The sequence below is a fragment of the Ascaphus truei genome, chromosome 2, assembly GCF_040206685.1.
Source record: "Ascaphus truei isolate aAscTru1 chromosome 2, aAscTru1.hap1, whole genome shotgun sequence".
NCBI classification, from domain to species: domain Eukaryota; kingdom Metazoa; phylum Chordata; class Amphibia; order Anura; family Ascaphidae; genus Ascaphus; species Ascaphus truei.
Window position 1 is genome coordinate 5,846,039 of NC_134484.1, and position 64,392 is coordinate 5,910,430.

At 44.3% G+C, this 64,392-nt stretch overlaps 1 protein-coding gene across 1 annotated transcript; it reads right to left on the reverse strand.

Moving 5' to 3' along the window:
- Positions 1 to 18,502: 18,502 nt before the first annotated feature.
- On the reverse strand, positions 18,503 to 44,207 carry LOC142475111 (histone-lysine N-methyltransferase PRDM9-like). The gene is made up of 6 exons (XM_075581130.1): positions 44,047 to 44,207; positions 35,751 to 35,876; positions 33,239 to 33,510; positions 32,962 to 33,029; positions 23,680 to 23,870; positions 18,503 to 19,700 (listed from the first exon to the last, which is right to left on the reverse strand). The coding sequence occupies exons 2-6, from the start codon at positions 35,791 to 35,793 to the stop codon at positions 18,751 to 18,753; spliced, it is 1,524 nt and encodes a 507-aa protein (XP_075437245.1). The 5' UTR covers positions 35,794 to 35,876; positions 44,047 to 44,207; the 3' UTR covers positions 18,503 to 18,750.
- Positions 44,208 to 64,392: the final 20,185 nt, after the last annotated feature.

Genomic DNA, 64,392 nt, shown 5'->3' on the forward strand with positions numbered 1-64,392 from the left:
CAGGAGTTGACATGGGTTTTCCCCGCTTATGACACTGGGTTGTGTAAGTGAAGGTAGGTCACGTGACCGTGTCCAATCAAGAGAAGCAGGGGCGGCGTGTGTGTCACAAAGTAGAAGTGATAGAGTTAGTGAGTTAGGAGGAGAGGAGTGATCAGCTCATGAGTAGACCTGATCCAACTATAGTTTAGTGAGGTGGACCAAGTACCTCTCACTCTGCCTTGGGGGTGAGGGAAGAGTTAGCCCCACTCTGGATGCCTTTAGTCCAGAGTGATGGCAGGGAGGACCATCACAAGGGAGAACAGTGAGTGGACTGTGCATCACTGTACCTGTCGGCTGAGCTGCTGCTGCCCTGAAGAATAAAGACTGCTGCTTTTAAAAAGACAAACCTTGTGTGAGACTGGAATCTCTCCTCCCTGTGTGGGAAACTCTGTGGTAAGGATTCCACCCCGCATTTCTGGGGCTTACTATAGATGGAGGCGCTGCACCATTGAACCAGAACAAAGGCATTCACCCCAGTAACCTGTTCCTGTTATCCCCCATGTCATCGCGGGAGACTCTCCTGTTACCAGTAGGTATGCACCACATAGAGATACCTAGCCAGACCCCAGAACACCTTAGGGGGCCCGATCTGCGATTGGGAGGGGGAAAAGGGGCTATACTTATTATTCAATGCACACACTTCAATTCCCCCAAAAATAACCACTTCCACTTTTCCGCGTCACTCAAACACCTCTGGGAAGGGTGTGTCATTAAACCATTTATAGGAAGGATGTGGAAGTTAAGGGTTAACCGAAAGCAGTGATACTGAGTATGTGTGTGTACTGGCACAGGACGAGGCCAGTTCTGGGTTTTCTAACAAAGGCCTTTGCGTTTATTTTCATTAAAAAAAAAAAAAAAAACTTGTAACTCTGGAAAACCCGATAGAGCCACACAGGCAATACTGTATTTCAATATACACCCACCGGAGACATGACAATTTACCTTTCTGGTTATTAAACTATTACAGTAATACTATTATTACACCTCAAATGCTAAATTGAAAGAACAAAAAAACCTTCATGAACAGCCATCTTAAATGCAACCAAATTTTTTTTTACATCGGTTTTAGAGGCTGCTATTAATTATGATTTTTGAGGAATATACACAGTAACAGCCATTTAACCCATTAAGCAGGTTAAGAGTACAGTATATATATATATATATATATATATATATATATATATATATTTTTTTTTTAAAGATTTTTGTTTTGCACTTTTACTGGTTATGAACAGAACATCGCAAATAAAAACCCAGATATGTAATGTTAATGGTATCATTGAAGAATAAATCCACCTATAACATACACCTCGCACAAGGCTTCATCGTAGCAAAGCTCCCACACAGACCTGGCTGCTCAGTGTAATGTCCTCACTCACGTCAGCGACCTGCAGCTTATCACAAGCTCCTCTCAAATGGCCAAAGAAGTGTTTCATACCAGCAAACCCAGCCATTTATTCAATTTGCTGTGACTTCCCATAATGCAATGCGCACCCTTACACACCTGCTGTGTGGGTCACATCAGGGATCACAGTGCACAGGAACAGCTATAGCAGTCTTTGACTGAGCAACTGATTGAGCCACCTGTACTGAAGCAGGGGATAGCCATAAAAGCCGGCCTGTTAGTGGCCCTTGGGGACTGAGTTTGAGACCCCCTGATCAAAACCTTAGTACAAAGTTAGCAATGACCTGTAGGGTTAAAAGCAGCAGGGGGGGAAAGCATTGCATTCTGGGAAACCATCATAGCTGTATAAATGGTTGTTTGGAGGCACACTGGCTGCAGCGCATAGGAGGAGGAGGAGGAGGCGGCTGCTGTAGTATTGTGTGTTAGGCCCGGGCCATAGAGGGGGGAGCCGTGCTGAGGCGCGCGGACGCTGACGCTCGCCTGCAGAAGCTGGGCGATTTCATGCCCATACAGGCGAGCCAGCGTCCGCGATCGGAGGTGGGGGGAGACTGTAGGGAGGCGGGGCAGTGACGTCGCTGGGCCAATCGCCCGCGACGCACTGACGTCGATGTCACGGCGCCGACGTCACGGCGCCGTGACGTTGACGCAGCCCCACTCTCATTGGAGGGTTTCAGCCGACAGCGCACTGAAAAACAGCTTGGCGCTCGGCTGAAACCTCCAACTCATCCGCACGCCTGTGGACGCTCGCGTGAGCCCCCTCTCAAGGCATCCTCATTGAGGATGCAGGGGCTCAGCGCGGAGCGTCCGCACGGCTCAGCACGGCCTGTCCTTCTATGGACACGGCCTTAGAGAACAAGTCTGTGCTGAACGTACGTGTTGCTGGGTTTTGGAAAGGTGGGTACAGAGTTTGGGAAGCAGGAGCCTCTCATCTTATCCCTTCAAAAATGATTTTGAAATTTGGATTCTCTAAATTGCAGGTGCCTCTTATTCTGTAGAAATTACATTCTTGCTCCTCTTTCATCTGATCTACTTCATTGTGGCAACATCCATTAGATTTCTAACTTGCAGTAATATTGATACATTGTAATTTTTCATGGGGAGCCTTAATAATGGCTGCCGTTGAGACACTTTAAACAAAAATGTGTTCGTAGCCCAGGTCAGTGTGATCTGCGTTTGGCTGCTGCCTTTTAGACTAGTGATATTTGCTAATGGGATTATCTTTGGCTTCTGGGCTGGGGTATGTAAAACTGGTTCTGGTTGGGTATTCCCACCTCCCCAATGTGTTACTGACATAGTATCCAGCACTGAAGGAGTTAAGCAAATTGTTAACCATTATGCTCTCTTGGAGGTTGGCTTGCAATGCATTTGCCAATCTGGCAATGAATGGGTTACTTCTGCAACAACTGATTAGAAGGTAGAGATGGTGTTACATGGCTAAGTGACTTCACTGTAATTCCCCTCTGTTCCTACATTGCAGTGTGTTAGGGGGTGGGGAGGTAATTATAGTGACAGACCGTCCTAGTGAGGAAGTTTATTACAGAATATATATCCATGCCATAGTGGAAGGAACAGTCCTGATGCCAGACTTGCGTTTTGTTGTGAGATATGAAGGTATTGGGGTCACACTCGGCTCCAGATCCTGTGGAGATGCTGGAACAGATTTCTTTTTTTTGGGGGGCGGGGGGGATTTTGAGGTGAACAGAAGTCCTTCCTCCAAAGACTGAAATCCTGTGGCTGAACAATACTGTAGGTGGCATGCAATGTTTGGGGTCCCTGATACTAGCAGACTGTGAGGTTTACCTGGGAAGACTCTGTATGCTGTTTCTCACTAACAATCATCCCAAATTGAAACATGTTCCTGCATGGATCTCCTGGGACGGGCAGGGGATTGGTGCCATGTTGGTTCCTGTAGCAGTGTTTTCTTGTCCACCTTCTAAGTTTTATTTGTTGCATTGATTTTCAGGTAATAATCCCTAATTGGCTTTTGGTCAGTCCTTCAGTGCATTAATTGCCCTCTTAGCGTGGGGGTTAACTGCTCCTGCCTGTAGGTGTTAAACATTCCTTACAGAACCTCATACTAACCATGGTGAGACTGTGCTTAAGAATACATGTGAGCACAGCTGTTTGGGGGTCATTTAAAACGACGGAAATAACTTAAACTCCTATATGTTAAGGGGACTTATGTTCACTTTATTTTCTAAGCTCCATGTGACTCTAAAAGTAAGAGTAACTTTTCTTGTTCCCTCCCTGATTACAGCTTCCCTTTACCACAATTACCATGGCATTATTGTGGCTCCTGGCTGTAATTTGGGCCTCTGGAATTATTCTGGTTATTGCTACAGTACCTGCATTCCGCCACCAAATGGTAAGTATATTTAGTATCCATATCCAGTAGCCCTGTCACAGGAGACCAGGCAGTTTATTTTTTTTTTTTTTTTTTTTTTTAACCAGGATCATTCATTGAGCAAAACAAGGTAATGAAATAAATTGTAATTTATTCGCACAAATTTTCTTACACACAATGATACACAAAATACAGACGAATAACACACAGTCTGGGGATTGAAAACTAGACTTTCCTAGGTGCAGGGAGCTCAAAAGTGTTTTACCCTGACCGGGACTTAGCCCGGAATCTCCTGGTTCCCAAATCGGCGTGAAGTTCCACACGCCAGCGCTACCTTCTCTTCTGAGAACTTGGACTTTTCTTGACCGGGAGCTACCACCGATTTTGTGGAACCGAAATTGGCATCAAATCCCAGCTGCGACTGCTACGATCATTTTTGAGAACTTGGGCGCTAAAAACGGGATTTAGAATCTGGCCGGCTTTTCAGCTTGAAATCGAAGCCGGTTGCTCTGCTATTCGCACAAGAGCATCTTTGAAAAGCCCTTCCGTGCCTTTATTACTGGGAATCTCAAATCTCATTGGCTCAGACATTTCTTATAGTATTCTGAGTTTCATTCATGAAACTCAGCAACCAATCGTCACTTGGGAACTTTCTCAGTAGCCAAGCCGGTGGGAAAAGCCAGGTCAGTGGGAAATAGGAAATTGCCAAGGGACATGCACAATTTTGCCAACTCCGTCCCTGTCTATCTCAATGCCACCTGCTGTGTCAGGCTCCACTAAGTCTGGCAGAACAAATGTCAGCCCGGACGACTGCCATTGTGCCCTGGACTTGGGTACTTGAGCCCTTCCCTGCTACCCACATGGCTTTCACACCTCCTGCATCCTCTGACTACTTTGAACTCCGATGTCCAGGAGACTTACTGGCACCTACGGGTAGCCCTGACAGTCTGTGTGGGCATCGGTTCCAAAAGTCCAAGCACATTGCATACAGTACATTACAATGTATATATAAAATATACGTTAATACGTCCCTACGCCCTGGGTATGGGGAATAGAATAGAAAGGTGCACTTTTATTTCTATCAGCCTGTACTCCCCACACACTGTCTATTGGACTTAGACTGGACTTTGAGAGTCCCCTCACAACCTTATCTATGGTTGGAGCATCCACGAACCCAATGCAGGTTCTGGGCTACCTGGGCATTAACTGGGGTACCCCCCCCTTAACCTAGGAATCCCTTCATTACAGGGACACATTTCATCCCTGTGCCCCATTTACCTTTCTGGGCTATGCTGAAGCAGGGAATCCTAGCGGTGTCACGCAAGCGTTTTCAAGGGGCGATATTTCCGGGACAATGTGCCTACACGTATCAGAATCGGGCATGAGTCCCGGTTACATTTTTAGGGGAACAGACAACTTCAGACCCGACTACCTAGGCACATTCTGACAACAATTCCTCTGCAAACTCCCCTTCCCCCCCCCCCCCCCCCTTGAAACTCATCCCCTAGCAATCTCTGCTCACTGACGTGCCCGGAAAGGTAAAAACACACAAAATATTTTTATTACATCTTATGCATTTGAATCACACTGTTACTGGGCCCAAGAGCTAACTCTCTTGAGCCCTTATACATGGATCAGGGGTAACCAAAAATAGGCTTAACCTTTATTTGAGAGCCTGGTTACCCCCTACCGTTGTGTGTTCGTTCTGACAGGGGGAGGAATGGGCCTGGCTTACTGACGAATCGCCTCTCCTGCTATATTTTAATACAGAACAATATAATAGAAGGGCCAGTTTGAGATCCAAAAGCATGTTCGTTATAGAGAAATGGGTATAATTTCCACGGCCAAACTACTTTTAGATTCAGACTTTAAGATATTTTGCTGTTTCCCAGGGAAGCCAAATCTCGCTCCATTTACCCAAAGATCCATTCAGAAAATTTATTAGACGTTCAATGGGATTAACCTTTGTAATTTTTGTAAAATCTTAGTCCTAGGGGAGGTTCCTCCTGCCAGGGCCGGCTTGATGGCGGTTCCATTGGTGGTCGCACCGAGCCCCGCCAAGTTACAACCCGGCCCTGCCTCCTGCTGACACTAGTTTGTGATGGCTCATCTGGTAGCTGATAAATGCGTCTGTGGTCAATATTTGGGCCCATTTAGGCATGTCCTAGGGTCGTTTGTGAAATAATACCGGGAACGGATGTCTTGATGCTGCACAACTAGTTAGATCTTCAATTACATCAGAGACCAAGTTTGGGGAAATTGTTCATATTGAATGGGTTTGCAGGTATTGCGCATTAATAACTGCGCTCAGGAAAAGCTGTTCAAGCTTCAAGTTTGATATATGGATTTTACTGTGCAATTTTTTTTTAAATTTACAGTTCAGCAAAAATCAACCCAAACACATTATACTTCTGTAACACCTCTATCCCGCCGGGCAACCAGAGATGGGGTGTACAGTACATAAACTCTCACAGTCTCTGACCTTTCCTGACAGGGTTTAGACCTGCTCTACTATAGTGTTGGCTGTAGTGGAGTCGAGTTGCAATAATAAAGAAGGGCACCAGGAATTTTTAAACTGGAGTCTTTATTCATCTGTGCAGAAGATTAGCATCAGCCATAGAACAGGTTTTTCAGCATGCATACCAGCAACAGGACAGGTTCAGTGAATCATCACATCTTGCATTCCCCTCTTCCTCCAGACAGGAGTTCCATGTAGGCAATATAGAACTAGAACCTCACACCTTTCATTGCGTGTGGGGTCTGGATTCATCCCCTCCCACACAAGTCTCTTGGTAACCTAGTTCAAAGACCCTACACTAATGATACTCGTCCCGGCCTGGGAACACCAGAAGAGGCAAGCTGTCCTTTTGGGCCACAGTCTGCTTTGGGTGCATTCCCTGGTTTCCCTCTGGATGGATGGGATCTTCTGATACAGGGAACTCCTTAGGGGTCCCTCTCCCCCTGGAAGTATAGCTTAGATCCTGGACAGAACATAATTCAACTATAAAAGGGCGGATCCCCACCCCCCAAAATGTTTCCCCCCTTTTTCCACCACATCTCCCTATTTTGCCCTGTTTTGGCTATTGCGTTCCCTTTTTTATTTCCGCCCGTGTTTTTGTTTCCCCTTTGTCCCATTCACCTTCCTCCCCATGTGCCAGTTAGGCTTACATTTATTTATATAATATTTTTCCTCACGGCCCCTCCCTTTGTTCCCCTGCACCTTACATACTTTATTTTCCATTTTCTCTTTACATCTGAAGAGCTGTCTATAACGCCATACTTTTTACATGTATAGCCTGGTGCAAGCTATCATGAGGGACAGTGGTATAATTTAGCAAGGGTGCTACACTTAATTAAGGGCAGTTTTCATTAAATTATAAAGAAAAGTGTGGTGTGTGTTTTTTTTTTTTTTGTCTTAAAATAAGTCTATAATAAAATCCGGCCATACTGATAGAGGAGCCAGGATACATCAGATCTACAATGAGACGTTCTGCAGAATGGGAGAATTATTCTTTAGTGTATTGAAAACGGCCCATAATGCTGTGTGCGCGGCTGATTTTTGCCTTGCTGTAAATGGGAATTTGTGCAGTAAGATCCCACCCTCCTGATCTGATCTAACCATGGGCCTCTAACTTACATCTAATCTGCAGTGAGAAACGCTCAGGGGAATTTGTTTCTTAATGCAATCTGATGGCTTGACAGCTTCTCGCGACAGCCTAGTGGCTCGACTGCAGTAATAAATGAGGGAAGACCTGGTATTCTTCCATTTGAATATAACTTTTCTCCTTTGTGTGTTTTTCAGGGGAGAACGTAGCCCGGGACGCTCACGTCTGTCAGAGCTCGGTGTACGCAGGCGGGAATCCCAAACGTGCCGTGGATGGTAACAGAGCTGCCGCTTACGGGGATGGCTCCTGCACTCACACCGGGTATGACAGTCCTGCCTGGTGGATGGTGGACCTGAAGGAAAGCTACAAAATAAGCACAGTGAACGTGGTGAACAGACAGGACTGCTGCAACGAGCGTCTGGAAGGAGCGCTGATCCGCATCGGGAACTCTAAAAACTATAAGAAGAACTCTGTGTGAGTATAGTGATGTTTGACTATGTGTACATTTTCTTATTGGAGGGCAGAATTCTGGAGACGTGTAGTTTTGTGTGCATCGAAGACCTCCCAAATCCTCACATCTACTTCTAACATCCGTAGATTAAAAGGAAAATATATATTTTGGTTCCCTTATACCAGGGGTGCTCTTCCTCTCCCCCTTGGTGTGAAATGACGCAGCAATGTCACGTGACCCCGCAGCATCATGTTACATCTATTGCACTCCAACATATACGGTTTAGTAACTAGCTTACAACTACCACATCTACTGTTATTTTTTTAGAAGTCAACTCTTCCAGTACTGTAACTGGAGAGGGTCTCCCTAGCTGAACAGTGTTATATTCCACTCTGGTTATTATCCAGGGAGTTTGGAATTTCCCAGTGTTGGCTCCTGGTTTCTCCACAGGATTTAAATGTCCCTCTGTTAGAAACCTGCACTGGGAGGTTAAAATGTCCACTGCCGTTCACACATTGGCCATGGTAACAGCTGGTGCCAGGGAAATAATAAACAGGTAAACTCTGCAAAAGGAAAGTAGACCAGCTCAAAATGAACCATGAGGTTATGACTCTGTTTTTGTTAGCTTGGATCTGGATAATTGTGCACAACGGCCTCTCAATCTCCCCAGTCCAGTTTGGAATTGCAGTGGGGGAGTGGAATCTTTATTTGGAGTCCAGGAAAATAGACTTGATCAGTATGTAGAGCAGAGTCTAATTGAGTAGCCCTGGGCTGCATCAAATAAGGAGTTTATTCATGAAACTGCAGTATTGCCCCGGCCGGCGCTATCACCGTTTAATGATTTAAACCTCCCCCCCCCCCCCACTAGTGTGTGTGTGTGTGTGTGTGTGGTGTGCAGCTGCTTCACAAGACCTTGCTTCTCAGATCTGCTCTCCTGTCTCTGTAATCCACAGATGTGACGCGATCCACGACGTCTCCTCTCCCTCCGTAACCGTCGGCTGCAACCGGATGGAGGGACGTTATGTCAGCATTGACATCCCAGGGCGCAGCGAGCACCTGACGCTGTGTGAGGTGGAGGTGTACGGAATTCCCGTCCAGGACAAATCTGACTGCAAGTAGCGCCTCCCCGAGACCTTGTGTGTAAAGTGATGTCTGGTCTGACATTGGCCTGGAATATTCCAGAACTGCCGTGCTCCGGATGTTAGCATGGATGCCAGGAATTCCTTTTTTTTTGTTCCTGATGCAAACTATTTCTCGAGACGCTCCCATGACTGCATCCTCTGTATTCATTATCTTTCCGCTTTCACCTGAGAATCGCCACAAAATTTCCTCCTGACCTATCCATATGTGGTTGCATGACCATATTGATATCTCCCGCGAGATGCTCCCCTTAGCTGTGTAATTTAGGATCTTAAAGAAATGATCGAAGAAGGAAGCATCCTGCTCGCAAGGGGCATAGACCGAGGCCAAGGTGATATATTTGCCTCGAATTGTGCCAGTAATAATTATGTATCTGCCATCTGTGTCACGTTTGGTGGAGTGCAATACGAACGGGGTCTTATTTCTAACCAATATGGCCACCCCCGCTTTTTTACGGAGGCCGAGGATAGATAAACCTGGGAGAACTCTTTATCTACGAATTTGGGGGTCTTTTGTCTGCTATAATGCGTCTCCTGTAGTAGTAAGATATCTACATGCCTTAGTTTATAATCTGAGAATGCTATCTTCCTTTTTGGTGGGATTGTTGAAGCCCTTAACATTATGGGATATCAATGTTAAAGCCATAATTTAGTGTTTGTGTGTAGCAGCAGCTTAACATTTGACCACTCACCCGAGAGGTCTGCGTTAAGACCGATACTGACCGTGCCTGGGCTGTGCACTTGAGCGATAACCTCACTTTTGCATTCAGATGGGTACCTCCAGCTGTGTGGGGAGGGAGGGGGGATGGTGGTGGAGGCGGTGGGGGTAGGGGTAGGGAGGTAAGACAGAACATAGGGAAGTACAAGAGGGAGAAAACTTACATTACACCAAAGAAACAAATCAAACATAAAAACACAAAAAATGAAATGAAATAAGATCCCGACTCGGGGGCCCCCCGAGTGCGGCTTTTCTGCCCGAGGGAATATGCCGCTGACCCAGCAATCTTTTTCCGCTGGAATCTGCCCTCCCTGGGACTTGTATGCGATCCCCTGTTTTCGGGGACCGATATGAGAAACACATGCTCGCCGACATGGGTAAACCCACCGGCGCCTGTTTGTATGTATCCGCAACAGCAAACCTTCTGCACGCTGAACGTTTGTAACGATAACGAGGACCAACACAAAATCAACGTTAGAGAACTTTCCTCCGTTGCTTGAGCGCAACTCCTGGAGGTAACACGATAAAAATTATAACCCGTTTAAACTAGCTAATCTATGTGAACAATTAACACAAGTAATATGAACTAACTTTGACCTGGCTAAGAATCTAAGGATACCCGACTCTATGCTTAACGCTATTTTCCCTCGCATCTATTGCTCTGAGTGCAATGATGGTGAAGATCTATACGAGGTTATTCAATCCCAGTGCCTAGTAAGTAATTCACGAGAGGGAAGGCGTGCTTAGCTTTCCTTATCACTAAACTGTCTATCTATGTTGTGTCCGAAGCTGCTGTTGGGGTAGTGAGGTGAGTGTGTAATATTGGAGAAGTGTTTTTATTACTACCTCGCATACCTTGGAGATATCAGGGCTAATTTAATATTTCTACCCTTATCTTACCCCCCTCGCTCCTAAATCCCCCCCCTCCCCGTCTGAATTTCCCTTCCATTCCATTCCTGTTCCCTCATCCTCTTTTCTTAATTTTGACCCCCTATCTTTCTCCCCCCCCTCTCCAAAGCCCTCTCCTCCTCCCCTCTCATATGCCCTCTCCCACTCCCGTCTCTTATGCCCTCTCCCCCTCCCCTCTCTTATGCCCTCTCCCCCTCCCCTCTCTTATGCCCTCTCCCCCTCCCCTCTCTTATGCCCTCTCCACATCCGCTCTCTTATGCCCTCTCCCCCTCCCCTCTCTTATGCTCTCTCCCCCTCCCCTCTCTTATGCCCTCTCTCCCTCCCCTCTCTTATGCTTTCTCCCCCTGCCCTGTCTTCTATATCAAGGTGCTCTCTTTACACGGCCCTCCTCATGGTCCAGGGGTTATCAGGGGGCTCTCAGGGGGCGGCCGGGGCCCCCATTGGGCCGCGACGACCCTCCCATGATACATGAGGGGTGTCACAGCCAGTGATGGGTCCCCCTTCGCCCGCTGCCGCGTCTGCTCTGGGGCTGCGCACTGCGTTGTGCTTCTCCCCTCGCGCTCCCGGCGATACTTCCGGCGCCGTGACATCATCGGCAGGCGCCGCCGCCTCCCCCAGAGCCCGAGTCCAGGTCTCGCGAGACGACAGAGCACCTCGCCGACGTCATCAGGATAGCCCGCGAAGGGCAGAGGGACTCCCGCACTCCGCAAGGAGGGAGCAAGGCAAGATGGCCACCACTCTGAATTTGCATGCGGCTCGTGGGAGAAGGCATTGAGGTATATATCGTCCACCAGGGCACAGCTGGGGAGGTTTATATCGGTCAGGTAGTTCTCATCTTCTCATATTAGAAATCATAGTCCAGGTCGTTGGGGTATTGGTGAATGTCAGAATCCTCTCAGGGGGAGCTGGCAGCTGATTCTGCAGCCTGAACCTCCATACGAGTGGTACCAGCTCTCTTCCACGTGGGGGCTGGGGCGCCATCTTTAGCTGCTGTTAGCCTAGGGGGGTTTAGGGAGGGCTCCGAAGCCCCTACCCGTTGGAGGAAATCATCTCCGCCGTCTGCATTTTTGAGGATGCGAGCTACACCATTTTTTAGTACAAGCAGTGCACAGGGGAACAACCACCGGCAACGGATATTCTGGTCTCTCAGGGACTTAGTTACATGGGCTAGGGTGCGTTTTTTAGCCAGGATAGCTGGGGACAGGTTCTGGAAAACTTGAAATTTGATCCGCTGGGACTCCATGACTTTGTTTTCCCTGGAGATTCTGCAGGTCTCCTCCTTGACCCTGTAATGATGGAAGCGCATCACTATGTCCCTGGGGGGGTCTCCTTTTTGGGGTCTCCCTCGAAGCGCTCAGTGACATCTGTCTAAAATAAGCTCCCCTGCAGACTTATCTGGAAAGAGATGTTCCAGCCAGCCTTCTGAGAAAGCTTCCGGGTCAGTGACAGATTCAGGTACTCCCCGTAGTCTGATATTACACCTCCGATCTCTGTTCTCCCCATCCTCTATTTTGTCTTCTAGGGTTCTGACTTGATCCATTAGTGTGTTCACTTGTTTTTGGGTGTTTGTCAGAGCCCCTGCAGTCTCGCCTGACCTGGATTCCAGGGCTGGAGTCCTCTCACCCAGCTCATCCGCGTCCTTTCTCAAAGCCCACAGCTCAGATTTAAAGAGTTTTTTCATAATGGAACAAAATTCCTTCATGTCTTTGCGCCGCATGATGTCGTGATCCTCTGGTTCAGGCTCCTCGTCCGCTGTCTCCATCTCTGGGTCTGAGCAAGGTGGCGGGGCCTGGATCCCTGCTTTGCCTGACTTTGCTGGTTCTTTAGTTTTAAAGTAAGTGGTGACAGGCTGGGTGTTTTTCCGGAGAGCTTTGCTCGTTGCCGCCTCTGTATATTCAGGAACACACTCGTGGGGAAATAATCAGTGATCGTCCGCTGTTGCTGCTTTATTTTGAACTAAAGGCGCCGGTGGGAAGGGAGCTCTGCCACCAAGCTTCCATTCACCCTCCCGTCACCATGTGATCTCCTTGCATCAGAGACTGTGCATGTTAAATATAATACCTATTTTGGGGTGGGAACCAGCTTAACTGGCCAGGGCCGCCAACAGGGGGGTGTCTGCTGGTGTCCCGGGCCCGGTGAGTGAGGGGGCCCAGTCGCCACTGGGGCCCGTTAAAAAATAATTCTGAAAATAAAAAAAATGGCCGCCAGCCAAGCATTCCTCGCACACGACAACCTGTACAATATACAAAAATGACATACAGTATCCAAAAAAAGAAGTGGATTGGTAGAAAACAGGCACATTCACCGACGTTTCGGTCCTAGAAACAGGACCTTTCTCAAGGGAGTGCTCTAAACATAGTGAAGACAAACATACATATATACATTTGTCTTCACTATGTTTAGAGCACTCCCTTGAGAAAGGTCCTGTTTCTAGGACCGAAAAGTCGGTGAATGTGCCTGTTTTCTACCAATACACTTCTTTTTTTGGATACTACTGAGTGTGCTGTCTCTTCCTTGCTTTGTGGGCCTGGAACCCTGGATCTGCCTGGTAAGGAGCTTATTTATACCTACTGTCTATATGGGATAAGCACCTACTTTACTGCAATATGTGTGTGCCATCTGTTTTTTCTTTTGATATCATATGAGATGTGCACCCAATCTTTTACTACTGGTGGTATTTTTTACTGTTTAAAATACCCCTCTATTTTTGGATACCGTTTGGAATTATATTCTTCTGTTTTTGCAACATAGTGATTTTTATTAGGATGGAAAACTTTACAGACATTCCTGGGATTTTTTCTTCTATCTCAGACAGTGTGAGCTATAGTGAAGCTGATATTGCTAAAATCAGATTCACGGAAACCTTTGAGGCTGCACTGGGATCTGACAAAGCATCAGATGTTTATAATGAACTCATTAAATTGAAAAAAAGAGATGTTGATTACTACATGCATGGGGTGACTCTGTCGTACTATCACAGAGAAAAACTTATCCCTAGGGGCTTTCGCATTAAGAACCAACCTACCATTGGTCGCACTGACACCGAATTTTAAAAAAAATGGGTGGCAATTCTTAACAAGTGCTCCTTTGACCTCATGATTTTAGTGATCGAACAATCCAGTAAAGAAATACTACGTTTAAAGAATGAAATAGCAATCATTACAGACAAGCATGGAGACACACTAGCTTCAGATACGTCCACAAATTGGACGGATAAGATACAGACAACACTTGACTCCTATCGTGACACTCTCACTACATACAAGCGGGAGAAATTAAAGCAGGTGAAAAATGACTACCAGGATAAACGTGTCTATAGATGGCTTCTTGGGCTTAGTGAATCTGGTACTGGGCGTGGTGGCTATAGGAGAACTTACTCACGCTCAAACAAATCTCAAAAGACACCTACAGGTTATATTACCAGTGACACAGACGCATATGACGCCCCTGAAAATACATCAAGGGAGCCTTTTTTAGGAGCCAGCACTGGAATGGCACACAAACCACCGATACCAGACTCAGGCGTGGGAGAACGATCAGGCGATGTGGCAGGAAGCTCAAGGTTCCTGGATCGGGAGTCAGAGGGGGAGAGGACGCCCAAGGAGGTAATTTTTAATCTTTCTTCCTATCGACTCACTACTGCTGAGATAAGTGTCCTTCATAAAGGCCTCTTATATGTCCCAACCAACTGCCAAAACCCCATTCAATTGGGAAATTGACTTGTTTATACTTGATAGGCAATTACGCTTGAAAGACTTTTTTTCTAGGACTGAGACAGCACATTACAACATCCTTCCATCCAACAAGGTTGACTATAAATTTAAGAGCAAAAGTACATTTGACCCAGTGGTTTCTAATCACAGCATTACGACCTTCTTGGGTCTACTTGGCAGTGACACTAGACAACATATCAAGAATCACAAAAGGAGTTTTTTCAATCTCTCAACTGATGAAAGACAAGCCATCAAAACATTACAAGCTAATAATGATATAATAATTAAACCGGCCGATAAAGGCGGGGGTATTGTCATTTTGAATTATGTCGACTATAGGTCTGAGGTCATGAGACAACTTGGGGACCCTCATTATTACAAGAAACTTAAGGGCGATCCCACGATGATCTACAAACGTGAGATTGACTCCATTATCCAATTGGGAGTCAATAATTCCTGGATTTCTAAAGAAATTGGATCATTTTTGGTACAGTCATCCAGTAGTACCTGTTATTTATGTGCTCCCAAAAGTACATAAATCCATTCAAAAACCACCAGGTAGACCTATTATTGCGCCGATGGGATCCTTATGTCACCCTATGTCAGTATGTGGACTTCCTGTTACACCCTATGGTGGCCAAAATGAGATCGTATGTTAAGGATACCACTGACTTCATCAATCAACTGTGTAATATTACATTTGATACCACTCAAATGCTGCTTGTAACAACGGATGTTACCAGCCTCTACACAAATATTCCACACGCTGAAGGGTTGGATGCCATCCGGGATCACTATACTCTACTCGCTGGACATGACGGTCCCCCAACGGAATACTTATTACAATTAGTTGAGGTCATTCTACACAAACTTTTTTCGATTTGAACGTGACTTTTACTTGCAACTAACTGGTACGGCGATGGGATCAAACATGGCACCTTCATATGCTAACTTGTTCATGTACAGCTATGAATTATATATTAGGTGATGCTCCCCTTGCCACTAACATCAACCATTATGTACGCTACATCGATGACATATTCCTCATTTGGGGAGGTTCAGAGGAGGAACTTTCTCTATTTGTTGTATATTTGAACTCGATTCCATCTACCATAAGTTTCACTGTCACTCAGAGTATGGATAGTGTTGCTTTCCTTGACACTGTGGTCTATAAAAAGGATGGTAAACTTGAGACGTCAATCTTTCAGAAACCGACAGATAAATACTTGCTGCTATACGCCACCCGTCACCACAATGAGTCACTTAAGCGTGGTCTTCCCTACTCCCAAATGTTGAGGGTTAAACGAATCACCAGTGATCCCTCACTAGTAGAGGTCTCACTCTTAAAAATGGCCCAAAGATTCATTGATCGGGGATATCCGAGGACTGAAATTCATGCGGCTTTGAAGAGTACAAGCATTGGAGAGGGAATCTCTCCTTATACCGCAAATAACCAAGAAGGATGACCAATGTATTAATATCAGCAGCACTTACAAAGTATCCGTCCGTTCCTCCTTCTCTTACCGTGCACCCCAAAACTGGAACAACCTACCAGAGACTCTCACATCCACCACCAGTTTAAGTTCTTTCAAATCTAAGGCTGTCTCACATTTTAATATGGTCTGTAACTGTTTCATTCGCCCATAATATATATTTTCTTTAACTGTGCATGCAATGTCTTGTATATAATGTATACCCTGTTCATTTATGTAACTGTATTTGTAACCATGTATTATTTGTCCTAACTCTGTGCCCAGGACATACTTGAAAACGAGAGGTAACTCTCAATGTATTACTTCCTGGTAAAATATTTTATAAATAAATAAATAAATAATAAATTATTCTACTGCCTCAAACCATATTCGGTGTAGTATACGCAAAAATTGGCACATTCTAGCTAATGATGCCCAGATTGGCCAATTGTGTAAAATGCCGCCACGTATGTGTTATCGTCGCGGTAGAAATCTCCGGGATGCACTGGTGCAGGCTGATCCATCGAGTAAATACACACTTACCTTGTCTTGGCTCCGTAGGAAACCTGGCACTTATAAATGCCATGGTTGCATCAATTGCGATTTCATGCAGAGTGGCCAATCCTTTTCCCATCCACATAATGGGCAACCCATCCCTATCAGATCTTATATTAATTGCGAGACACGGTTTGTAGTCTACTTTATTAAATGCCCTTGTGGGCTTTACTATATAGGAAAAACAAGCCGGATGTTTAAGGAAAGGATGGCGATTCACAGGTCAACCATTCGAAAAGTTTTATTGGACATTGATACTGGTGAGGATCTAAAACATCTTCCAGTAGCCAGACACTTCAGGCAACACAAGCATAGCTTATCCACACTTAAATGTATGCCTATCCTGCAAGCCAATACGTCTTCTCGTGGTGGGGACAGAAACAAGTTGCTACTTCAGCTGGAGGCCAAAATGATATACGAACTAAGAACAATGTCACCACATGGTCTCAACGAAGATTTTCGCCTTGGATGCTTCATCTAATGTTTCAATGGACTTGGTCATTTTTGGTCACCTTTTTTTGCTATATCTTTTTGATCTCTTTTGGTCTCATTTGTTGTTTTTATGGCATTTTGTCATTTTTGTGGTTCTTCCACATTATCTCTTTGCTTGTTGCTAATGTTGTTTTCGCTCTAGTTCTCTGGTGTCTAAGTATTTGTCTGGTCCTATGTGCTCATCTATGTGTTATCACACTTTTTATCATCATTTTTTTGTCGTGTCTTCCCTCTTCCCCTTGTCTTATTTGTTCCTTCTGTGTCCTGTGTTTCACTTGGTCCCTTATTCCTTTCCCTTGTCTCACATCCACATTGGTGTTTCAAGTAGTTTGTCCCTTTCCTCCAGGCGCTGTGGTTGTTAGGTGTCTTTGGTGCGTTTATATTTTTTGTTTATATATATATATTTTTGTTTATTTTCTTGCTCACTGGTTGTGCTATTCGCGTTGCGCACGCGCGACATCGTTGCCTTCTGCTCCATTGTGCTCGGAACTACTGCGCATGACGCTGTAGCAGTCTCTGCATATATTTATTTATTTTCAGTCCCTTCCTATGCTATTCGCGCCGCACATGTGCGACCACGCTCCCCTTTTTTACTTATTACGAGCCGCACTGACTACACGGCTCCATAGCGACTCCTGGATATATTTATTTATTTTCAGTTTCTCACTGAGGCACTCGCGCTGCGCATGTGCGATGCTGTTACATTTAGCCTCATTGACTCCATGGTTACCTATGACGCTTTTTCCCTCCAGCAGTGGTCGCATATATGACATCATTCTCAGATCTGACTAGTGTGTGTCTGCAGCTGTTTAGTGTTGTGACTTGACCTATCAGGACTCTTGCTTGTTACTTGGTGGTGGGTATATATGTATGTTTGTCTTCACTATGTTTAGAGCACTCCCTTGAGAAAGGTCGTTTCTAGGACCAAAACGTCAGTGAATGTGCCTGTTTTTTTTTTACCAATACACTTCTTTTTTTGGATACTACCGAGTGTGCTGTCTCTTCCTTGCTTTGTGGGCCTGGAACTCTGGATCAGCCTGGTAAGGAACTTATTTATACCTACTGTCTATATGGGATAAGCACCTACTTTACTGCAATATGTGTGTGCCATCTGAAAAATATAAATATATATATATAATGTTAAACTATACAAGGTGTTATAATTATAACACATAAGGAGGGGAGAGGGGCAGCCAATGTCCCGTTTCCCTCTCTGCTTCTGCTTAGTCTATATATACACTACCTTTCATTTTCCCACCCAAACTCCCTAGCCACGCCCTCCCTCTGGTCTGTCCAATCACAGCACTCTGCCCACCTCCCCAGCAGCTGCTCCTCAGCCAATCGCCTGAAACCTGTCTCACATCTGCCTGGTATCACAAAGATCACTTTCCCGCCAAAACGGAAACCAAATCAAAACCCTGAGGTGAACGAGGGGCCCCCAGAGTTCCGTGCGTCCCTAGAGTCCCATGTCCCTCCCCAGTCCCGTGTTTCCCCAAAGTCCTGTGCCAGCACCAGTCAAGTGCCCCGCCACAGTCCCGTGCCCCCCACAGGGTCCGATCTGAACGCCGATGGCTATTTGATCGTGGTGAAAAGGCCATGACAAAATGTCCCATTCCGCAGCTACAGTAAGTGAGACCAGACAGCTCTAGAATAATGGGGAACACACATTTTATTAGAACATACAACAGGGACATATACAACATTTAACTTTAAATAATACTACAAAGGGGATTATATAAATAATATGCTTTTAAAAAGTTATAACTTATCCTTTAACAATGCTTATTTTATACATAATAAAGTAAAGTCACTTTTCAATATAATTTCGCGTAACACATATTCTAAGCCCTCGCTCAGGCAAACCCCAGATATTAAGCACATGTTTGCACTTATATGTGAGCGTTATCCCTAAACAAGAGAGAGAGAGGTCTCTCCCCCGTGTGTCCTCTTGTGTCTGATCAGGTTGGATAACTGACTAAATCCCTTCCCACATTCCCCACATACATGCGGTCTCTCCCCTGTGTGTGTCCTCTTGTGTAGGTTCAGGCTGGATAACACACTAAATCCCTTCCCACATTCCCCACATACATGCGGTCTCTCCCCTGTGTGTGTCCTCGTGTGTGTCCTCAGGCTGGATAATTCACTAAATCCCTTCCCACATTCCCTACATACATACGGTCTCTCCCCTGTGTGTGTCCTCTTGTGTCTGATCAGGTGGGATAAGTCACTAAATCCCTTCCCACATTCCCCACATACATGCGGTCTCTCCCCTGTGTGTGTCCTCTTGTGTAGGTTCAGGCTGGATAACACACTAAATCCCTTCCCACATTCCCCACATACATACGGTCTCTCCCCTGTGTGTGTCCTCTTGTGTAGGTTCAGGCTGGATAACACACTAAATCCCTTCCCACATTCCCCACATACATACGGTCTCTCCCCTGTGTGTGTCCTCTTGTGTGTGATCAGGTGGGATAACCGACTAAATCCCTTCCCACATTCCCCACATACGTGCGGTCTCTCCCCTGTGTGTGACCTCTTGTGGTCTAATAACAAAGTTTGACTCTTCCCATTGTCTCCAAGCTCTTTTCCTTTGGCACCTTCTAATATATTTCCTTTTGAATGAGAAGCAGTTACATTGTTTATAAATGGCGTTGACTGGCTGAAAGTTGCATTTTCTGACACAGTTATTGGAATGCTGCTTTCTAATCGATTCTCTAATCTGCAAGATTCTTCTGTCCTCATCTTTTCCATATACACATTTGGGTGTTTGAACTTCAGATGTCTGAGGAGGTAATCCTGACTGCTAAAAGCAACCTTGCAGTGTTGGCATGGGTGGGGTATTTGTGCTGGTCTTTGTACTAGACGAGAGACAAAAAAAATCCCTGTTACACAAACTCTCTTACAAAAGGTCATGAAGGAGACGTAAAGTGGTATATCACAAACAGTTTAGGATGAAAGTAAACTGTAAAAGTACATTGCAAAGCCCAACATGTGCAGCATTAGGGCCGGGAGAGTAGATGTACATTGCAAAGCACATGTGCAGCATTAGGGCCGGGAGAGTAGATGTACATTGCAAAGCACATGTGTAGCATTAGGGCCGGGAGAGTAGATGTACATTGCAAAGCCCAACATGTGCAGCATTAGGGCCGGGAGAGTAGATGTACATTGCAAAGCACATGTGCAGCATTAGGGCCGGGAGAGAATATGTAGTGGATCATACATTTAAAGTGGATCATAATATTAAGAGATTTAAAAGGAAGTGTCACCAGATGCAAAACACCATTTAAAGTGACACAAATCCTTAGACAGATAGTAAGTCGATAGTTTCAGATGTGAAGGCATCATTAAAAATTCCTTGTACAATGAATAGAATACGTGTCTCAGTAGGTGCTCAGATATCAGTCACCGGGTGTTCCCGTTACCGTTCCATGTACCCGGTCTCTAATAGTTATAGGATGACCCAACTTTCTGCTAAATCTCCATTGTTAAAGCAGAAAACAAATACAGTAAATAATTATTGTATTTGATATCACAGATGTTAGTCAGACTTAATTAAGCTATACTAATATCATCCAGTGAGTTCCAGAACTGTGTTAGTTATTTAATACAATTGTTGATGTGTTTTGTTTAAGGAAACAGGGAGTCTGTACTTCTGCTACTGTTTGCTCATTTGCATATTATTTCACAGAATCCCTTGCTGCAGTGGAAGTGCTGTGTGCTGGGTGCTAATGGTGAAAGACGGGATTGCAGACCTGTCAAAGACATGTGAATGAGCATACAGTAATATTTCCATTTGTTATATGCTTTACTGTGGAGGGTTTTTGTCACTTTTTTACCCACCATAACTTTACTAAGTGTGGTGAAACATACGTATGTAAAGTTATGGTGGGTACGTGTTTATTATAATGCAATGTTTTTATGGAGGAGAATCAGTAGTGTGTGTGTGTGTGTGTGTGTGTGTGTAAATATACACACATGTATACGATGGTGGTGGGGGCAACGCAAAATTGTGGAATGTGATTTGCTCCCTTTATGGTGACGTCCCAGCACCCAGAAAAAGGTCTTCATCACATGGTACATCCACCAACTCCCTTCATGTCCTTAGCGGTTAGCCACTGGGATAATGAAGGGCGGTTATAAATGTATTTTAATATTGTTGATGTATTTTTGTGTTACTAGGTTACCATTTATTGTACACAGGAGAAAAAGAAACCTAATATACCAGCACTCTATCAAACTGAATGTATAGTGACATAATTAAAATACATTTTATTAATAAACAATGAATAAAAAAATGGGCTTTCAAATCTGAGAATGTGTTAAACAGCACGTGACTGTAATCATTGGTAACTTAACCAAAGGTAGTTAAGTGATGTATACATATGGAGATCCTTTATGGATATTCAGGATCTGTGGCTATATATATAGCCTCCTTGATTTTGGAAATAGGTCCGTAGAGTAACCACCATAAACTAAATGTCCATCCACATATAAAAGTATATCTCAGAGCTGGTATGTGCTCTGAATCTGTGGTGACATATAAGTAGTGAGAGGTAATAACTATGCCAGACACAGCAATTGCTGTGTGTATCCACCTATAACTGCTGTATGCTTACATACCCACATTCAGAGCTGCATGTCCTAGAACTGGAGAAGGCACTTAGTGATTGCACTCCCTAGAGCCCTCAATGTTAGTATATAAGCATATAAGTAGTGAGAGGTAATGCGCCAGCAGTATCGCAGCTAGGAACATATCAGTCAATGCTGCATTCAAATGAAAGGGCTTCCCGCGTGTCAGGAGTAGGTAAGTGGCCGACGTGCGCGTTTCACGAATGAACGCTTCTTCAGGGCAGTGCAGCATTGACTGATATGTTCCTAGCTGCGATACTGCTGGCGCCCCGTGTGCTGTCTATATACTCTGTTCCTCTGTGTTATTAGCACACAGTAGGATCTTGTTTAATATAGGTCCGTTCTGAATCCACCTTACAAGTTAGGCTTGCCCTCGAGCACATCAGCGCTGATATATTCATGATCAGCGCTGATGTAGGGGGCAAAGCATGGCCAGATATCACTGTGCTACCTGCCCGTATGTGTAAATTTTACCTACTTGCTCGTGTGGGCTCTGAGTAAACCCGACCACCTGACATCTGCCTCCTTCGGGGCTCTGCTTCAAACAGCTGTTACATCCCGGCTGGGTAAGGAGCATGAACAGAGCTTTCGACAGGTTTATTGATCCTGCCGTGATACTTCACGGATGAGCCAATCAGCAGTGCTTCATATAGTACACTGCCTGCCTAAACCAACTGACTAGGTGGATATTTGGGTTATTTTGCACCTATGTTATATACCCACCGAGTGTCAATATATACTGCAGCTTGTATCCTGCGCAGAGGCTATACACTATCATATGCCTAGGACTCTATGGAGACTCTCTCTCATTATTAACACAGCTCCTAGTACCCTCTATGGGTGTGTGCATTAACCCCTTCAGACACCCTAGACTTTGAACATTGAGGGCTCTAGGGAGTGCAATCACTAAGTGCCTTCTCCAGTTCTAGGACATGCAGCTCTGAATGTGGGTATGTAAGCATACAGCAGTTATAGGTGGATACACACAGCAATTGCTGTGTCTGGCATAGTTATTACCTCTCACTACTTATATGTCACCACAGATTCAGAGCACATACCAGCTCTGAGATATACTTTTATATGTGGATGGACATTTAGTTTATGGTGGTTACTCTACGGACCTATTTCCAAAATCAAGGAGGCTATATATATATATATAGCCACAGATCCTGAATATCCATAAAGGATCTCCATATGTATACATCACTTAACTACCTTTGGTTAAGTTACCAATGATTAGTCACGTGCTGTTTAACACATTCTCAGATTTTAAAGCCCATTTTTTTATTCATTGTTTATTAATAAAATGTATTTTAATTATGTCACTATACATTCAGTTTGATAGAGTGCTGGTATATTAGGTTTCTTTTTCTCCTGTGTACCTTATCCCTTACCTAGTAAGCACCTCAAACACGGTTCACATTGTAGCAGTGCGGGAGTTCTCTCTGTGTGTAGTTACCATTTATTGCCAATGTGGATATCTGGGGCCCCCCATTGAGAGGGCCTAGTTATCCACAGTGATAATCAATGGTTTCATGTGTAAAATGTATTTTGAATGTTCTTTTTTGTTTTGTTTTAAATGTGTAATTTTTTTATGTTAATGTCTAAAACCACATGTGTGGTCAGCTAGTCATGGAAACCAATAACTAGTTAAACAGTGGACTACTAAGGGGTTAATATTTTATGTAATGTATTATAATATAATAACTATGTTATCATCTCTTTCAGGTTGGTTTAGCTTATCTGGCCTATGTATACAGTAAAAAGACCAGTATATTTATAGGAAAGACAGGACTAACATCAGCCTGGAGCAGGCGATAAAATATTTGCGTTATTTCTGCCATTCTTCCCATTCTGATAAATATCGAAACTTGATGTATGGCAGTGTGTTCCTAAACATGAGGTATAATTTCTGGCTTTTATTGGATCCGATGCTTTTAACGGGTCAGATAAAAGGTGCTTTAGTTTTGGCGGTGCAACACACTGATGTATTGCACAATTAAAAGAAGGCACTTTTTGGGGGGGCGTTAATACAGCATTTTTGGTTACCGCAGCTTGATGTATCCGGCCCTTTGACTCAAGTCAGGTTTAGTGATTTTAAGTTCTAGTTGACCCATAATGTTAAATGCAGATCTGTCAATATTTGCAATTTAATATCAGTAATGTAAGAGATGTAAAAAAACACATAACACACATATTCCTGATTACCTTGTGCTGGCGCGTTACTTTTCCACAGCGTACCCCACTTGATACCAAGCTCTTTCCCATATTCATCTCCATACCAGACAAGGAGCTCTGTGTGTGGGGGGAGGTCTGTGCAGGTTCTGTAATAGATTTTCCTGTGGTACTGGAACGCCACAAGGTTCTGTTCTTCCTCGTTTCTCGCACAATTTACAAACCTAAAATTGGGACAGTTAGTGAGGTCTGAAAGTAATGTCGATTTTATAAAGGAAGAGCAGAAAAAAGTTACAAGTTGTTAATAATGTGACGACATTTCTTTCTTCTCTAGTTTTTGAAACAGAAGTTAATGGAGACCAATGTATATACGACGGCTCACTTGTATGTACCCACACGGGAATCACAGGCCACTGACTACTTTCTCATTCCTTAAAAAAAGCAAAAAAACACTGCTGTAATAAAAAGTCCCAGACAAGATGACACGAGGGCCACAAAGGTGAGTTCTCTTCCAGTGGAACTAAATAGAAAGTGGGGTTGATGTAACAAGGTGTTGTACAGTCGCAGGAAAGCCGGGAGCGGGGGGGGGCGCAGCCTTCTCCCCCCTGGCCCGCCCCCCCCTGGCCGGGGGAGGAGCCAACCGGGGTTTTTTAAGGCCAAGCTGGCGGGGGCAAGTCCTCTTCTTTGCCTCCCGCCAGCGAATTCCCACCCACCCATCCCCTTAATTAGGTTGGGGCAATCTAGTGGTAACCGTTAACGAAGCGTGGGCGGGGGATTTGTAACATGGGACATGTACTGTATGTGATGGTAATGCTTCTGTTCTGTTGCAGTACGGAAGTCTGTTACTCTGCTGATCTTGAAAGGAACAAGGTTCCAAGCAGGAGGGGTCGTTGTTCAGCTTTGCCTTTGTCGCGGCGGCTCGTGGGGGGGTAGGTGCTTGTTCTTGCCAGACTGGAGCTGGGCCGTTTGAGCCCGGGGGGAGCACGAGTGGGCGAGGTCAGATATTCATGACGTCGATAACCGGCTGACCCTCGCCCTCCTGGGGAAAGTACACTCTGGCGAGGAGTGGCATTTACCCCTCGTAGTTTATGTATTAATAAAATAGCCGCGGCCAATCTTTACCTCCAGTTTACCGTCTCCTGTCGTTATTGGGTTATGTAAGGGGACAAAGCGGGCGGGGGGGAGGGAGAAACCGCCTGACCGCCTCCCTGGTCATGTGTTCCATTAGCAACCTGAGCTTATAACATGCCCTGGACTGATATGGAAACTGGACTATAGAAAAAACCTTGAGCCAAAGTCTAATGAGGTAACAGTGTTGGTTTGGGCTTGAATAAGAAAAAATAAAACTAAAGAAGTTTAACCAGTTCCTGTAAGAGAAGTCTAACATTATGCTCAAATGCAGGGTCATGAACATATATGATCAAATACAAATTCAGAAATGCAGCTTAAAGCTTAAAAGGAATAAGTATGAAAAGGTCTCATGCAAGTGTACCCCTGAGGAAGGCAGGCATGACCTTGATATCTCTGATTAAGGGAAGGAGGGCATCATAGTATTAAAGCAGGAGAATAAAACGGTAAGAGCGCACATTAAGTCTTACTTCCATCCTTTTTCATAGTGTCTCCTCACCTCTGTCTGAACATTGTTTGAACAAGCCGTGTAAGGCTACATACAGGTAGCAATGGTGCTGAACAAGGCAGGGAGGAGAAGACAGGAGTGAGGGCAGAGGTGTAAAGAACAGCTGTGATCACATGCTCATTGCCATTTACTTTGGTGGCTGTTAAAGTGCAATTGGGGCTATTGCACTCTAGTGAATCTAGTGTTTGGTATGTAGCCATGTTTTAAAATGGCACAGTTCTTTCCCATGCTGGCAGTCTGCCTGGTAAATATACAGGATTGCCAGCATCAATTATGGAGGTTTGCCCTCACACCCTGGTGAGGTGTCATATGTACACCAGGGGAGTGGTAACATACTCTATGTCCACTGTTAGTGACACAGGGGGTGTGGCTATTCCCTAAGATATAAGACACAGCACTGCCCAAAGTTAGTGGTTCTTAGGATTTCTACAAGTTGTTCCAGAGATCATAGTTGCAGTAAAAGGTTGATCAAGGTCTGCAGCAGTAAGGCTGGCAAACACACAGCAAGTGTCTATCCTGTGTCCAGGGACCTGGCACAGGGGGTGATCTCCCTGATGGGAGAGGTGATCCAACTCCATTGGGAGGGCAGATCTTCTGAAAGAGTGTGCTGTGAGAAGATGAGCGGCTGAGCTGACCGCTGCGAGGGGCAGTCTGCTGAACCATCAATAAAGATGCCCTGTTTCAAAAGAACCCTCATGTGTGTGTGAAGTTACTCCGCAGAGGAAGGCACCACAGAGGAGGTCCTCATCAGAACCATCTCTATGCGGACGCAGGGATCCTGATGAGGTGGAGGCGCTGCACTGTATGTAGGTAGGACTCACGCACACTACCTCAGCTGCCTGTCTGGGCTGACATTCCCCAACACCATCATGCGGGAGACTCAGGAGTCCTGTAGCCAACAGGTGCACCACCAGACACTACCATGTAATGGGGACCGGTTAGACCACAGGGGCCAATGTGAGATTGGGTGGGTCAGGAGGGCCAGAAATACCGTTACAGGTAAATAGAAGAAGCAAAGTGGATATGGAAAAATAATCACCTGCAAATCAGTACCTGGGAGGCAAATAAAGTGTGCGGGAGGAAGGTGGATACAGAACACAAACAGCAATGTGAACACAGTAAGACAAACAATGTGAGACAGGTAACTCTTCCCTTTTTGGGGTATTGGGGAAATAAGTTGACAAGCTGTTTAATTAATAAATGAAATGAATATTTCTGTTCTTCAGTAGGTTCGGGACGTTTGGCTAGGATTTAGTAGGACAATAAGTGATGATAATGGGCACTTAGCATAATAGTCTGGGGAATATAGATTTGGCATTAGCTGCCCAGTAAAGTAGTGTACTGTAGGTGACAGCAACTAAAGTTATCCATAATGTCAAACAGCTGCCTCTGGTTAAATAGAACTTAGAAATATGTGGCCCTGCTTTCCAAAGACGGGGAAAGACGTGTGTGGGGTGAGAGGAAAAGGATTGCTTAGGATAGCTAGCAAGGAGAAAACCCCGTTTAGCAAACATAAAAACGTAACATTTCAATAAAAAACAAAAATGATTATAATACCCTCATTAGTCAAAGCAACTAATGCGTGTATCCGATGTTCCTGGAGAAATACAGAACATGATTTTTTTCACAAGACACAAATAAGTAAAGCAGTTATTTTAACCCTTTGAGTGATGGCGGGGTCACGTGACCACTCCCTCACTGATGACAGAACGGACAGCGAGACACGCTCCCTACTATCCCACGTAGCGATAGATCCCCGTCCTGCTCTGCACAGGAGCACAGAATGACATCTCCCCTGGGAAAACCAGCAGGATTATTAGGACGTAGCTATTACATCATGTGAAACAAAAAATGATCGAGTGGACTACCGCTTGCTATGAAAAGAAGTGGGGAACTCACCAGATATGAGGTTAAAAAAACTTTTTCATGAAAACTACATACAATTACAAAACTCCTCCTCCTGTCTATGATAACAGCCCTTAAACACGACTACCCAACGTACGTTTCCCGTGAACTTCGGGAACACTTTAGCAATTACAGTAGATACACACCCTGTTACAATTACCATACTCCCTAGAGCAGGCCTGTACAACTCGTAAAGTGAGAAGGGCCGAACTGCTCCAAGGAAAAAAAAAATTGGGCCGCACGGGTAAAATCATCATCACCATCATCTCTCATCCAGCACCTCAGCATCATCCTCATATCTCCCCCAGCACACCTCATCATCATCCTCATATCTCTCCCAGAACCCCTCATTATCAACCTTTGCGATACTCCCCATCTATCTCCCATACCCCCATCTCTCCCCCTCACCCACACACATAATACTCCCCCTCCACATCAAACACACAATACCCCCCTGCACAGCACACACATCCCAGCCCCCTGCACCTCACATCACTCTCCCCCCTGCACCTCACATCACTCTCCCCCCTGCATCTCACATCGCTCTCCCCCTTGCACCTCACATCGCTCTCCCCCCTTGCACCTCACATCGCTCTCCCCCATGCACCTCAAATAACCCCCCATGCACCTCAAATCACCCCCCATGCACCTCAAATCACCCCCATGCACCTCAAATCACCCCCATGCACCTCAAATCACCCCCATGCACCTCAAATCACCCCCATGAACCTCAAATCACCCCCCATGAACCTCAAATCACCCCCCATGCACCTCAAATCACCCCCATACACCTCAAACCACCCCCATACACCTCCAATGACCCCCCCTTGCACCTCCAATGACCCCCCCTGCACCTCCAATGACCCCTCCATGCACCTCCAATGACCCCCCCTGCACCTCCAATGACCCCCCTGCACCTCACATATCACCCACAGGGCCGCCAACAGAAATGATGGGGCCTGGGACAAATGAAAGGAGCTGGTTTCCCCCCCAAACCCATAGCGCACCTACCACAAAAAAATATCTTTTAGCGCGCAACTTTTACTTAACTATTTTCTTATTGTGATACAGAAAATAACATTACACGACGGTGACTGTGTGACAGTGACAGTGACTGGGTGCTTGACAGTGACTGGGTGCTTGACAGTGACTTACCTTGACCGGGTGGGTGCAGCTTGCCGTCGGACGATTTCCCCTCCTGCCCCCGATATACCTGCGGCAGCTGCCCGGGACAGGCGGTGGGCTTGGGGGCGCGGGCGGTGAGCTCGTGGGGGGAGGGCCACGGGAGGTGAGTTCGGGGGGAAACGGGAAGCTGGCCACGGAGGGAAGCAGGCCGTAGGAGGAGCTGGCTGGTACTTCCCCCTCCGTCCAACGTTGGGAGCACGGGGGGAAGCGGCCGCAGAGGAGCTGGTAATTAATTAACTAACTGGCGCCCGGCCGGAGTCATCGCGGGCCGCACAGAGAGCCCTGGCGGGCCGTATGTCGTGCAGGCCTGCCCTAGAGCTTAAATAGGCTCACAGTGACAGCAGTATTTACTAATACCAAATTACATCCACTACATTATGGTCACAGATCGTCACATTTTTGTGGGTTGATGGTATATAGAGTATACTAAGCTACACGCCCCACTTAACAATACCTTAGGTTGGCTAAAATAATGGTAGCAATTTTTGAGGTTGCTATCTGTACTGTTTAAACCTCTTAATAGTGCACCTACAGTGCTTAAAAGGTAATACTGCTGTATTAACCTTCAGCTAGCCAATTTATGGTATTATCGCTGTTGAGGTCAATTACACTTGTGACGTTGCAGAGAAAGGTACAGTATGCCACAACCTTATTGTACTTACATCAGAATCTGGCAATTAGGTTCTCCACGGGGGATTTTTAAGCACATTGTAAATAATTATACAGTTACGACGAATTTTTGTAATAAAATTTTTTGTTTTTGTATTTTCAGTGGTACATAAGAGAACCAATATATACAATAGTGTTCTCTATGTGAGAATAATATTCTCGGAGATCATTTATATCTCTTAAATAACAAATGTACTTAGAGTGCAACTATAGGGATTCTTTAGTGAGAACTCTTTTCTTACTATTTGTGTACAAATGTCTATAGGTTTGTCCCTTTGCACCAGAGTTTAAACTTATATTTATCAGTTTTGGCACGTGGGATAGAGAAGTCAATCTACATGTTTAGTTGAGTTCTCTCCGGGACTAGGCCAGAGCTTTTCCCCCTTGGGCCCCGACTCACTGTAGCTTGTGGCTGCAATAGAGAGAGCCCATAGTCAGGGACCTTTCCCCTGTAGCTACCTATAGTAAGGTACAGAACCGGTGAGACGCCACGCGGTGACTGCGGCCGGAGGTCTGGGACCAGACCAGCTACATGGTAAAGACGAAGCACAGCAAGAGGAAATCCTTCTTCTGGTATCCAGAAAGGAAAAAAGGCCAGGCCACTCCAAAATTGACAAAAAGGGGGATAATTTATTGCAAGTTTACATACAGAGGATAAAGTGGGACTAGATGAACGCACCTACACGTTTTGATAAAGTATTCGGTACGAAACGCATAGGTGCGTTCATCTAGTCCCACTTTATCCTCTGTATGTAAACTTGCAATAAATTATCCCCCTTTTTGTCAATTTTGGAGTGGCCTGGCCTTTTTTCCTTTCTGGATACCGGAAGAAGGATTTCCTCTTGTTGTGCTTCATCTTCATCTCTACCCTGCTGTATTTACCCTGGATGGATTGCACGTCCTTGATGTTCAGAGTGCCCTGGGGTTACACAGGTAAATAGCCGCAGTGCTTCATCATTTACTGTATGCCACAGACATTGTGCTTTATATTTAGTATAGCTGGTTGGGTATTCATTATAGTGTTCATTTTTGTGGATGTCAAGCAGACTCCACTAGTCACTATTCCCTTCCAGCTTTATTTATAATCATTGGGGGCACTCCATCATCTATTGGACTATTATTATGGAACTATAATGTTCTCATTCTTTTTATATGGAACTGGTTACAATTATTGAGCACCACAGTTACACTGTTTTCTCCACATGGTAAAGACGGTAAGGTTATATTATCCGCGCCATAATTCACCCAATGCGAAGGTGGACGCCATAGCGGTCGACAATGTTTGATCAGACGGATCCTCTTTGTTATTCTGCAATACCCGGGTGCTGGAGCCCCGTGCAGGTACCTAACCACGTGCACTTACACTCCATGGGATAGCACCATCTCCAACACTTTGGGTGGGCCTTGACATTGGGAAAGGGACATCAAGGGATTGGTGCCTGGCACCCAATGTACTCTGGGGACTCTCACTATTGTTATCAGGTTGGGTTCTATTTTACTGTGTGGGACAGGGTACCAATATTATTTGTGTTCAGTAAAAGGTTGTTAGCATATATATTTGTGTGCGTGTCTCATTATAATTGTTCCTGTAAGGGTACATCCCTCCAAGTCAGGATCCGTTGCAGGTGGAGACGCTGTCATTGTAAGAATCAGGTACTCCCAGTGGCGGAGGTTCAGGCCCTATGAGCCACAGGTAACGCACCACGCACACCGTATTCGCCATATCTTCCATAGGGTGGGGGAAAGTGCGCTACACGTGTAAGGATTCCCCAGAGATATGAGTTTATTAAAACAGTAAAAGACAGGGGTGCCCAATGCTACATCAAATTGACAAAACATATATGTATGGTAATAAGTATAAAGTTCAAATACTTCAATAAAAATAGTAATTACTTGGTTATTTAGTTAAACCCTGGTTTAGTTAAAAGGGTTTAACTAAATAACCAAGTAATTACTATTTTTATTGAAGTATTTAAACTTTATACTTATTACCATATGTTTTGTCAATTTGATGTAGCATTGGGCACCCCTGTCTTTTGTTGTATACATTTGCCACGCTCAGTAGCACTCATTTTGGCATAAATATATATTCATGATGGGATGGGTGTAGGAGTTTGAGCTAGCTGGGAATGTGTGTGTGTTTATTAAAACAATGTTTTAATGTTGTATACTGTATGTATTAATGTCTATACAGTCAGTCCGGGCATCTATATAGGCGCCGGGATGTCTGCATAGACATCTGACTTCAAAGAAGAGAAAGGATGTCCAGCGGTGAGAAAACCGTTTGGTGAGCGGGGGAGGGCGAAGTACCAAGTCCGGAGAATAAAGAGCACCCCGCTGGGGCACCTTTTGGTCTGGCAGACATGGTTGAGCCTGCCCAGCGGGTGGCAATGGGCTGTCTGGGGGAAGATGCTGCTGGTAAGCGTGTTTCTCATTGGCCGATTCATATTTCCCGCTCGCCGGGCATTTCGAGCTGGCTTGGCACGCCCCCTCCTTTGACGTCAGCAGCCAGACGAGCCCCCATTCTAATTAGCTGGTGGGAGGAATCCCTACGCTCTGATTGGTCGCCACTCCGTCTTCCATGCTAGAGATAGCTCAGCGGAGTGTATGTAAGGAGTCGGCCCGATCAGAGAACCAGACCATCTAGCGGCTTGAATCGGTGATGCAAAGGCGGCTTTTCAAAGATGCTCTGTTGCGAATAGCAGAGCAACCGGCTTCATTTTTGGAGTTAGGAAAGTCTGCCTATTCCATATTTTGGCGCCTTGACGGGAAATGTCTGAATTTAAAATAACTGTGATGAAATCAGTTATAAAAACATAATAGATTGCTATGTGAGTGTAATAGTTCCCTTTTCAGATACTGTAGATGTCGCCTTAGTAAATTATTAAAATAAAAGTTTTGGCACTGCCTTGTCATCTCATAATACCCTGTCCCCCACCCCTATAGGCGTTATTTTTTCTCCCACCGCTACATGTTAGGTCAGCGTACGTTTTTCCCTATCACGCCAAGCACAGAGAGGATAAAACAGAAAAAATATAGCGGCCACACGGGAGATACCGTTCAGCTCAAAGGGTTTACAAATCGTTCGTCCCTCATTATTACGTCACACTTTCATACTGGATATCGCCGTCCCGTATTATAAAAACTGAAATATGGCAACCCTAAGTACAGAGTAAAAGTAGAGTATCAGGTCAGATGCAGGGACAGTACTGAAATGTGAAGTACAAACAGGGGCAAGTGCCAATGTGAGTAACACAAAGATGCTGAATAAACAGGAGAGGGATCGGGTGCAGGAAAAGTACTTAAGCTCACATTGCAATCACAAAGACAGCTGACAGGGAAGGCAGCTTTCACATGGAGCTGGGCAGCATCCTTACACAGATATAATGCTTCTGACCTGCAGCTACTTTAAAGAGTCATTGAAGCAGCAGTAATAATTACTAGTTAAAATATAGTGATAACAGCTTCATTCCCAAGTAAAGCCCCCCAAGCACTGAGGAAAGCGTGTGGAGTATTAAACAATAGCAAAGATGCAGTGCAGCTGTTTTCAATGTAAGCAAGTGGATAATTAGAGGTGCCCTGGATTAAAATGAAAGGAGAGTTACTGTACCACACACAACAAAGACAGGCGTCATTCAGCATTTCAAATATGTACATATGGACACGTTAACTCCCTTTCAAGTCAAAGGGAGTTAACAGCAGACCAGGTGTGATAACCCATGGCAGCACTTGATGAATGTGCCCTATATATTCTGTAAGGTAGGCAGCAAGTAATAATCCCATGTCATTCTTTTCTCATGCATTGTTTAGTAACGTGCCGTGCTTGATAGCGCTGCTTTATAAGAAAAAGTGACCACATTAAAAAATATCTGCAAAGGGTGTCAGGGATGATTTAAATAATATATATAAAAAGACTTTACCTCATCCAGTTAGAACTCTTTTCTTCCCTTGCATCAATATACTCATAATCATTTTTACCTTTAGTGATCTGTTTTCGTTAAAAAAAAAAGTTATTAGTACATTCACAAGTGAATAATTTTTGATGGAAAGGCTTGATGACACTTTAGTAACTGTTACCCGACACTAAATACTGTGTGAGGTCAGAAACTGAATGATTTATGATGAACATGGCAGAAACTAGTATGTAGATTAATTCCATATTTCAAATATTACACGATATAAGATTGAACTACCAACCAGCCAAGAGTAGCCACTATTAGCTCCTTCCTCCTCATCCGTTAAGATCCCCTCATAAGGTCCAAAATGTACACCCTTCTGAAGGATTGCAGCCTCATTCCACACACCAAGCCCAGCACGAGGAATGCTAGAAGGCCTGATGCTCATCCCAGGAGGCAGAGTAAGGTACGATCTCTTCACATTTCCCATTTCAACGGCAGAGTCCTGGATGAAGATTGGAGATCCATGCACTGCACATTCATCGATGAAAAACGCCTGACATTCCTCACAAACTAGACGGAGTATGAGAAGCAGATGGAAAGATAAGACTCATGCAGCAACATCAATACTTAAAAGTTCTTCCAATGTTACGTAGCCATGCAGTTCTGTTCGTCACTTTAAAGCAGCAATCCCACCCAAATGGTGAATTGTTTTTATCACATAATTGGAACGTGTTATTTTCAGCTCCGGGGACCCCCTGATTACCAGGATACATGCAGTGTTCAGTGCTGGTGCTCCCTCATGTAAAAACCAACATGGCTGCCGGTGTCCACCAATAGGAAGCTGCAACCAATGATATTGCACATTCCTACTGGTCATATTAAATTCCCAGTGGGAGCTTTAACCACCAGCACAGAAAACTGTACATATGTTTTCCAGGCAAAATAGTATTCTGTACACATAAAATAATACAACATTTTGTTATAAAATAGGACTTACTCTGCACAATTGTTCTTGAATTCCCTTGTCCACCCATTGCACCTGTTCAAAAACGCACATTAAGAAACAGATGCCCTCCTTGCCTCTCACTGCCCCACCTTCCCTGTCCCTCACACCACCAATGTCCTCGCCTATCCCCTTAACACACCACTCCCCACATCACTGCACATTGGCCCTTAGAGCACCAGAGAGGTTAGCAAAGCAATTTTACAATGTTACTGACCCCTCTGGCACTCAAGGGGTAAAGTCCCCTGCACATTATTCTCCTCCCAAATACATGTTACATTCCTTCTCTCTAGACCCCCCACATTATACCCCTTACACGCGATGGGTTTCACCACCACTTTGGAATTGCTGTTCTGCATCTAAAGTCCCACAAAACTGATACACAGCACACACTGCTGCTGCAGCTCCTGCTTCTCACCTGGCCACTCTGCTGTCTTCAGTGTCACTGGGGGTAGAGCTGCAGGAGCAGCACGTCCTGTGTATAAACTGAAATGCAACGCCAAACACGGCACAAGGAAGTAGCAATTTCATAGTGATTGTGAGTCCTGTCTCCAGCAAGATGGCTGACAGTGAGCCGCCACCAGCAGGCGGGAAATTGCACTTGCCAGTGGGACGTATATGTATGTGTGTGTGGGTGTATATATATTTAAAACCAGAGACAGAACATAAAACACAGACAAAGCTCAGTTGCCATGCTCAGTAGCACTCCTCTGTGACACTCATATGCTTATATATATGTTGTGGTTATATAGGAGCTTGTTAGGTGTCCAGTATATTTCACAATTGTGTTTCAGCTAGTCTTGGCTGATTTGGAGGTTGGCAACCTCCTACTTAATTTAAGCTCACCCCCTCCCACATTTAAATGGTTAAGGGCTCACTACATAGCATCTTCCACACAGGGGAACTTGTTTGCTTGCAGGATTGTTGTGACAACTCTAATACAGAGTGCTTTTCCTGGTAATGTACAGGTTAATAAAGGCTTCAATCAGACTTAGAACTTTGCAACTAATATTGACAGATTTACTATAAATCATTCTTCCTGTTATTACACAGGTTATTAAGAATTTATATTAGCGTTAGGGACCCTTGAATTGTGGTCTGCCGTGAAGTTGGCTCAGGGGCTTACAACAATTTTGGCCAAAAATGTCAAACTAAAAGACCATTTTACTTAATAGATATTTATACATATATATTTATTTAGGCACTGTACCGTGTATGAGTTTCACGGGATGTGCTAAAACTGAGCTTTGTCTGTGTTTTATGTTCTGTCTCTGGTTTTAAATATATATTGCCATGCTCAGTAGCACTCCTCTGTGACACTCATATGCTTATATATATGTTGTGGTTATTTTGGGGGTTCAATAGGAGCTTGTTAGGTGTCCAGTATATTTCACAAATGGGTGTATATATACACACACAGTATATATTTCCATAGTTTCCCCTGGTCCCTTGCCAAGCCACCCCTCTTTTGGGCTCATCTCATGACAGGGATAACCTACTGTATCCGTATTCAGTGCACTCCCATGTGTACAGTTTGAAATAATAACCAATGACTGGCACAAAGTGTTATCTAATGACAAATGTCTTATTTGCAAAGCCTTTATATGTTACATTTAGACACAGGTACACAGAGTGCATTTAAAATATGATATAATGTATTAGTGATTGAAAATCTCTACATGCTCAAAACACTACAACATACATGCATTTTGATATAACATTTCAGCATTAGCCCAGTTTGAATGTGATGAGCTCTGAATGTTGGTAACATTTGAAACAGATTGACACAATAAGGAGTGAAACATACATAAATAGTCATCGTCTTCTAGTTCGTTCATTTCTGTATACATTTTTCTCTCTTTTTTTCGCAAACCGTATGTCCTGTTACATTGTGTGTCCGTGTCCTCATTCCCGGAACCTTCTTGCTGAGAAACTAGAAAGAATAAAGGAGTCAGTAATTATTTATGTTTCCCTGTGGTATTGTTAGTAGAGATGTGCCAAATTTTCCTCCAAATTCAAATCCGCCTCAAATTTACAAATTCATTTTAGCGGGAAAAATCCATAATCAGTCTCAAAAGTACAAATTCAACTCAAAATCTGCATCATAGAAGAAATCTATATGCTGATTCGGATATCTGCACATCCAAATTCTCAGGTACCATGCTGTATATCAACGGAAACTACCCTCCAAACATGTGGGGAGACACCTATGTTCAAAAAGGAGCACACCTGGGAGATATGCAAAGTATATTTAAAGGACTCACACTCCACACCCATAGAAGATTGCTACAAGGCCTATACTGACAAGCCAGGTCCTAAGGGAATCTGTGAGGAGGAATACTGTCAGGCCCAACAGGATCAGAACCCACAACCTCTGTTATTACAGGGTGGCATCTTCTAGCAGTGAGCTAAACCAGCAGCTGAGAAACTATACGGTCGCAGTGTACTTTTGAGCTCGACTGCCACTTAGTATGTCATCACCAGTAGCGACTTCAGTGATACTAAGTGGCAGTAGAGCACAAAAGTATAAAAATGATGCTGCGACAGTGGCGCTTCTCAACTGCTGCGTTAGATCACTAATACAACTGTGAAACAAAATTAAAACAACAAAAAAAAAGATGCGCTTAGTGTAGTTAACTCTAGACAAAAAACCATTAACCAGAGACAGAAACTGTCTACCGGAGTGCCTTTGCAATAATGATAGGGTCAATCAGACAAGGTGAAGAGAACCAAACAATGAACTAAAAAATAAATAAAAACTAATGAAACATATACAGAGAACCACTGATAGAAATAGGAACAAATAAATGGTATTTAAAGGCACAGCACAGTGTCTAGTCACTGACAATGCTGAATTGCAGAGAAAGTCAATAACCATATGGTATCTGCTGCCGGTTACACCGATTGAGCTCCTGCTTGACCTCCCCCACTTCCACCCCCCCCGGTACACAGTGACGCACTTCCAGACATGTCACTTCCTGGATACACGATAGAAGCGAGGCCAGCCCACATGAGCACACGGTGTGAGGGACGCCTGCTGACGGAATCCCCAGAGGTTGCTTTCACCACCAGACATGCTAACATGGGCTCCATCTGACTTCCAGTGATTGGGTTGGACAGAGAGGAACAATTCCAGGAGTTATTACAAGTGGGAGTGATATCTCCTCCCTTACCAGGCGAAACTCTTTTCTTTTAAATTGTGAGTGTTTTTTGTGAACTCACTGTGTCATGATTTATTTAACAAAAATAAAGCCAAAATGGAGAAGCCATGTGTGGAAAACTAAATACACCCTTACTGCTTCCATAGGAATTAAGATGCTAAGTAGCAGACAGGTGCTGCTAATCAAATGCCTTGATTAATTGATCAGCAAGTGTGACCACCTCTATAAAAGCCAAAGTTTTTGCAGTTTGCTGGTCTAGAGGTGTGTGTTAACACAATGCCAAGGAGGAAAGACATCAGCAATAATCTTAGAGAAGCAATTGTTGCTGCTCATCAATCTGGGAAGGGTTATTAGGCCATTTCCAAACAATTTAAAGTCCATCATTCTACAGTGAGAAAGATTATTCAAAAGTGGAAAACATTCAAGACAATTGCCAATTTCCCAGGAGTGGACATCCCAGCAAATTCATCCCAAGGTCAGACCGTGCAATGCTCAGAGAAATTGCAAAAACCCCAAGAGTTACATCTCAGACTCTACAGGCCTCAGTTAGCATGTTAAATGTTAAAGTTCATGACAGTACATGAGACGGAACCTCTCTGTGAAGGAAGGAATTAAGCAGGAATCGCTGGACAAAAATAGAAGGCTGGACTGTGGACTGGACAAAGCCCCACAGGGGTGGAACGCGTTAGTGTAGCAGGGGGTTCATCCCGTTTTTTGTTATGACTTAATAAATACATTTTTTGTACCAGCACAGTTCAGCCTTCTATTTTTGTCCAGCGCTGCCTGCTTAATTCCTCCCTTCACAGAGAGGTTCCGTCTCAGATCATATGTATAGCAGAGCACGCCTACCCGGACGGAGCCACGAGACAACAAACAGTGAGTTATCTACACATTCTTCTATGGAGCTGAACCAGGTGAACTGACCATATATGCAGGTCATTTAAGGGGTCCAGTGTCGGTTGAGAGACCCCCACTGGTCATCCCTGTTTTGATTTATAATACTCATTGCTCGGTCAATTCCCACAATAGGGGCATACAGTGCAGTATCAAAGGCTACATAGAACTACGTTAAATTCTCACTCCATATGTGTCCGGATGTCGTGGCAAAAGTGATTTACTATTTATAACATGAGACTGTTTACTCTGTAGCACTTGTCTACTTTGGGGGGGACCTTTACCCCTATCTAATCTTTCATGACAGTACAATTAGAAAAAGACTGAACAAGTATGGTTTGTTTGGAAGGGTTGCCAGGAGAAAGCCTCTTCTCTCTAAAAAGAACATGACAGCACAGCATAGGTTTGCAAAGTAACATCTGAACAAACCACAAGACTTCTGGAACAATGTCCTTTGGACAGACGAGACCAAAGTGGAGATATTTGCCATAATGCACAGCGCCACGTTTGGCGAAAACCAAACACAGCATATCAGCACAAACACCTCATACAGTACCAACTGTCAAGCATGGTGGTGGAGGGGTGATGATTTGGGCTTGTTTTGCAGCCACAGGACCTGGGAACCTTGCAGTCATTGAGTCGACCATGAACTCCTCTGTATACCAAAGTATTCTAGAGTCAAATGTGAGGCCATCTGTCCGAGAGCTAAAGCTTGGCCGAAATTGGGTCATGCAACAGGACAATGATCCCAAGCACACCAGCAAATCTACAACAGAATGGCTGAAAAAGAAAAGAATCAAGGTGTTGCAATGGCCCAGTCAAAATCCAGACCTCAACCCGATTGAAATGCTGTGGCTGGACCTTAAGAGAGCTGTGCATAAACAAATGCCCACAAACCTCAATGACCTGAAGCAGCGTTGTAAAGAAGAGTGGGCCAAAATTCCTACACAACGATGTGAGAGACTGATAAAGTCATACAGAAAAGCAATGGAATCATAAGGTATACTTAGTTTTTCACACATGGCTTCTCCATTTTGGCTTTATTTTTGTTAAATAAATCATGACACGGTGTAATATGCTATACACAAAGAAAAACCCGCACAGCTGATGCTAACCACAGTGAGGTGCTGACTGGATGGAGACTGATTGTATCATATGGGAGAAAAAAGAACCCAGTCTTCCAGCACTCAATCACAAACAAATGTAGAATTGTAAATTTAAAATACTTTATTAATAACCAAGAATAAAAAAAAATAAAAAAATAAAAATAAAAAAAAGGGGTGTTAAAACGTAATTAAACGGTGTATTACAACAGCACGTGACTGTGTCCAATTATAACCCACCTAGAGCTGGGTGGGTGGATGTAGTAGTAAAATCCCTTATAGATATTCGGGATTTAGACTGCTATATGTTATAGCTTCCTAAAAAGTATAGGAGAGGAGCCTATAAAAATTCACCCAGAAGATATTGTCAATGTTAGTGTATCCGGGCATGTGGTGCACACTCAGATGATACACTAATGGTGCAATTGTTCTATAGTATACTATGCAAGGTCAGACCGTATCCACCCCTATTGTGGGAATAAACTGCTTCCTGCGTGGTATCTACAGTGTAATCGGCGCTAGGTCTATTGCGGATTCATATTACGCCCACATAGTAAAGTAAAACACAGGCTTAAAGGCAAATATTAGGTGAGGTATATATTAGCATTCATCAGGTATATAGTTTATTTTCTTACTGCAGAGTGTTGATAGCCCTAAACAAATTTGCTTCCTTGATCTACTAATCACGAAGGATGACAATGGCAATCTTGAAACGACTATATATCGTAAAAAGACAGCCACAAACAGCATACTTCTAGCCAGCAGTCATCACCCCAAATCCCTCATCAGGGGGATACCAGTGGGGCAGTTTCTTCGCTTAAGAAGAAACTGCAGTAAGGATGAAGATTTCGAGGAAAAGGCGAGGGACATGAAGGAAAGGTTCACTGAAAGGGGATACAGTCAAACAACAATTAAAAGAGCATATAAATGGGCAAAGCATAAAGCCAGATCGGAACTGGTTATGGATAAAACAACACAGCCAGAACAAAGAACAGTAAGATTCATAGGCACCTTCAACAAACAATGGAAGGTGGCTAGGGAAGTCCTACAGAAATACTGGCACATACTAAGGGCGGATGAAGACTTATGCGATTCCATACCAACTTTTCCAGCAATGGTCAGCAGACGTGCCAAAAACCTGAGAGACCATCTGGTCCATAGCCACTATAATGTGGCAACACCAAGGGCCACCTGGCTACCACCCCGTATAAACGGCAACTACCATTGCCAAAGATGCAAGGCCTGTCAGTATATGACAGTTTCTAAAACCTTCAGTAATCACAATAACAGAAAGCATTTCGATATACGCAAATTTATCAACTGCAATACAGTGGGAGTAATTTACATGGGAACATGCAAATGTGGGAAAAAGTACGTGGGCAAAACCCGCCGCCCACTAAAAATACGGATACTCGAACATGTGGGCTCTATCCGGAATAAGTTAGATACTCCAGTGGCCAATCATGCCAACAGGTGCCAACCTGGAGACCTCAAAGCCATGACCTTCATGGGGATAGATCAATTCTCTCCAGGAATAAGACGTGGGGATTGGGACAATGAGCTATTAAAGATCGAAGCCAGGTGGATTTATACCTTGGGAACACTAAATCCACTTGGACTCAATGAGGGCTTCGTGTTTAGCCCCTTCATATAAATCCCTTATCCCCTGTTACCAACCCCATTTTCAGAAACGAATCCCGAACATTCCTGTATCCAAACCCAGGAATTATACTTATAACACCGTACCCACTAATTTGAACGGAAAGCATAAAACAACCCCCATGTTCCTTTTCCCCTGCACTATTTGCAGTATATTGACAGCCACTCGGAAGCCATCATACACCTACATTCTGACAATGAATTGAGTACAAACAAAACAATGACATAGTGTGCTTTTAGTTTATTTCATTTTATTTCAATCAATGGAATACAGTGTATTTGCATTTGGTATGATCTAGAATCATAGACTTACCTTCATTATTAGTGACCAACCATCACTCTTCACCATGAATATAAAAATTTACAACACGAACACCCCAGCCTCTGTGAGTAAATACAACAGTAATACATCACATATATTACCAGTATTGCAGCCATAGCCATTCAGCCCATTACAAAAGTTGTAATTAGTTTGCCACTTATGCAACGGCCTAATGGGCATATTGAATCTGGCAATAAGGCAGTTACTAGTCTGCAGACCACATATAGTGCATCTATGGCAATGGGATACTGTATCCGTCTATCAGCAGTAACGAAGGGGTTAAGTGTAAGAACAGGCACTCTCACGTTGGCTATATAAACTTGCCTCCACACGCAGGGACCTCCCCCTACGTGCCCTGAAGAAGCGTTCACTACGTGAAACGCGCGCGTCGGCATTTTTCTCCTGCACACGCGGGAAGCCAGTTCATTTAAATTTAACAGCAGAGGGATATTGATCCGCGTTAAGAGATTTGCGGCTTCCCCCGACGTGCATGTTCAGCGGGGATCGCGCTTCGTAACCATACAGCGTGATCCTCCTACCTCGGCAATCCTCTCCTGCACACGCGGGAAGCCAGTTCATTTGAAATTCAACAGCAGATGGATGTTGATCCGCGTTGAGAGATTTGCGGCTTCCCCCGGCGTGCATGTTAAGCCGGGATCGCGCTTTGTAACCATACAGCGTGATCCTCCTACCTCTAGGGGTTTATTCAACTCACCTACAGACAGGCATGTCCTCGAACATATCAGCGCTGATATAACCAAGATCAGCGCTGATATAACCAAGATCAGCGCTGATATAGGGGACTATGCGATTTATAGTTAGACCGGCCCCTCTATAAACTGGCATTAGGTATATAGCTGCTATACAGGGAAGGGGGGTGGGGTGATTGTACACTGAATCCATCCCATCATTAACCCCACATACACCCTATTAGTTGGTACTGTTGGCATTTCGTCAGTGTGTTCATCTGCTTAGTAGATTCATATATTCTGTCAGCTGTTATGTGTATTTATTAGCCCCATAACCAGTGCTGATCTCAGCTGCAGCAACCACAAACACAGTGGAGGTTGCTTCAACAGGCAATTACAATACACACAGAGTTCTATACTGGGTTAAGACCACCTACACCTCACTGACAGTAACATAGGTGAGCCCTTAGGGTTTACAGCACACCTAGAAACACCACGGCACTATCAATACCACCTATGGTGTCTCTATATCAATCAACACTCTGCAGTAAGAAAATAAACTATATACCTGATGAATGCTAATATATACCTCACCTAATATTTGCCTTTAAGCCTGTGTTTTACTTTACTATGTGGGCGTAATATGAATCCGCAATAGACCTAGCGCCGATTACGCTGTAGATACCACGCAGGAAGCAGTTTATTCCCACAATATGGGTGGATACGGTCTGACCTTGCATAGTATACTATAGAACAATTGCACCATTAGTGTATCATCTGAGTGTGCACCACATGCCCGGATACACTAACATTGACAATATCTTCTGGGTGAATTTTTATAGGCTCCTCTCCTATACTTTTTAGGAAGCTATAACATATAGCAGTCTAAATCCCGAATATCTATAAGGGATTTTACTACTACATCCACCCACCCAGCTCTAGGTGGGTTATAATTGGACACAGTCACGTGCTGTTGTAATACACCGTTTAATTACGTTTTAACACCCCTTTTTTTATTCTTGGTTATTAATAAAGTATTTTAAATTTACAATTCTACATTTGTTTGTGATTGAGTGCTGGAAGACTGGGTTCTTTTTTCTCCCATATGATACACGGTGTAATATGTCATGTGTTGTTGTTCATCTGAGGTTGTATTTACCCAATTTTAAGACCTGTTAAGGAACAGATGATTGTTATTATGTCCTGATATGTAAAACCATAGAATTCAAAGAGGGTGTACTTTCTTTTTCACACAACTGTATATCTGTGAACGCTGATGTATATGAGGACATACATGGCTCTGTGTAATGGGGTTAAGAACGGTATACAGCTTACTATTGTGCTAAATAAAAATATTTCCCGTTATTCTCAATAACAATCTATCCAACTCAGGCCCTTCGTGAATAGTATATGGCTCGGCTCCTCAAACCCACCTTAGCAAACTTGACACCCTCTACAATTCAAATTTGTCGTTTTGTTCTCCAATGCAACTACAACACACATCACTGCGAAATGCTCAAAGAACTAGATTGGTCAACACTAGAGTCTAGGCGCAAAGTTCACCTTTCCTGTCTTGCCTTTAAATTCTTCATGGGCAAGCTACCCAGCTACCTGAACAAGCTCCTCACCCCTACCACATGCAGCACCTATCACCTGAGATCAGACTCCAAAAGACTGTTCATGGTCCCAAGGCTCAACAAAGTATCCGGACGTTCCTCCTTCTCCTTCCGTGCACCCCAAAACTGGAACAACCTACCAGAGACTCTCACATCCACCACCAGCTTAAGTTCTTTCAAATCTAAGGCTGTCTCACATTTTAACCTGGTCTGTAACTGTTTCATACGCTCATAATATATATTTTCTTTAACTGTGCATGCAATGTCTTGTATATAATGTATACCCTGTTCAATTATGTAACTGTACTTGTAACCATGTATTATTTGTTTTACTGTGTGCCCAGGACATACTTGAATACAAGAGGTAACTCTCAATGTATTACTTCCTGATAAAATATTTTATAAATAAATAAATAAATATGCAGTGAGAATGACTTTACTTTGCAGAAGAAGAAAATGTCCCATTTATTTGAATAGAGCTGAACTTTTCGAATGGTAAATGCACCGATTTGAGATGTGTATAAACGTCACACCATGCTTTGGGGCCAGAGGATGCTGTGACCCACAAGATCCCTTTATAAAGAGACAGAAACTGAATATTTAAAACAAACTGCAGCAAGTTTTGGTAGCTGTGACTCTTACTTCTTTCTTGAACTTACTGTTTGCATGAAGAACAGATTGTGCTGTACCAGCACTGATAGTGTTTGAGGTGTCTTCTGGGAAACCCTTCAATTGCTCCTTATTTTCCTCACCATCAGCTGCCAGAATCTGCTCATTCTTCTCAACCTCTTCACTACTTGAGAACTCAAGACATCTCTTGCTACTCTGTAAAAGTGTATATGTACAGTACAGTACTTTAGGATAATACGAAGATGTTTCTTACTATTCTGTAAAAGTGTAGATGTACTTGCTTTAGAATTATACAGACGTTTCTTGCTATTCTGTAAAAGTGTATATGTACTTACTTTGTATCATCCTAAAGTAAGTACATATACACTTTTACAGAATAGCAAGAAACGTCTTTGTATCATCCTAAAGACGTTTGTTCATTGAATTTAATTTTCACAAACCCGACGTGATCTCATTCAATATGCTGTGACGCTGCTTCTCTGTGTCAGTGAGATGTGTGAGCTGCCTTCTGTAATGATCTTTGTGGGTTTATAGAGCAGAAAAGCATTTGAATGAGACACAAACGTTTTAATAAGCAATCAGGGTCGGCGACGGGGAGAGCTGCAATGTCCCAGCTCTTCTCAGTTGCGGGTCCCTCTCTCGCCAAACCCGCCACCCCTCCCTGGTGCACCCGGCCAGCACCGAAAGCTGTTCCGACCCAGAAGTCAGGCTAAACTTCTGCACTCAGCTGCGGGGTCCAAGTTCCCTTCCACCGCGGGGCCATTAGACAGTAGAAGTCCCTCCGGGGGTGAGTGAGAGGTGGAGGGAGAGGATGGTGGGAGAGAGAAAGGAGGGCGAGGGAGAGGAGTGGGAGAGAGAAAGGAGGGCGAGGGAGGGGAGTGAGAGAGAGGTGTGAGGAATGGTGAGCAGAAAGAGTGAGGGGGGGTTAGAAAGGAGGGATAGAGAGATGGGCTGACCCGGCTTTTCCAGCCAGCTTCACTCTGATTGGTTGCTTGGGAAAGTTCCCACGCATTGATTGGCTGCTCAGTTTTGTGAATGAAACTGAAAATACTATAAGAACCTGTGAGCCAATCAGATTCGGAGTCCCCGGTAGTAAGAGCGTGGGCGGGCTTTTCAAAGTTGCTTCTGTGTGAATAGCAGAGCGACCGGCTTCGATTTCGAGCCTGAAAAGTCTGCCCGCCAGAGCCTAAGTCCAGCTTTTTGGGACCAAGTCAGAATGCCGCAGGAGAAGGGCCGTTCTGCAAGGAATTGCCTGGGCCGTTAGCAATGTACAATCCGCCCCTGACAGCAAGTAAAAGAGGGATTCAGAGTACCAAATTGGACCTTTATGTATTTACCAGAACTTTACATTATGTTTCCAGTAATATATTCAGCAAAAATTACGATAATGAACCCAAGAATATTATATTCTGATAAAGTGGCACAGAGGTAACTATAAGGTTTGTTAAAACATCCCTTTACTGATATATTAATTACATGCACAATATGTAACGGATATCAATTAACAACCCTTTTGGTATGTCTGTGTATACGAATTAGTCACACACCTCCCTTCATTTCCATTGTCGTGTGATATTGTTAGAGTATATAAGTCAGTTTGTATCAGCTGTGCGACATGTTAAGTGTCACAAGTAAAGTGTCTGTAGTTATATTACAGATGAATTGGAGGTGAATTAGAAAAGAAGACCATCAGCTCTGCACCTGTGAGAACTTACCTTCTTATATGCTCTGGCAATATATACCCAACTTTAAGACTATAACTTCATCATCTGCTGTGTAACTGTCCATGCTACACTTCCCTCTCAGGCCTGATTTATACATTTGCACTCTCAATTCATATCCTCTAATGCCTGGAAACTCTCCTCCTAACTTTCTCTCCCACCCACCTGCACTGCATCCCAATATACCCTCCCTATTGCTGTTTGCCGTGTCCTCATTCCTTTGTAAACTTTTCTTATCTCACCAACCTCCTCTCTCCTCCTCCTAGCCACATCTCTCCATCGTTGCATGTCCCCACACACTGCACCACTATTTACAGACCTCTATCCCAGCTACTTCTGCACCCCTCAATAAAAAATCACTCCCAGAAATCCTTTTCTCACCTCCTTTCTCTCTCTCTACTCCTATTTGCTGTTGGGGATATCTCTCCTAATCCTGGGCCTGCCCATATACACACCTGCTCTCGCCCACTCCTCCCTGCCTCCTTCCACTCTAAGGGTGTTAACCTATCTAATTTAATACATGTTCCTTGTCTCCCTTCTCTATTCCCTTCTCCTGTGCCCCCTGGAATGTCTGCTCCCTGACTAACAAGGCTCTGGTTATACATGACCTCTTCTGCTCTTTGCTCTATCAGAAACCTGGCTCTCACAATATGACTCTGCTGTAGAGGCTGCTGTCCCCTATGGTGGTCTCTCTCTTTCTCTCACTCCACGCAGCAATGGCTGAGGGTTGGAGGGTAGGTCTCCTCCCGCTGCCAATATCAACTTCATGCCTCCATCTGTCTCTTTCTCTACCTTTGAGGTTCACTCTGTCCAGATTTTCTATCCTCTCTCTCTGCAGTGGCAGTCATCTGCAGACCGCCTACCTCTACAGCCCCTATCTCTACCTTTCTCTCTGACTTTGACTCCTGGCTTTCCTTCTTTCCTCTGACTCTTCTATCCTCTTACTGGGGGATTCAACCGTCATATGTCAGGACCCGCTGTTGCGGCCGTCCTCCTTTGGCACAGGCACCACCGTGAGATTGTTGACATTCTATTTTCCCTTCGCCTCAACCAAGATGGTGAAAACAGTAGTCACAGTGGCCCTGAATAAAGATGGCCAAAGACAGGTAGTGGCCTTGCTTCACCCTGAACTAAGATGGAGCCCAGTAATTGACTACTCCCTCCCTAGGCCTATATTTAGCAGCCGTTTGCAACCAGCCAGTGCCAGAGCAAGGTGTCTGTTCCCCTTGTGTCAAGCGTTTGTTCACATTTGTATCCTGATTGTATTCGACTTCGGACATCATATTGATGATCCCTCAGTCTCCTGGGCATCTCGCCTTCTCTCTGTAACCTCCACTAATGGAATAATTCCAGCACCCACAAGGATGGACACTACTTAGACCCGGTCTTTACTAAAAACTGTTCCCTATCTGATTTCTCTATCTCCACCCCCCCCAACCCCTTCCGCTTTCTCACCATCACCTCCTATCATAAAACAAAGCTCATTCACCTCACCCGCCTCTTCGACTCCAGTTGATCTGTCTGTTGGTGAACCTCAGGGCTCTGTTCGGCGGCCTCTCCTTTTATCTCTCTACACACTATCATTTGGTGACCTCATCAACTCTTTTGGCCTCAGGTATCACCTCTATGGAGATGATGCACAGATATATGTATCCACCCCGACCCTCACTCCTGCAATCCAGTCCCAAGTCTCGGATTGCCTCCTGGCTCCTTCTTACATATCAGCTGTGATCCTCTCTTATACCCGTGCTCTATCCATAAAAAAAAATCTCTCTCTCTCACTGACCCTTACCTGTGGAACTCCCTAACTCAGTATACACAAAGTACTGTCTTTCCTTATTTAAGGCAAACCTTAAATTCACCTCTTAAATGAAGCATGCCAGAATCACTCTACTCTTTCCTAGATCTGATAGCCCCCTCGCTATCCACCTTTAAGACTCACCTTAAGACACATCTGCTTAAAGAAGCATATGAGTAGCACTGGATAATCATGGGCACATGACACATAAAGCTTGGCCCCCTGCAGACGCACTTACTAGAATTCCCTCCTGCTGTCTCTGTACGTTCTCCCTACCTACCAATTAGATTGTAAGCTCCTCGGAGCAGGGACTCCTTCCTTAATGTTACTTTTACAGTATGTCTGAAGCACTTATTCCCATGATCTGTTATTTATATTATTTGTTATTTATATGATGTATTACTACTGTGAAGCGCTATGTACATTTATGGCGCTATATAAATAAAGACATACAATACAATACAATAGCCTGGACTCATGGCTACTGTCCCACACCCAGTCGCTCCTACCAACCCTTATGGCCAAGCACTGCCATCTATCGCACTTATTCCCTCATCTGTCTCTGTAAGTCTCCCAATATACCACTTAGATTGTAAGCTCCCAAGGGTTGGGATTTCCTTTCCTATTGTCCGACTTTGTTGCACTTAACGTATTGTAATTCCCTGTACTGTTTTTGTCTCTTTTGTAAAGCGCCGAGTATACACTGTGGGTGCTATATGAATAAAGATATGCATACAATATATTCTTACCGTACACACATTCTGAGCCTGTATTCTTTTCTTTGTGAACCCACGTGGTTGCCTAATATTTTTTACAATAGCTGTGGAGAGAGGAAACACGCTTTACACAGATTATGTTTATTCCTGCATCTTGCTTTGAAAACGTCCTATTTTAATAAACTTTTCAACTGGAATATGTTAAAATATCAAAAAAACATTAAGTGAAATAAGAGACATGGTAATAAAATAAAAACAAGTTAAAGACATTTTCTTTTATGGTTCATATAAACAATGCTTTACCTAAAGGGAAATATTTGTGATCCTGGGGCAATAACATCATCTCTTTCAATGTACCCCATAGACTCATCGAGAGCCAGGACAGGTTATTACAGCCAGTCCGGCATTAACTTCTATTCAAGGCAATGGTAGTTAGCGCTGGAACAGGTGCAATAACCCATGTGCCCCTCTGTATCTAGCCGTCATTGTGCTATAACAACATTGGTGTTTACTGTACAGAGACTGCTATCTATTTCAATCTATATTCCAGTATGAAGATTGCCTCAGAGGTAGCTGCATGAAGTTACTAAGGTATCAGTTTACACATACATTCCTTTGGGATAATAAAACAAGTATATACGGTATGCGTGAAAGGCTTTTAGCCTTTCCACCAAACAATGAATGAAATCAAACCGCTCATCCTATTATCTTTTTTCGTGTGTGCAAATAAAGATGATTCTTTTGTATCTTCTTTGATCAATCCTGTACATTTGTTGCCACCAAAATTTAGTGAAGTTCTATGCAAAATGTTCAAAATTGTAATAAAACAAAATATGGGAAAAATAGGGATTTGTGTATTCCGCTGTGCTCATTTGCTTGCTTTTACCCAGAATCCCTGCTGGCTGTAGTGGAAGCACTGTTTGCTCAGTGATGTCTAAAAATTCAAGGGGAGTGAAAGGGCAGCTACAGTATAGGGAGGAAGGAGACAAATGAAATTGATGACAGAAAATGGGTAAGATAGGGAAGGTAAGTGGATAGAGATGGGGAGAATAAATGATCAGGACGCTTGGGGAAAGATTACAATTACCCTATTTCCTCGATTCTAAGACGCACCTTTTTCCGATTTTCACATGTCTGAAATCGGGGTGCGTCTTAGAATCGATGTATTAAAAAAAACAAAAAACAAGTTTCTACATCACTAACCCCCTCTTTTTACTTACCATGTTTCAAGAGAGGTCCCATATCAGCAGAGGACAAAAATCTGCAGATGTGGGACCTTTCCTGCTGCCGCCGCCCGCTTCATCCTCCACTGACATGGGACCTCTCCTGAAACATGGCAAGTGAAAAAGTAATTTTCCCTCGATCGTAAGGGCCAAATCGATGGTGCGTCTTATAATTAATGGCGTCTTACAATCGAGGAAATACGGTACTTGGGAAAGCTAAAGGCGATAAATAGGTAAAAACTAGGGTGTCAGGTAAGCAGCTTAGAACAACAGAAAAGTGGGTCTGACAGAGAAGTGGTTTGGGGAAGAGATGAAAGTGCAGAAGTAGGAAAAGATTAAAAGAGGAGATAGATCTTCTCAAAGTGGCTTTGATGCTATGGGAGAGGATGTAGTACAGAGGAGCTGGGAGAGCAACACATTGTATTAGGAGTTTCCCAGTCTGAAAGCTTCTGAAATCTTTAGTGATACTTCACCTAGATTCCTGGGCACAGTTATGGGAGACAAAACCAATGTAACATTGAAAGCCTTAAGAGTAAAGACTTACAGACATCCACATAGGGGGCAGGAAAAAACCCTGTCAAACTATTTGTCCGAATAATGGGAAGAGCAGAATAAGATGTTGTTCTCTAAAAGGAAGATTTGGGGGGAAATGTGAGGGAGAACAAATGATTGGGTACACGGACCAGTCTTTCAGCAGACGGGGAGCAAATACAGTAATAGAAGTAAAACATTCTAGGTATAAAGCAAAACACCCTAAAGGGTTTAGGAAGAATGCGAAAAATACTTATAATGCAGGATTAGAGAAAGAAGGAACAGGGAATATTTTTTATTGACCACCAATCTCCATTAATTTTAACAACCCAATCATGCTGGGGGTGGACAATCTAAGTTATGAGGAGAGGCTAGCTAAATTACATTTATTTACATTAGAAAAGAGGTATCTAAGAGGGGATATGATACATGGGAAGGATGTTGATCCAGGGATTAATCCGATTGCCAATTCTTGGAGTCAGGAAGGAATTTATTTTTCCCCTTAAGGGTTTTTTTTTTGCCTTCCTCTGGATCAATAAGTAAGTATAGATATAGGATAAAGTATCGGTTGTCTAAATTTAGCATAGGTTGAACTTGATGGACGTACGTCTTTTTTCAACCTCATCTATTATGTAACTATGCTGAGAAAATATAGTTGTACTGGTAAAAAGATTTGTTTCTCTGCCTTTTTTCCCCAAAAATGTTCTGGTCACAAAAGGAAACAATAAAGTTGCTAGATGATTTTATACGCGTCTCCCACTTACTGTGCATGAACAGGTTGCATACAGATGCAGCAGTATGGGGTGCCGGTATCTCCGCCATGTGGGATCTAAACAAAGCAGAGGGATACCGGCACCCCATACTGGGGCCTGTATCTCAGGAAGTAAGGGGTTCCCGAGGCTGAAAATCAACTTTTTTCATCTCAGGAGACCCCCTGCTCACACACACTGTAAATAAAAATAAAATGAAAGCAGCTTCATTACATTAGCGGCTAACCGCTAAGGCAAATAAGGGGTTAAGGCAGACTACCAGGATTATTGGAGGCAGAGGGGGTGAGTGAAGGGGGTAATAGCCCCAGGATGGTTGGTTAGGCCTCTTGGGTGGGCATTGGGAGGGGTTAACCCCTTCATTACCTTAGCGGTAGTAACCGCTATGGTAATAAAAGGGTTAACCCTCCCACTACACACCGAGGCCTGACCACCCACCCTGTTGCAACTACCCCCTTCACTCAATCCCTCTACCCACAATAAACATTAAAATACCTACTAAACCAATACACCACACCCCTTGTACCCCCAACAACTCCCCTAACACGTACAGTAATGGGCAAAATTATTATTATCCAGATATGGATAATAGGGCATTTGCCCAGTTAAAATAAAACATACATTAAACCAGCAGCATAAAGTAAATTAAATTGGCACTTACCCCTGCCAGGATGAAGGATGTTCTCATCCTCATGTATGTATGTATGTATGTATGTATGTATGTATGTCTTTATTTATATAGCGCCATTAATGTACGTACATAGCGCTTCACAGTAGTAATACACGTGACAATCATAAATAACAAATAATACAAATAACATCATGGGAAGAAGTGCTTCAGACATAAAAGTAACATAGTAGAAGAGGAATGCCGGCTCCAAAGAGTTTACAATCTAATTGGTGGGGAGAACGTACAAAGACAGTAGAAGGGCATACTGGTAAGTGCGTCTGCAGGGGGCCAAGCTTTATGTATCGTGTATAGTCTTAGCCACGGTGCTACTCATATGCTTCTTTAAGCAAGTGTGTCTTAAGGTGGGTCTTAAAGGTGGATAGAGAGGGTTCGTCAGGTATTGATGGGGAACGGCATTCCAGAGGTGCGGGGCAGTCAGTGAGAAAGGTTTAAGGAAGGAGAGGGCTTTAGATACAAAGGGGGTAGAGAGAAGACATCCTTGAGCAGAACGAAAGAGTCGGGGTGGTGCATAGTGAGAAATTAGGGCTGAGATGTAAGGAGGGGCAGAAGAATGTAAAGCTTTAAAAGTGAGGAGAATTGAGTGTGAGATGCGCGATTTGATAGGTAAACAGGAGAGGGATTTCAGCAGGGGAGACGCTGAGACAGATTTAGGAAAGAGTAAAGTGATTCTGGCAGCAGCGTTTAGGATAGATTGTAGGGGAGACAGGTGAGAGGCAGGAAGGCCGGACAGCAGGAGGTTACAGTAATCGAGACGGGAGAGAATGAGGGCCTGAGTCAGAGTTTTAGCAGTCGAGTAACAGAGGAAAGGGCGTATCTTTGTTATATTGTGGAGGAAAAAGCAACAGGTTTTAGATACGTTTTGAATGTGAGAGGCGAATGTGCGATAGTCAAGTGTGACCCCAAGGCAGCGTGCTTGAGCTACTGGGTGAATGATGGTACTCCCACAGTAATGTGGAAGGAGGTAGTAGGGCCAGGTTTGGGAGGAAGTATAAGGAGCTCTGTTTTTTGCCATGTTAAGTTTAAGTCGGCGGATGGTCATCCAGGATGATATCCCAGAGAGACATTCAGAAACGTTGACTGTATAGCCCTATAAGGTCAGAGGTTGAAAGGTAAATGTGTGTGTTGTCAGCATAGAGGTGATATTTAAACCCAAGAGATGTGATTGTAACGCTGGCGTTCACCACGAACAAGGCGGGACCCCGGTACTGAGGTGGGAAAGTATAAAACTGTGCACCCACAGCAGAGGAGGCACGCCTGGAGGGTGGATAGTCAAGATCGGCGGGTCTGGGTTGGAGAGAGTGGGTTAGGCGTGATACTTGCCAAGGTCGTGGGTAGGTGCCAGGAGGATAGTTAGAGTCCGCAATGCCGTGGCCAAGGGTTGGAGCCGGGAGAGTAGTGAATGGTCCGTTAGCCGTGGTCAGGAATGGAGAAGGTAGGATGGTCTGAGGCAAGCCGGGGTCGATAATCCATAGCAGGGTCCAAAGTCTAGCCGGGTCAGTACACAGGGAAGCAAGAAGCAACAGGTTCAACACAGCAGTAGGCACAAGGCAGAGACAGAGACGTGGGAACACAAGGCTACCAATAACTATGCTCAGCCAAAGAGGAAGTGACAGAACTGAGCATATATGGAGGCAGGAGTCCAATGAGAGAAGGGGGTGGAGCGGAGGAGCGACCTCTGCGGAGGCAGGGATAGGCTGTGAGAGGCAGGAGACAGGTGAGGGCGATATCAGAGTTGACGCGCAGCTGGGGAGTGGTACACACGCGTCACGTGTGCGCGTCGTGCAGGGCAACCACACGGCACAAGCGGAGGGGCGGAGCCTAGCTCCTTAGGAACTGTGAAAGCCCTGCGTGGGCGCGCGCCCTCAGTAAGGTGAGCGGGAGGCTGTACAGCAGGAGGTAAGGAGGGAACACGCCGCATAGGACGTGTTTCAGTTCCTTACAGTGATTAGGTCACCCAGAGAAAGTGTGTACAGGGTAAAGAGAAGAGGTCCCAGGAGAGAGCCCTGGGGTACCCCCACAGAGAGATTGATAGAGGAGGAGGGTGTTAGCAGAAGAGACACTGAAAGTACGGTGGGAGAGGTACAGTAGTAGGAGATCCAGGATAGAGCTTTGTTACGAATACTAAGAGTATGGAGAATGTGAAGGAGAAGAGGGTGGTCCTCGGTGTCAAATGCTGTTGGAGTCGGATTCGGTGGGTGAAGACATCAAAAAGTAAGAAAAATATTTGTTTTTTTTAATGTTGTATGTTTTTTTTAGGTTCACCATTGCATGGTATAATGTCATCTCATGCCCACATGGGTGTGCCACCATGCCATTCAATGGTTTTTTCGGCCTCTTTATTTTCTGTAATTGCAGTGTGGTTTTATTTAATGCATGTTTTTATTTTTTGCAAGTTGCCCATTGCATGGCATAGTGGCAGGTCTGCCATCATGCCATTCCAATTTTTTTTGGTGGCATTTTTCAAATTAAAACTGAAAGTTTTTTATTAGTGGCTTGTTTTGAAGATTGGCAGAATGCATGTTGTTGCCTGGCACAGTGGCAGCACATGCCCACAGTGCATGGGAGTGCCACCATGCCAGTTATTTTTTTTTATTGTTCTGTTGATGCCCATGGAGGACAAGGACGGTCTTGAGGATGAGGACATCCTTCATCCTGGCAGGGGTAAGTGCCAGTTTAATTTACTTTATGCTGCTGATTTACTCCATGTTTTATTTTAAAATGGGCAAATGCACTATTATCCATATCTGGATAATAGTAATTTTGCCCATTTCTGTACTGTATGTGTTAGGGGTGTTGTTGGGGGTACAGGGGGTGGGTTGTGTATTGGTACAATAGGTAGTAGGTATTTTAATGTTTATTGTGGGTAGAGGGATTGAGTGAAGGGGGTAGTTGCCGCAGGTTGGGTGGTCAGACCTCGGTGTGTAGTGGGAGGGGTTAACCCTTTAATTACCATAGCGGTTACTACTGCCCACCTTAAGACACACTTGCTTAAAGAAGCATGAGTAGCACCGTGGCTAATAGTATACAGAATACATAAAGCTTGGCCCCCTGCAGACGCACTTACCTGAATGCCCTCCTACTGTCTTTGTACGTTCTCCCCACCAATTAGATTGTTAGCTCTTCGGAGCAGGGACTCCTCTTCTACAATGATACTTTTATGCCTGAAGCACTTATTCCCATGATCTGTTATTTGTATTATTTTGTTATTTATGATTGTCACGTGTATTACTACTGGGAAGTGCTATGTACGTTAATGGCGTAATATAAATAAAGTAAAACGGATGATTCAGGGCACATAGGCTTTTTCAAAAATTTAATCAGCACAAAAAAACTAAGTGCCCTGGATCATCCATTTTACTCCATATACTGGATTCTTTTAGGCAGATATCTCTGAACCAGGAGCACCGGTCATTGCAAGTATTTTGATTCAATTTACCTTGGTGTGCAGCTTTTTCTATTAGTATACTGCTATATAAATAAAGACATACATGCATGTATGAGGACATCCTTCATCCTGGTACGGGTAAGTGCCAGTTTAATTTACTTTATGCTGCTGATTTACTCTAGGTTTTATTTTAAATGGGCAAAAGCCCTATTATTATTATCTGGATAATAGTAATTTTGCCCATTACTGTACTGTATGTGTTAGGGGGGTTGTTGGGGTTACAGGGGGTGGGTTGTGTATGGGTAAAGTAAGTAGTAGGTATTTTAATGTTTATTGTGGTTAGAGGGATTGAGTGAAGGGGGTAGTTGCCCCAGGTTGGGTGGTCAGGCCTCGGTGTGTAGTGGGAGGGGTTAACCCTTTAATTACCATAAAGGTTACTATTGCTAAGGTAATGAAGGATTTAACCCATTCCAATGCCCACCCAAGAGGCCTAACCAACCATCCTGGGGCTATTACCCCCTTCACTCACCCCCTCTGCCCCCCGGTAATCTGCCTTAACCCCTTCATTGCCTTAGTTGTTAGCCCCGCTAAAAGTAATGAAGCTGCTTAAATTTTATTTTTATTTGAAGTGTGCGTGAGCAGGGGGTCTCCTGATCTGAACAAAGTTGATTTCAGCCTTGGGGACCCCTTACTTCCCGAGTTACAGGCCCTGGTGTAGGGTGCGAGTATCCCCTACAAATAAGGGTTAGTGCTGCACACCAAAATAACATGAAAATGAAAAGATAGTTACCGGTGCTCCCGTCTTTGAACGATAGGCTGTATCCAATCCAATACACGTAATGGCTAAAGGAAGACAGGGCACACGGATTTGTAGTATAACCAATTAATTTATTAAGCTGAACACAACGTTTCGACCTAGGTGGTCCTTATCAAGTGAAGTCTAAGTGGCGTAATGAAAAAGTCCTTAATAGTTCATTATATAGCACCCACAAAGCTCAGTTTAATCACCCTAGATGACATTCATATACTGAAGTGCCCCCTCATCATCCGGCGACAGTCTTTCATAACGTGAAGATGCTCCTCTTCTCCACGCTGCGTACCATCCAGCCGTGCGCTGCCAGCTATCTCCTACTGTGATCCACTTTCCAGTGAATCCGGCGTCTTTGTATGCCATGGCCGTGTTTGCCTATGGTATGCACTGTATGACGTGATCTCGATCCCCCGACGTCATAACACTTCCCTCGTTGTGGACGCATCCTCCTAACGTCGCGGGTTCCTGGAACGCATCCTCCTAACGCTGCGTGTCACGTACCCTTGTCTCCTGGTTCACCAACGTCATTGCGTTCCTTCGCTTCAATTGGAGGCATCTGGCCCGTCGGATCCCACATCATCTTACAATGATCCGATTTCTCGCAATAGCGTCTTGTATTCCTTGGATACCAGTATCCCTGCCATGTTAAAATCCAAGTGGGATCTAAACAAAGCAGAGGGATACTGGCACCTCATACCTGTAACTCGGAAAGAAGGAGGTCCCCGAGGCTGAAATCAACTTTGATCAGCTCACGAGACCCCCTGCTCACGCACACCATGAATAAAAATAAAATGTAAGCAGCTTCATTGCCTTAGTAGCCATCAGCTAAGGTAATGATTTTTTATTGAGTAGGGGGGCGGGGCGGGGGAGTGTTTGATACTACTGTGCGGGAGCAGGTGGTCTCCTGAGCTGTACAAAGTTGAACCCCGTACTTACTGAGATACAGAACCCGTTATGCGGTGCCGGTATCTCCTTCAATGTGAAAATCCCTCAGTCACGTGACCCACAGGATTTTTACATGGCGGGGATATCGGCACCCCATAACGGGGCCTATATCTCGGGAAGTAGGCGGTCACCGGACCTGAAATCAATGCGGTTCAGCTCCGGAGACCCCCTGCTACATTACTGTAATGTTTAAAATTAAATAAAACCCCCGCTTTGATTAACTCAGCCTCTTACTGCGCGTCTCTTACAGACAGGCAGACCCCATTAGGATTAACACAGCAGGGACCCCTGCTGTGTTAATCCGGTGGGAAAAAAGGGATCCAACGCTCTACGGATCTTATATTAAAGCTAAGTAATTAGTGCCACACAATGTTTCAACCTAAATAGTTATTTTTTTAGTGACTAGTACTTAAAAAAGACCTATTTAGGTTGAAACGTTGTGCGGCGCTAATAAATTATCTTTAATATAAAATCCGTAGAGTGTTGGATCCCTTTTTTCCCCCCCGAGTATAGACTTGGAATAATCCTGACAGGTACTCCTTGAACCAGCAGCACCGGTAAACTGTATGTATTTATATTTTTACATTTTGGTGTGCTGCATACCCTTCTGTTTATAGTGTGAATCCGGTGGCCATTAGTCATAATTTTGAGAGAATCTCGGGCAAATCTCGAAATCCATTTCGAGAAATGATCGCATAACGGCCGCTGCATCTGTACACACAACTCTCATATTACAATAAACATTCCTACAAATATCTTATTATATCATTTTAAAGCCTTTATCTTTATACTGTTATTAGGTATTGAGTTTTTTGCAGAAAATCCTCAAAAACAAGCCGGTTTGCTGATGTGAGATGTATTGTTTTATTGCTGCCCCTATTACAGCTCAACCCTGCTATAGCGCGATCCGCTATAACGCGGTGTGAGCATGGACCCCAAATTTAAAAAAAATAAATACATTTTTTTTGTTGCACTCAATATATAAATATATATATAAACCATTTAATTGGTTTAAAACCATTTAATATATATATATATTATTAAATGGTTTTAAAACAATTAATGGTTGATTTATAATGGTTTTCATATTTGTTCTGAAATATTTATAGTATGTCAGTGTGTGTGTAAGTGTGCGTCTGTGTATTGCACAACAATGGACATGAACTCATGTTAGAATTGTACTGTTCTTACTATTAGCACGTCTATATTTATAGTATGTAAGTATGTGGAAGTGTGTGCATTGTTCCCATCAGCAGTAAGCAAGGGCAGGATGACCATGCCGAAGCAGGCATTCGGCACCCTGAACTTCGCCCCGCACTCGTGCGGTTCTGACCCGCTGCTGTACCTTATGTGCCACCTGCAGGGGCTGCAGGTACCTCGGGCCTGCTCCCAGGGAGCCGGTGACAGGCAGTGGCACTGTGCTCCTGGGCAGCCGGTTTGCACATGCGCGACCAGTGGCTGGCGTGTCCCCCGGCAGTGATCAGGACCGGGATGAGCATGGCGGAGCACGCACTCAGAAACCTGACATTGGCCCCCGTACTCGTGCAGTTCTGGACTGGTGCTGCACCGCACGTTCCGGCTGCAGGAGAAGCGAGGTTAGTGTGTGCGGAGGCTGAGGGCTCATACTTCTGCCGTGGTGGCAACTCACACCCCGGAGTGGAGCTGGCATCGGGAGGGGGGTCGCCGAGCTGGCATTGGGAGGGGGGGGGGGGGGTGCTGGAGTGGAGCGGGCTGGGAGGGTTGATTGTAGCGTGGCTGGTGGGGGGAAATCGGTGTGGACTTCTCGGGGACGTGTAGGGCTGCCAACCACCTCTTCCCCCCCCCCCCTCCGGCGCGTGGCGGTCATTTTGGTTTTTAAATTAGCGCGGCCCCGGTTCTAGCGCGGTCGGATCGGGTGGCCCACGAGAACCGCGCTGTAACGGGGTTGAGCTGTATATCCCATCACAGATTTATTAAAAGGAACCGTCCTCCCAAAGAGGTAGAGATACGCGCAGTAAATTAAAAGTACTCATATAATATTCAGATACATTAAATCAATGCTACCTGTAAGGTAAAATGGTAACTATTTTTACACTCCCCTCTTTTGACATTGCAAAAATACATACATTAGCTTGTCTGACTTGGCAATACCCACTCACAGGGGAGTACAGTGTGAAACAGCTGTAACTAACCTCACTTACTGTACATGTGGGAAACATCCAAGCACTAATTCCAATGGGTTTCTAAGAATAAGATTGAGATGACTTTCTACTTTTCTATCAACCACAATGTTTCAGGGAAGGTGTAACCTGGGGAAATAACCCGGCCTACTCACTTACACCGCTCATCTTCTGTGTGTGCAAAGTCTACAGTATAATAAAGAGCTGTCTCTTAAGTGATGTTCCCTACAAATATCTCAGGAAATATTATCATTATGTAACAGAGAAACAATGTAGGATGGCTAGAACATCCTAATCACGGAGTGATGACCGGACTGTGACCTTCTAACAAATACCACTGATAATATTATGAACATTTCCCCAAATTGTTAAACGACCATCTTTACTTTGACATTTTGGCGTCCATTCTTCGTCAGAGTCACTGGTGTTGCACACTGGGGGCTTTGACGGTCTTCGTCCACGTGACATAAAAAACGGTTTGGGAGCATTCATACCTGAAAGAAGTTATAGTAATGAATGGGAAGTTATTTTTAAATGCTATCCTTTAATATTAAGAGGCTGATGATTACGGAGACCAGAGTCAGGGACAGAGAGGTCCGTGTAAGAATACAGATGGGTGGAATAAAGCACGTTAGAGCGGGTGCCCCTCCACATTGCTGTTTTGTTACAGTATGTAGAGCTGGCAGGATAGAGAAACTGGTATTATCAGCCCGAGTTTCTCCTTTTTGTTACCAATAATTCCAACATCATTGTAAATGTTTTGTCCTTCTAGGTTTTGCCCTGAACATGACCTCAATCCCTCACTAATATCTGCCCGGTGACACAAATTGTCACTTAGATACTGTGTCGGGGAACACCCTGAGATTACTATCAATGCTTATTTATCCTTTATAAAATATCATTATTTTCATTTAGTTTTAAAGTCCCATTTAGTCCACATGTACTCTGTGTCTGGAAGCTGCTTTTCCCATTATTGCTCAGGCTGTTCTTCTATGTTCCTGTGGCTCTCATGTCCTCCCTTACTATACCATTTCATTTTTTACCAGCTTATGCTACTCATTTGAATATTTCATTAAATAAAAATACACTTGTGGTTATGTTTGCATTACAGGTCTTGCTCTGTAGCCAGGGATTCTGGGTAATGACATGCAAATGAGCACTCATGGTATTTTAACATGGACCCCTATAATCTTATGCCTGCTGCATTGCACAGCCTGGGGTTTGTGCTGAGAAAGCTGTGTAATACATCACGCGTAAGCTTATAGGGGGTCCATCTTCATATGGATAAGGCAGGGATTATGGTCCCTGCGCAGCCGTGCGCACTCCTGCAGCCCAAGTGATTTGTGAACTTGGCTGTAGATCGTAGATGCGAGGCGGGGGCGTCACGAAGCTGGTCCGCCCTCATTGGCTGAACCAGGTCGTGTGCACAGATGTCACGCGGCAGCTGCCTGAAAATATAAAATGTGTTGTATTTTCAAAACGTGGCCGCGTAAACGCGCCTGTCCGCGCGCAGGCACAGGGTAGGTCCCATAAAAAAAAAGCAGTGCTTGCCGGGGGCGCACACACGCGTCGCCTGCACCATAATCTGGGCCTAAGAAGTAAAGAGTGACACACTGAGTGCTCATTTGCATATCATTACCCAGAATCCCTGGCTGCAGTGGAAGCACTGTTTGCCAAGAGATAATGGGGAACGGCAGGGTTGCAGACCTGACTGACATGAGAATGTGCCCACACATGGTATTTTTATTTGCTGTATACTGTACATGGAGGGATTGTCACTTTTTTTTTACCTACCAAACTTTTTGAATGCCTGGTTAAATACACTGAAATGAGGGCTCCCTTTTGGTTTTCAGGAGTTGGGCAAAGAATGTGAAACGCTAAAATATTCCTTCATAGTCCTGCTATCGGCTTCTCTGAATGTCTCGCCCTCTATCCTCCAAATGTATCTTTTTTATATCCCATCACAGATTTATTACAAGAGCAGTCCTCCCAAAGAGATAGAGATACGCGGAGGAAATTACAAGTACTCATATAATATTCAGATACATTACAGTTAAATCAATGCTTCCTGTAAGTTAAAATGGTAACCATTTTTTCATTCCCCCCAAAATAGTTTCAGGCCGTGTCTATGGTGCCATTAAATAAAACCCTGACAGAATAAAGAACGTGGCATTAGATGAGAGTAGAGCCCTGTAGGCTCCTAGAGACCGGGGCAATATATTTTTATTCTCTCTGTGTCCCACAATTCCATGTTTCTTTACTTTTTCATTGCTTGTGCTCCTATTTTCTCTGTATGTGTATATCATTGTAACATATACATGTATGTTCATTAATATTTATTTATAAAATGTGTTACCAGGAAGAAATACATTGAGAGTTACCTCTCGTTTTCACGTATGTCCTGGGCACAGAGTTAATATGGTGTGTGAGCGTGCATCTGTATGAGAGTGTGCGTATATGAGTCTGCGTGAGAGCGCGCGTCTGTCAGTGAGAGAGTGTATGTCTGTCTGTGTGTCACAGTGAGCTTTTAACCATTTGAAAGAGGGAGGGGGTGAGCTTCAAACTAGGTAGGAGGAGCCACCCTCCAATCAGCTAAGACCAGCTGAACAAGAATTGTAAAACATACAGGACATATTTTGGGGGTTCAATATGAGCTTGTAGGTGTCCTGTATGTTTTACAATTCTTGTTCAGCTGGTCTTAGCTGATTGGAGGGTGGCTCCTCCTACCTAGTTTGAAGCTCACCCCCTCCCACTTTCAAATGGTTAAAAGCTCACTCCATAGCATCTCCCACTCTCAGGGGAACTTGCTTGCTTGCAGTGTGATTGTGACAAATCTAATAAAGAATGCTTTTCCTGGTAATGTACAGGTTAATAAGAGCTTCAATCAGACTTAGAACTATGCAACTAATTTTGACAGATTTATTATAAATCATTCTTCCTGGTAATGCACAGGTTATTAAGAATTTATATTAGTGTTAGGGACCCTTGAGATGTGGTCTACCGTGTAGTGGTTCAGGGGCTTACAACACTTAGGCCAAAATGTTAAACTAAAAGACCATTTTATTCAAAAGATATTTATACATATATATTTAGGCACTGTACCGTGTATAGGTTTCACTGGATGTGCACTGAGCTCCGTCTGTGTTTCATGTTCCGTCTCTGGTTTTAAATATATATTGCCATGCTCAGTAGCACTCCTCTGTGACACATATGCTTATATATATGTTGTGGTTATTTTGGGGGTTCAATATGAGCTTGTAGGTGTCCTGTATGCAGAACATTTATGTACCTGCTAAGTATGGATATATTTTTGTATTTAAGTAGCAATAACAATGCACTTTACAGAATAGATACTTTATACAACAGACAGGGATACAGGGAATTACTAGTACAGGAGACACTGAAGCACACAATAGGAAAGTGAAACCCTGTCCTGAAGAGCTTACACTCTAAGTGTAATGTTGGGAGGCACACAGACACAGTAGATGCAATGGGTGGCCGTGCCTGGAGTGAGGGTAACTGACTGTCGGTGGGAGAAGTACTTAGGGGTGCAGGATATTACCCAGCTCACGCAGCTTTGCATAGTTTTGCTTTACGTTTCTGTAGCGGACTCTCCCAATCTCCAATTTCAGCCCATTCCTCTTTAGAGAAATAGCGCGAGATATCTCTGTAGGTGTCAGTGACCTTCAAGGTAAAGAATAAACATGCATTATAACCAAATTATACATGTGAATATAGCAACAACTTGAGAGGTAAGGAATAATGGTCCATATTTACTAAGCAGTCTTCTGCATAAGGCTGCGGCCACGCTGCCGCTGAGCACGCTCATGCTTGAGAGCGGTGACGTCACCAACTCCCCAAGCATGAGTGCAGGGTGTCCTGCATAATTTTGCAAGCGTGAGTGCGTGGATCAGGGATATTTGTGTGTGTAATGTGCGTGTTTGTGGCGGTGTGCATTTACTGCTGCTGAGCGCGCTTCAAACTCAATTCTTTGTCTCCCCGAGCGCTGAGCTTGGGAGAGCGTACGTGCCCGTGCACGAGCGCACCGCGTGAGCGAGACGATTCACATTCACTGAAGAAAATACGGCAAGCGCCCACGTGGACGCAGCCTTCCACACCTCACATCCCATATGGTGCTGCGATGTGTCTCCCAGCGCTGGAAGGTGCCTTATGATTTAGGTCCTTCCTTATTTGCGATATTGCGGATCCTGCAAGTTTTGGCTTTCACGGCAATTTCGATTTTAATTAACTGACTTTGCAATGTCCACAACTCTGAATACATTTTGAGATTTGCAACACACCCTTTTCCTTATTTGTATTACCTGCCGAGTCCGTAACTACCGTAGATTTTGCAATATTTCTTCAATTTCACAGATGTACAGTAGTATACTTGCAGCAAAATGTTTGGTTATCAAAAACTAGGAATAACAATGCTTGAGTTTATATATATATATATATCATATCGGCAGATTGTTCTCTAGAACATAGGTCTTCTCCTGGCTTTTACACATTACTGCTAATAATAAAGATTAATTATTACTTTTTCTTGATTTTCACATATCTTGTCCGCAACTCAGCTGCAGTGCACGTGAAGCCTTACTTATAATAGGAGACAGCTTAGTAATATGGACCATAATGTCCCTAAGGACTGTCCCTTTAAATGCTGCTTTTTAACCTTATGACTGGAGTCGGAGGATCCTCCCTCGCTGTCGCTCATCCTTGGGATAATAAAGATAATATATTCACAGGAAGCGTGTTCTCCTAAACCTGTACTGGTACAAAGAGGGTTAATGCAGAAGATTAAATTGATTGAATGTGCTGGGGAACGCAGATATATGTGTAGCCAGGTCCCCTTCGGTTCCCAGGGTTTGTGTTGTACGCCCCTTACATCCGCGGACTCACAGGAGGTTGCGGGGGAATGAGACTGGTGATAGGGTCGCCGGGGGCTCCGGTGGGTCCGTCTCAAGGGCGACGCCATCTTGGAGGTACGCGCACAGCCACGGTATATTCACGCATGCGGTGGTCTACTGTGAAGTCAGGAGAGTAGCGGTGGCCATGACAGGGTGCGCATGCGCAGTGTACAGCGCGCACGCGGCGGCAGCCCATAACTAAAGGCCCAGGACATAGTGCACTCAGCGTCGCTGAGCCGCGCTGAACAGATGCACAAAGCCCCTGCATCTGTTATCAGCGCGGCTATAGTTTCTCCCTCCGCATGCGTGCTGAGGAGGAGAAACTCTTCCGAGAGCGGCAAATTTGAGTCCCCCTTCTGCCCCGATCCCTGTCCCCCTTCTGCCCCGATCCCTGTCCCCCTTCTGCCCCGATCCCTGTCCCCCTTCTGTGTGTGTGTGTATGCATGCATGTGTATGCATGTGTATGCGTGTGTGTGTACGTATGCAGGTGTATTTATGTGTGTGTATGCATGTGTGCATGTGTGTGTTTGCATGCGCGCGTGTGTGCAGGTGTATGCATGTGTGTTTGTGGGTGCATGTGTGTGTATGCAGGTGTATGCATGCGTGTGTGTATGTGTGCGTGTGCGTACAGTATGTGTGTGCATGTGTATGCATGCGTGTGCGTGAATACAGTATATTTATCAAAGTTGCACAATGTTAATAATTTATTCTCACAAAA

What these genes read in the sequence shown, in the direction of transcription:
- LOC142475111 (XM_075581130.1), bottom strand. Translation starts at nt 35,793, where the DNA reads ATGTATACAGAAATGAACGAACTAGAAGACGATGACTATTTAT. An exon ending in AGAAGACGATGACTATTTAT is followed by an intron (nt 33,511 to 35,750) that starts GTATGTTTCACT and finishes TACTCCGTCTAG; the next exon opens with TTTGTGAGGAATGTCAGGCG. An exon ending in ATAGTGGCTACTCTTGGCTG is followed by an intron (nt 33,030 to 33,238) that starts GTTGGTAGTTCA and finishes TAACGAAAACAG; the next exon opens with ATCACTAAAGGTAAAAATGA.